Genomic DNA, 72,089 nt, shown 5'->3' with positions numbered 1-72,089 from the left:
CAATTGGGTTTCCAACATCTTGGTGTGAGCTAGGATGTTGTTGATGGTGGTTTCCTTTGCTTGACTATCTTTTTGCATTTGAGTGAAAAATTCTTGTTGATTCTTTTGCATTTGGAGGACCGCTTTTTGAACATCAAAACCTTGGTCATTTTGGTGATTGTATGGATTTTGATTTTGGTAACCTTGGTTTTGATTGTAAAAGGGTCTTTGATTTTGGTTTCTCATGGGAGGTGGGGTGTATGTTGTTTGAGGGTTTTGAACATTTTGGCTTTTGTATGAGAGATTTGGATGGAATTTGGTGTTCTTATTGTAATAGTTGGAATAAGGGGTACCACTCTTGTATGCTTGAAAAGCATTCACTTGTTCATTTGTTCCCCTACATTCACTTTGGTCATGTCCCAAAGTTCCACAATTCTCACATATCCCACTTGGGATTGATGAAGATGCCGTCATGGCATTAACATGATGCTTTGGTGATTTTGAGGCTTCTTCAAGTCTAGCCATAGCTTGTTCAAACTTCAAATTGATTGTGCCAATGTGAGCACTAAGTTGAGCACCCAATTGAGTAACGGAGTCCACTTCATGCTTTCCTCCTCTAGTAGCCTTGCGAGGTCTACTATATTGTGAGTTATGGACCGTCATTTCCTCAATTTTGTTCCATGTTTGATTGTCATCAACTTCGGTGAACATTCCATTTGATCCCATGTTGAGAATGTTCCTTGAATCTTCGTATAAACCGTTCCAAAATTGTTGTACCAAGAACCATTCGCTAAGTCCATGGTGAGGACATGAGCGACAAATTCCCTTGAACCGCTCCCAAGCTTCATACAAAGATTCTTCATCCCTTTGCTTAAAACCCGTAATTTGAGCCCTTAGTATGTTAGTCTTTTCCGGTGGGTAGAACTTTTTGTAGAAAGCTAGAGCCAACTTCTTCCAAGAATCAATTCCGAGAGTGGCCTTATCAAGGCCCTTCAACCATTGTTTCACGGTGCCAATTAGAGAAAAAGGAAATAAGACCCATCGAATTTGGTCTTGAGTTACACCGGTTTGAGAAATCGCATCACAATAGTCACAAAAGGTTTCCATATGAGAATGAGGGTCTTCACTAGGCATCCCCCCAAATTGGCTCCTTTCGACTAATTGGATAAAGGAGGATTTGGCAATAAAATTTTCGGTTAGATGTTGTGGTGTGGGAGTACCATTGGGTAGGTTCTCCTCGGTGGGTACGGAATGTGACGAAAACTTAGGCATTGTAGGTTGATTTTGTGGGGTATTTTCTAATGGGTTCTCCTCACCTTCTCTTGCAAAAGGGTTGATGAACTCAATAGGTGGTTGAACAACCTCACTAATACCTCTCAAATTCCTCCTAGCAAATCTCTTATTGTTCGTCAAGGTTCTTTCAATTTCACGGTCAAAAGGCAACAAATCACCTTGTGACCTTCTAGACATGCAAAATATCAAACAACTTGAAAACAATTAGAACAAACCTTGAGGAGTTTTACTTCCCCAAGGCAAAGAAAGACACAACTAATAACAATGTAAGAAAATCTAAATCAAGTAAACACCGTCCCCGGCAACGGCGCCATTTTTGATCGGTCCGTTTTGTGTTCACAATTAAATAGATGTGGTCGTTGGGTGACGTCCGAATCAAAACACAATTTATAGCTTCACAAACAACTCTACAATTAGTAAAGAGGCAAGTAAAGGTTGGATCCCAAGGGACGGGAATTGAGATGAGATTTCTATTGAAACTAGTGGTGTCTTAGGGGTGTCACAATTTGGGTTGATGTAGAAGGTCACTAACTAAAATAGCAATGGAAATAAACAAGCAAGATGAATTAAAAGGGTTGTAAACAATTAATAAAAAGCACTAGGGTGTCATGGGGTCATAGGGGAATCATGGGAATTGATCATACAAACATGTTCTCGAATTATAAGCAAGCAATTATTGTTGTGAGGGATTGAGTTGGGTTATATCTTACAATCCTAGGAATGTTTGGGTCCCGGAGCCGAATCGATTAGATTGTACAACACCTACAAGTCGACTTAATCTTTTCTACTCAACAACATGCATGGTCTAATGAGACTCGAGTTGGTTTATGTCTTACAAGTCTCATTGAAAAGATAGGTGATGGGTAAAAAATGCAAGGATTATTCATAGGCTCACATTTCATCAAACATAACATGTGCATGAGTTGAGATCAAAACAAGCAAGCAAATAAACCATGAAAGCATATTAATTTAAGCATGAATCATTCCCCATGTTGGTTTCCCCTAATCACCCATTAACCCTAGCTAAGAGACTACTCACTCATTATCATGTTGATCATGCTAGCAAGGTTGTCAATCATACCAACAAAAGGAAACATGATGAATAAATGAAAGTAATTAACAATAATTAAAGAGGGATTAAGAGAATTATACCTACTAATGATTCCAATAATAAAGCAAAGATAAAAGAAGTACTTGATGCTTGATTGAGAGGTTGTCAATCTCCCAATAATAACCCAAATAATCTTCAATTACCCAAAATAAAGGATGAACAAAAGAGAGATTAAGGAAATAAAACTTGTATTAGAACTTGATTAATTGTTGATTACAATACTAAAGAGAGATTTGATTGATATTAACTACTCTAATTATTGATAAGAAGAACATGCTCTTCTAATTAGACTAATGGGGTATTTATAGTGGAAATTAGGGGGATGCATTAGGGTTAACTAAGGGCTAAACTAGTAATTACACTTTTTAGATTGAGCAGGGAGGAGCCGGTATTTTTCGAAGGAAGGGCTTCTTTCTTTGTAGCTTGGAGAAGACGAAATTGCGCTGTACAGGAATCCGTGCGTTTTGGAGTCGGGTTGGGCGGATTCTGGCGGTGGAACACGGGCGGCTTCAGGTGAATCCGGGCGGATTGTGGCGGCTGCAAACCCGAGCGTCTTGGGATGAAAGCGCACGGATTGTGCATATGGAGGACGGCCGGATTGTAGACAATCCTCACGGATTGTGCCTCAGCAACATTTCTTCTTCTTTTCTTCCGTTTTCTTCATAAATTCCGTGGGGATTTCCTTGGGGACTCAAGGATCCTTTCTCAACATTGCTCATCTACTATAATATGTACAAAGGCCTTCTAATCTTGTCTCTCCTTGATGCTTGGTCATTGAATTCAATCAATTTAGTCTCGTTTTGCCATGAAAATGCAAGATTTGCACTCCTTTCCTACCAAGGGATCAAAATCTCAAAGAATATGCAAAACAAAGAACTAAAGACAATAAATGACCCAAATATGCACTAAAAAGCATGGGAACAAGGCTAATTCGGGGGCTAAATATGCGCTAATTATGGTCACATCAACATCCAAACATTAAGCACACAAAAACAAGTAATGGATGCATCTACAAAAGAATAGCCACTTTCCTCATCTAAGTGGCGGAAATTATCTACAAGGGAACCAATTCACGGGTACACACTCCTTCATAGATGCAACTTCTTCAAACTACTAAGCCTAAAAGGATACCAATAAATAACCTCCAAGTTGTGTCAAGCTAGGGTACCTTTGTCCTCAATCGTTAAATGCTTTTGTCAAGAGTAGACTCCCTATGGTGTTAGAAACACTGGAAGATCGCGGAATTCCCCTTCTTGCCTAGACAAGAAGAAGGGTCGTCCTCTCTCTACCATGCACAAAAATGGATACGATGGATAAAGGGATCGATAGTATATGAGTTTCATTTGGGAGTTTGCTTTTGTTGTTGTTTTTCCCCCCAATTTCTTGTGGCATATAACATTTGAGAACACTTTCTTTTTGCCATTTATTTTGATGATTGGCATTTCAATACTTGACAACTTTCAACTTTTTGCATTTCTTTTTGAACATTTTCAAAGTCACCCCATATGTAGTGAGGGTGCCTTATTTTTGAAGCATAAGAGTCTATTTTTACTCCTCTTTTCTTTTGATGCATTTTGCACACTTTTTCTTTTCTTTTCTTTTCTTGAACTCAAATTTTTGAACAATTTTTGTGCCCATTCCCTTTGATGACAAAAATGTGGTAGAACATGGATGGATGATGGTTGCATGGTTTCATGGGTCACCTTGGAATAAACGGTAGCCAAGGAGTTATCACACCACAAGGTACTCTTGACTAGGCCTTAATCCATGGGTCAAAGGATACTAGCATGACACATCCTAGGGTGTTTTACAAGTATTCTAACAAGCAAAGTCTTAAGAAGAAAAAGCATCTACTAGGGCCTATATACACTTGTCAAGCTTCCCGAGTAGACGGTTTCACAAAATTTTTCTAACATGCAAACTACATGCCATAATGCAACTAACATATATACATCCTAATGCATATGATTCTACCAACTAATATGACATATAAACTAAATGCAACTCCTAACAACACATAGATACACAAATCGCAACAACAAAATACACCACATCCTCCTTGACATGTAAGCTCATCCTCCTCATATGAATAATGAAAAAGAAATGGAAGGGAAATAGATATTAGAACTATCATACCAAGCGGTCTTGATTTTCCCTTGCTAATGCCTCAAATGTAGTGTTGTATCTATGTGAGAAGAGAACAAAAGTACAAGTATATACAATTCTACACTACTAAATTAAAGAACATGTTTTTGGTTTTTGAAATTTTCAAATTATTATGGATTTTGTTTTTATGAAATTAAAAGACATATTTTTGTGATTTTTTGAAATTTTGAAAATTTTATGTATTTTTGGAATATAAATTCCCATCCCCCACTTTATTTTGGACATTGTCCTCAATGTACATGTAGGAGTAGGAAAAAGAAAGAAATACATGTTTTTGGATTTTTGAATTTTTTCAATGATATGATATGAATGAATGCATGCTCTAACTAAATGCAATTCTATATGATATATATAACAAATGAATGCAAACTAAACTATACTAGATGATGCATGATAATGCTTAAGTCACTTATGATCAATCCTCCCCAAACCGATTTAAACACTATCTCTAGTGTAGAAAAGAATAGGATTGGTCATTAGTGATTATGCATGAATTCTAGTCTATATGCTATTATCTACATGAATCATGTGAGATATATTACAATGCAACTATACTATATGAACTAACTAATGTAAATGCAATATGAAATATAGTACAAATGCAAGTGAAAGCTACACTAAATGCAATGTATATACAAAAGAGAGAGGGAGAGAGAGGAGTATCATACAAATGGAGGTGATGAGGTAGGCCTTCTTCACTCGTCATCATCCTCATCATTTTGGGGGTAGCCATACCGGTGAGAGCTCCCTCCTTGGTCATACCCTCCTTCTTGACCCGGGTATCCTCCGCCTTGGCTAGAATGCCCTTCACCACCGAGGTTCCAAGCTTGGTCCCCTTGATTAAGGAACAAATGTTGTGGTTGGGCCCAAGAGGGCTTAGGGTCAATATACCCTTGTTGAGCCATTTGATAGTATTGGGGGTAAAGGGCCAAGTAGTTGTCGACCCTCCCTTCATGTACCCCGAGGTCAACCCTATTCATAAGGTTCATCAAGTCGTTAATACCCGGGGTATTGGGGATTTACGGTCGGAATCCGGTATAAGGAGTAGGGTATGGTGGGATAGGCACATAGGAGGGTGGGTGAGTAGACCTTGCCGGTATCCCACGAGGTACTTGTTGTTGGCGGGGTGCCTCTTCCCTTTGAGGAGGATTGCCGATGATTTGGATATCAAGGAGGTAGCTTGGCGTAGGCGAATACGGGCTCAATCTCGGGTCGGTGCCCGGTATGTTCCAACCCGAAAGAATGATGGAGGTTCACCCTTTTGTGAGCCATTCTACACTCCCTTCTTGAGTTTAGTTACACCACCGGTGGTGGATGAAGATGGCATGTTCATCAATCAAAGTACTCCCCTCAAGAGGAGCATAAATCCCACGGGAGTTGAACCCGGGACAAAGGAAATTGGCCAAAATAGTAACTAGACCTCCCATTACGAAGGTCTTGAGTTGGGTGGTCCCATGAGCAAAATCATAAAACCTTGTAAGTATCTCAAGGGGGGTGTTGAAGTTATAGCGCCTCGTCCCCCGGACATTTAAATAGGACTCAAGAAATGTTAAATCAATGAGAGTACACCTATCTTGTTCATACCTCCCATTGATGGTACCGGCCACAAAGCGTTCGGTGATCCGAATCACCGGATGTTGGATGGCAAAGGTATAGCATTGCTTTAGATGGGTAAAATCCCTCCCGGAAATAGCCTTCCAAAGTAGGTCCACATCCAAATCAGCGGGTTTATCGGTATAGTCGGTTGGCACAACAAGACCGAAAATGTGAGCAAATTGATCAAGTGTAAGGCTATGGTCTAGGTTGCACAACCTAAACTCCATGCTCACATTGGTCCTAGTATTCGTGACAATACGAAGGCTACTCAAAAATTCCAGGGTGAGACTAAGGTACGTCTCCTCATGGGCATGGAAACGTTTTCCAATCCCTAAGCCATCAAAGAACGTCTCGGTGTGGTACCTTATCCCAAGGATCTCCAACACCTTAGTATCTATGAATTGAGTGGGTTCATAGTTCTTACCTAGCAATTCGACAAACTTCTTGCGTTGGGCTTGTGGGAATTATCTGTATGCTTCCCTTTAATTATAAGGATTATAACGAATTTATAATGATGATAACTAGTCATAAAAGAAAATTACATAAACAAAATTGAAGAGGATGAAGAAACAACCTTTGGTCCTAGCAAATTCGGCCTAAGAACAATATCGCAATGATATTCGTCTATTAGTTGAATCCAAGATGCTCCATGAAATGCCCCTCAAATTGCTAGAATGAGATCCCTAATTTTCTTTAAAATTTTTAGGTTTTTGTGTTTTTCTTTGATGAGAGGAGGCTAGGTTAGAATTAGGTTAGAAAATGAATCCCCTTTCCTCTTTATAATTTCCGAAAAATAAAAGAAGGAATAAGGGGAATATTTCTTTCCCTTATCTCGGTTTGACCGAGTGGTACCAACACCAAATAAGGAGAAAAATCTCCTTATTTTAAGTTGTTATCAAAAATGTATAATAATGTGTATTATTATAAATTGTCATTTATTTTATTCCGTATTAATAAGTCTACACACAACAGCTTGCAGTCGATATATTAATGCCGGTCTGTAATAATGTATAATGACAATATCGTATAATATATACTTTAACTATAAATATCGCATATTTATAACTAGCTTATTAAATATAACCGATTACATTTAATTACGAATTAACTTATTAATTCGTCCAAGCTAACATTATATACATTAATTAAATATAACATATTATATTCAATTTACGAATTGACAGTTAATTCGTCTTAGCTAATATTATTTCATCGGCATTAAATAATCATCTCATCAACACATTGACTAACTGTTTAGTCATATAAGGCATCAATGTGGTTACATTTCCATAACCACATCTCTCAAACACATCCTTTAGGTGTGACTTTTAGGGACCAGTTGATCACCGCCATCAGTATGATAATAACGTCAAACTTTCTAGCAAGCCAACCGTTATTAGGTAATCGTTAATCAACTGATAAAATACGAAGTATACCCTTGTGAACCTATAAGAGATTTATAAATGTTATCACACTAATTTGTGGAGGACACAAGCTCCAACAAACTCCCACTTGTCCTCACAAGTGTATGTGCCATAACCGATTCTCATATCCTAAAATTTCTCCCACTCAATGTAAAACAATTTGCAAAATCTGTATTCACAAAGGTCGTATTTTACAAGTGATCTGTATCAAGAGTGGTTTCCCCGACTAGAGAGTAACTTAACTGATAAATGAATCATCATTCGAGCATGGCCATGCATTTCAGTTACTACTCCTCGAGTGGCCCTAAGAAATAACTATACCTGATAAGGGTTGGATATTTTCTTCAACTCGAATCCTGCAGATGTAAGAACAGTATGAAATGACCCAGGAAAAAGCTACTTAGTCTCCAGTTACGGCAGACCATGAGAAAGAAACCAAAGTCACCCAAAAACTGCCTTAATCTCAAGAGACAGTCGATAGTCAAAAGAATCGACTCTAGGAACACAATGGACGTCCTATCCACGACCTGGCACCGAATGTTTTTAAACATTTAGGACTCCATTACGTTGTCACCAAAAATTTGTCCTACGAGGTATCGTTATAATCTCGCATCTGTGATCGATCAGTCAACCGTTTGACTTATGGCTCGTTGAACCCACCATCAATCGACTGCACAATATAATAACCAGAGTTATCAGCTCATTAAGGCGATTACGGACCAAAACAAATATAATGTAATTCAGTTCACTTTGTGGCGTTCAATGTTGTCAGTATAATCTACATGAAAAACAAAATATTATAAAAACGATGAAGTTATAAATAGTATATGAAAAAGATAATGTATCAAATCCATATTCAACTACTACAACTCAGGAAAACATTTAATTCCCATGGAAATAACGTGCCCTTCATGCTTATCAAAATTCAACGGTTTAGTGAGAGGGTCCGCGATGTTATCATCCGAAGCTATCTCGTCAATCACTATCTCTTCTTGCTCCACGTAATCACGGATCAGGTGAGCTTTCCAATGTACATGTCTAGATTTGTTTCTAGACTTTGGCTCCTTAGCCTGGAAGATGGCACCTCTATTGTCACAATAGATGGTGATCGGGTCATTCGAAATAGGAACTATCGTAAGTCCTTGTAAGAATTGACGCAACCATACCGCTTTCTATGCTGCCTCCGAAGCGGCATAGTACTCGGATTCAGTAGTATAATCTGCTACAACACTATGTTTGTAACTCTTCTAGCTGACCGCAGCACCATTAAGAGTGAAGACGAACCCGGACTGAGATTTTGAATCATCTCGATCCGTTTGGAAGCTAGCATCTGCGTAACCGATTGCGCATAGCTTAGTATCGCCTCCATAAGTCAATAACCTATCCTTAGTCGTCCGTAGGTACTTAAGGATATTTTTAACAGCTATCCAGTGTGTTTCACCTGGATTCTTTTGGTACCGACTCGTCATACTCAATGCATATGCCACGTCTGGACGTGTGAATATCATGGCATACATGATTGATCCAATTGCAGATGCATAAGGAACACGACTCATGCGCTCAATCCCTTCAGGCGTCGTGGGTGACTGAGACTTGCTCAACTGTATCCCAGACGTCATTGGAAGGTTCCCCTTCTTGGAGTTGGTCATGCTGAACCTTTCAAGAATCTTATCCAAATAAGACTCCTGACTAAGTGATAACGTCCGTCGTGATCTATCTCGGTAGATACGGATTCCCAATATGCGTTGTGCCTCACCCAGATCTTTCATCTGGAAATGGTTCTTCAACCATCCTTTAACCGAAGATAAGAGAGGAATGTCATTCCCAATCAAGAGTATGTCATCGACATACAATATCAAGAACACAATCTTGCTCCCACTCGACTTGATATATAAGCATGGTTCCTCGACCGATCGAGTGAAACCATACTCTTTTATCACCTGGTCGAAACGATGATTCCAACTCCGAGAAGCTTGCTTAAGTCCATAAATGGAACGCTTAAGCTTGCATACTTTCTTTGGATGTTCAGGATCTATGACCGTTTAAGAAGGCGGTTTTCACATCCATTTGCCAAATTTCATAGTCATGAAAAGCGGCAATCGCTAATATTATCCGAATGGAACGTAGCATGACTATAGGTGCAAAAATTTCATCATAATGCAATCCGTGCACTTGAGTGAAACCTTTTTCCACTAGTCGTGCCTTATAGGTATCTGGTTGCGCGTCTACAGAATGCTTTATTTTGTAAAGCCATTTGCACTGTAGAGGTTTTACCTTATTAGGTAAATCAACAAGATATCATACGTCATTCTCATACATGGAGTCCATCTCGGATTACATGGCTTCGAGCCATAGCTTTGAGTCGGAACAGGCCATAGCACCTTTATAGGTAGTGGGTTCATTACTCTCTAGGAGTAAAACGTCATTCTCCTCGACCATACCAATGTATCTGTCTGGAGGGTTAGAGACTCTGCCCGACCTCCTAGGTTCCTCAGGAATATTAACCGTATCATCAGTTGGAGGAACAACTTCCTCCATCCGTTCCTCGGTTGTTGGTTCTGGAATCTCTGACAGCTCGAAGGTTCTATTACTTGTCTTGTTCTCGAGAAATTCTTTCTCTAAGAACGTCGCACTAGCCGTAACAAAAACTCGATGTTCGGTAGGCGAATAGAAGTAATGACCAAACGTTCCTTTTGGATAACCAATAAAGTATGTCTTGACCGATCGCGGGCCGAGCTTATCCTCGTGTCTCCACTTGACATAAGCCTCGGAGCCCCAAACCCGAATAAAGGACAAGTTAGGGACCGTTCCCTTCCACATTTCATATGGAGTCTTGTCGACAGCTTTAGTCGGACTTTGGTTAAGTATAAGAGCAGCTGACAAAAGAGCAAAACCCCATAATGAATCAGGTACTACCGTGTGACTCATCATGGATCGAACCATATCAAGTAAGGTTCGATTTCTCCGTTCGGACACACCATTTAATTGAGGTGTTCCAGGTGGAGTTAACTGCAAAACGATTCCACAGTCTTTAAGGTGTTGATCAAACTCATTTGAAAGATATTCGCCACCCCGATCTGAACGGAGTGCTTTAACCTTTCTACCCAGTTGGTTCTCAACCTTGTTCGGGTATTCCTTGAATTTCTCAAAGGACTCACTTTTATGCTTCATTAAGTAGACATATCCGTATCTACTCAAATCGTCCGTGAAAGTGATAAAATATCTATAGCCATCTCTAGCGGTAATTGACATAGGTCCACAAACATCAGTATGTATGAGTCCTAATAGGTCACTAGCGCGCATTCCAACACCTTTGAAGGAAATTCGAGTCATTTTGCCAATGAGACATGATTCACACGTGCCATATGTAGAAAAATCGAATGCGGGAATAGTCCCATTATCGACGAGTTTCTTCACGCTTGAGTCTCAATCATATGAATATAAGATGGCATACCAACAGGAACGACGCGGCCTGCTTTTATGTTCTCACGGTACACGGGACAGTTCCTCCTCCAATGTCCAGTCTTGTGATAATGGTGGCACTCAATGTCACCGCCCTTGCTCTTTGCCTTGCCCTGTGAGCCACTAGTCTCACCAGGCCCACTCTTACCATTTCCTGGCTTTTTAAACTTTGGCTTACCTACAGTTAGGTCGCCTGGAGCTTTGCCCTTACCTTTACCCTTGTTGGAAATCGTGAGAACATCCTGCTTCATGCTGCCACTCAATTTCATATCCTTCTCGGTCTGTACGAGAAGTGAGTGTAGCTCATGAGGACTTTTATTTAAGTCATTCATGTAGTAGTTTGCCCTGAAAAGGGCAAAACCATGATGAAGAGAATGAAGCATTCGGTCAATGACAATGCTCTCACTGATTTTGCAATCAAGTGCCTCCAATTTCTCGACATTCTCAATCATGTTAAGAATGTGTGGGCTAACCGGTTGGCCATTTTGGAGTTTCGCATCAAAGAAGCGACAGGTATGCTCATAAGTAACGATTCTCGGTGCTTTTGAGAACTCGTTAGTGAGCGTGGTGAAAATCTTGTTTGCACCCTGGGCAATGAAGCGTCTCTGCAAATTGGTTTCCATTACAAAGATGAGTACGTTCTTTATCGCACCCGCTTCCATGACAAAGTCACTATAAGCAAGTGACTCGTTAACTCCTGCATTGGGGCCTGGGTTTACCGGTATTGGCTCAGTTAAGTACTTGAGCTTACCGTCAGCAATGGCAGCATTCCATAGTGTTGCCTCCCAGTCCGGAAAGTTGGACCCATCATTCTTAAGTCGTGTGAACTGATTCATGTTGTCCATAAAAACTTTAAGCCAGGACTCGCGTCCAAGTGTGGCACTTGGCATTGGGATTTCGTTATTTCCAGCCATTTGTTGTAACAGTATTATCAAAATAAATGAATTCTACACTGCGAAAAGAAGAATAAAAATAATAAGCATATGCATCGTTTTGATTTTAAGTCTTAATGCAAAACTGTTATAAGCGAAGACTCAAGCATTTATACAATTGACCTCCCTCAAGAATTATATAAATGATCCCAAGACTCAATTATCTGTAAATTGATAAGCCAACCTTTTGTCTAATTCTACTGTTAGAATTCTTGGTCGATAAATTTCTGTAAAATTCTATCTTTAGTCCATCATAATCACGAGAAACTCTTCGGACTATAATGTTGAGATAAACTAAGTCAACACAAACTACTTACCCAACGTAGAAGGGGTCATATTATGCCTACCGACGAAGAAGGGATTCATAGTTGTTTGCCCTTATAAAGACTAGTCTCAATTTCCGTTTTAGAGGAAGATCCCATCAACTTTTATTTTAATTCATTTTAAGTGAACTAATATCTAGCATGCGTGAATGAATAAACTAAGGTGATGGCTTAAACGGTCTGACATCTGTATGTCTATGAAAACTAACATACAATCTATATGAGTCAATTTTCATGCATTTTAGTAGTAGGTGGTTTGGTTTAGGCGGAATATGATGCATAAACGATCATGTGAATGAAAAGCAATAGGAATGAAAACGTAAAAACAATAATAAAGTTCTAGTGTGGCCTATCTATCAAAACGAACATAAATACAACTTTGGAATCCATCCTTGGACCCGAGAAGCTTGTCTTTATGTTCCATCTTGATCCATGTAGCGGGAGTGAGCTCCAATCTCCATCTTTAGTCTTCTCAAAAATTACAATTTAAAATTACATAATAAACCTATTTACATTCTAATTTCAAAACCGTAATAAATAAAGAAAACCAAACGGAGATACGAGATCTCAAATTACATTAAAAATTATGTTTCCATCATTACGAAAACAAAATTTGACTAAGGCCACACTAGGTATTACAAATTACAACCGATTGCAAAAATACGTAAATAAATCCATTCAACGATTCATTCAACAAAAAAAATGCATCAACTAAATAAATTAAACATGCAAGACATAATTCCTTAATTATGTTGATTAATTTCCAAACCACCTATTTAAATGATCGAATTAAGTGATAATTCCTCAATTACACACATTAATTTCAATCTTAATTCACATTAAACTTGTAATATGAATTTAAACCAACATTATTTTAAAATTCTTTAAAATAATTAGGTATCTTAAAATTTTGAACTGTTTCAAAACATGCAATCATACATTATAAAAGTAATGTATAATTATAATTATTGGCCAAAAACAACAATAAAAGAAAAAAAACAGAAATTTTTTTTCTTTAAAATGCACACGGCATAACAGCAAAAAAAACGAAAATGGGTTTTATATTTTTCTTTTGCTGCTCACGGCTAAACAGCCCAAAACCGAAAAAAACTTCTCTTCTCGGCTTTTCAGCAAAAACCGAAAGGAAAAATACAGAATTTTTTTTTTTTTTTTATTAATGCTGCCCACGGTGAACAGTAACAGAAACAGGGAAAAAAAAAATTTCTTTCTTTTCTCGGCTGAAAAAAAACGAAAACAGCCTTAAATGTTTCTTTTCAAATCGGCATTATGCCCTAAAACAAAAACTTTAGATGAACGAATTCGTTTATAGTTGCTATTAGAACAAGATTAGCATATAAATTAATGAAACATGATTAACCGTATATGCAAAAAAACTATATACCAAAAACAAATTTTTATATCATCAACATGACGATTCCATTTACATTTTAACTTAATCTTATTTAATCAAACATCTACCAATTCTTCATATAATTATTTTAACTGATTAAAACAACAATATGAAAAAAAAAATGGAAATATAGCATCAAAAACAAGAACAAAACCGGCTGAAAAAAAAATTTCAATTCGGCAAAAAAAAATTCAGCCGTGTGTTTTTTTATTCTTTTTCGATTCAATAACCCTTTGTTTAAATTCATTTTATGAAAATCATCAAAATAAAATTCGTGGCCTTGGCTCTGATACCACTTGTGGGAATTATCTGTATGCTTCCCTTTAATTATAAGGATTATAACGAATTTATAATGATGATAACTAGTCATAAAAGAAAATTACATAAACAAAATTGAAGAGGATGAAGAAACAACCTTCGGTCCTAGCAAATTCGGCCTAAGAACAATATCGCAATGATATTCGCCTATTAGTTGCACCCAAAATGCTCCGAGAAATGCCCCTCAAATTGCTAGAATGAGATCCCTAATTTTCTGTAAAATTTTTAGGTTTTTGTGTTTTTCTTTGATGAGAGGAGGCTAGGTTAGAATTAGGTTAGAAAATGAATCCCTTTTCCTCTTTATAATTTCCGAAAAATAAAAGAAGGAATAAGGGGAATATTTCTTTCCCTTATCTCGGGTTGACCGAGTGGTACCAACACCAAATAAGGAGAAAAATCTCCTTATTTTAAGTTGTTATCAAAAATGTATAATAATGTGTATTATTATAAATTGTCATTTATTTTATTCCGTATTAATAAGTCTACACACAACAGCTTGCAGTCGATATATTAATGCCTGTCTGTAATAATGTATAATGACAATATCGTATAATATATACTTTAACTATAAATATCGCATATTTATAACTAGCTTATTAAATATAACCGATTACATTTAATTACGAATTAACTTATTAATTCGTCCAAGCTAACATTATATACATTAATTAAATATAACATATTATATTCAATTTACGAATTGACAGTTAATCCGTCTTAGCTAATATTATTTAATCGGCATTAAATAATCGTCTCATCAACACATTGACTAACTGTTTAGTCATATAAGGCATCAATGTGGTTACATTTCCATAACCACATCTCTCAAACACATCCTTTAGGTGTGACTTTTAGGGACCAGTTGATCACCGCCATCAGTATGATAATAACGTCAAACTTTCTAGCAAGCCAACCGTTATTAGGTAATCGTTAATCAACTGATAAAATACGAAGTATACCCTTGTGAACCTATAAGAGATTTATAAATGTTATCACATTAATTTGTGGAGGACACAAGCTCCAACAGGGCATCGGAGGTGAAGAGTACCTCTTGAAAGTACTCAAGTTGCTCTATTCCTCCTCTTATGATGGGGCGGAAATTCCTTGGTGGCACTACCTCTCGTGGGGTTGAAGAGGATGAACCCTTACGCTTCCTTCCGGCGGATTCAACAAATTTCTTAGCCTTGCCTTTGAGATTCATCATCATAAAGTTGAGGAAATGGGGGTTTTTGTTAGCTTTTGATGTGAGGGGAGTGTTTTTGAAGATGAGATTTAGTGATTTAGGGTTAGATAAGGTGAATAAATGAGGGAGAAAGGGGGTGATTTTATAGAAGAAAAGGGGAAGCCGAGCGGATAAGGGTGGGGCCTGGGCGGATGATTCGAGAAAAAGACCCCAATCCGAGCGTCTTTCATGCGGGACGGGCGTCTTTGGTCTGTAGAATCTGAGCGTCTTCCTTAAAATCCGCTCGGATTTTGTGACAGGATCTTAGCAATTTCTGGAGTAGGCAGAAGACGAGCGTCTTCTGTCTTGGACGAGCGTCTTACTTTGGACGAGCGGTTTCTCAAAAATCCGCTCGGATTCTGAGACAGTTTCAAAACTTTGCTTCAGGTGTCTTTCAGGACGGGCGTCGTCCCGTGGAGAATACGAGCGTCTTCATTGAAGACGAGCGTCTTGCGCCGAGTCCGCTTGGATTCTGAGACAGTGCTGAACAGTAATGCGATGAGGGCCCTGGACGAGCGTCCAGCCCTCGGGACGAGCGTCTTTCGCTAATTTTCTTCCTTTTCTTTCTTTTCTTTGTATAATCATACCCTTTCACAAATTTGTTGTTCCTCCTTATCTTTTTCTGAAATTTTGCTCAATAGAAATGTAAGAAAACTCTCTCTCACTACTCTCATGCAAGGAATTAAAATGAAAGTATGTACAATGTTATACAAAGTAAGGTTTCAAGAAATATCTTACAAATGGTGGTTTGAGATAGGACTCCACCAAACTAGTTCAATTTGTAAAAATTCTTGTCCATAGAGCTCAAAGCTCTTAATAGAAGATCAAAAGCTTGTGAACAAGCTCCAAATAAACACAAGTAAGGATTGCTCAACTTGAACATGAAGTTTGGCCAAGGAAATTTGTCATATGTTCTTTGTTTCGTCTTGTCCCCGGCACTAGAGCTTTCCCAATGCTTCCAATAAACAAGCCCATGATTCTTGTCAACACTAGGCATGAAGTGTGGTTCATTTTCATCCGTAGACTTCCACTCACCAACTTCTTCTTCAATTTTGGTGATGACGATAGCACTTTGATTATTCAACTCTTCCAAGGTGGAAGGAGAATTGTCATGACTTTGATGATGGAGTTCCTTAGAAGTTGTCATTGTGGATGCCAAATTCCCACAAGTAGCTTCACGAGCAAGTTTCTCTTTGAGCTTTTCCACTAAGTAGCTTTTGTTTGATGCTTTGGCCTTTTGAATAAGGTCCACCATATCCTCTTCAACAATCATTGGCTTCATGGTAGGTGTCAAGTAGTCTTCATGAGAAATAGGGGAAGGACGTTGTTCTTCATTATAGGGTATCTCAAATGTCTCAAGGATAGGCTCCTCAAGCAAGGTGATATTAAAAGTCCATTCCTTAGGCCCATCATCATTGTTGCTATCTTTATACGAATCATGAATGGGGGCTTCACTCTTCTTCATTAATTCTTCCTCCAATATCTCAATGTTCGCATTAAATGACACACCCTCATACTCACAAAGGCTAAGAGTACTTGGCTTACTCAACCTCATGTCTTCCTCATCGAACACCACACTTTCGTACTCACAAGAGCTCACAGAGATTGGCTCTTCCCATTCTTCATTTTTCATGTCAAAAGTTACTACTTCAAATTCACATTCATGATTAATGTCCAAGGAGTGGTGTGGGGTGGTTGCTTGGGATTCTTTCATTTTGGCGATTTGAATCTCCAATTCCTCACCTTGGGCAACAATGCCTTGAAGAACATTGTCCCTCTTTTGGCTCTCCTCTAGCATTTGTTTGAAGAAGTTTTGATGATTTTTCATCATTTGGAGAATCATGTTTTGAATGGGTTCATCTTCTTGTTGTGGGTAAGTGTGGAAGTGGTTGTATTGTGGCAATTGAAATTCATTATGAGGTGGGTATTGGGTGGGTGGTTGTTGTGGATATTGGATGTGGTGATTTTGGTGGGAAAAATGGGGGTAGTGGTTAGGATTCTCATTGTACAAATAGTAAGGTAGGTTTGTGTTGACTTGCTCCTCAAACTCCCCATACCCATAGTCATACTCAAAAGATCCACCACATACTCCATATGTCAAGTCTTGAGCCATCATAGCTAAGACAAGGAAACAACTACAACAAGAAAACTACACAAAAACGGTAAGAACAACCCTTGAGGAACAAGTTCCTCAAGGTGAAAGCAAAATCAAAATAGACAAACAAGTAAGAACTTAATCACATAGCACGATCTCCGGCAACGGCGCCATTTTGATGTGAATGTGATGTCGTCAGGTCACATCCAATCAAACACATTTATAATACTCAACAAACAACTAGTTAGTGGTAAGTCGAGGTCGATCCATGGGACGGTGTGCTTTGGGTTCTAAGTCTATCTATCTCAATTTATGCTAGTGTCACAATTTGTTTGGGTTTGTAGTTGTGTCTAAACTAATGCAAACAATAAGGTAAAACAAGCAATAAAAGGAAGGATGTTGTTTTGGTAAAAATTTACCGATTAGAAGTTTTAATTTAATGGGTCAAAGTGATCTCTAGCTACTACGAATGAATTAAGAAATGCGATGCAAATAAAGTAAAAGTTAGCGAGAAAAAGATTGACGCAAGGAGTTTTTGGTGACGCGGAAAACCAGGTGTGGGAACAACCGCGGGGGGAGTCGGAATCCCACCAATATTTTCACTAAAATCGAGGTAGAACTTTTAGCAAGTAAGGAATACAACGGAATTTCTGCTTAATAATTCACTGTTGCGTATTTTCTTTCTTTTTTTCGATCATCCCCCTGTTCTTGCCTTTCTTCTTCTTTTATAGTGTGGCCTTCTTAGGGTTTAATGCGTTCAGGCTCCTCCGGGTCAGCCTCCTACTTTTTAGGAGCCGTTACCTATTTTCTAGGGGATAGTTATGTGGGTATTTTCTCTTTTGACTTTACTAAGAATGTATGTGGACACTTCTTTGCACAATAATTCAACGGTCTTCAATTTGCCAAGTCATTAGTCCTCTTGTCTTATCCAATAAAAATCTGCCACGTGTTACTCGAGAGAAATTGTAAATTTCGACCCTAACAATTGCCCCCAAATTCCCGTGTAAGTGTACTTGGGCGGGAATTTCTTTAACCTTCTAGAGTAATCATTTAGGGAACTGAATAGACCCCTCACTTCCCTTACGCCTCTCAACTGCCGTGCCCATTAACTTCACTCGACCATCTTTGCTTTTTACCTTCCCTAGGATTCTTCACCTCTTCTCTCTTAAAAACTCTTTAACTTTCTTTTTCCCTTCACTTTTCACATCTCTTTCAAACCTTTCTCTATCTTTCCCCTAATTCTCCTTATCTTTTGTCTCTCGTCAGGTATATTCCATCTCTTTCTCTTCGTTTATCATGGTTCGAAAAAGTACTAGATCTTTTTCTTCTTCTGCTTCCGTCCCTTGTTCTGATCCCCATGACCCATTCCCCTCCGCCTCTATCCTTTCTCCAACACATTCGTGTGACTCCTCTTTTGTGGCAGCTGATCTTGCTTTGATCAAGGAATGGTTTGGGTTTTCGGAGGATGTGGTGGTGCATGTCCCACTTCCCGGTCAGAAGGCTGACTTTCGAAGGCCGGGATGGACGTGCTTTTATTACTATCCCTTCTTCTTGGGGTTGAGGTTTCCTTTTCCCAAGTTGATCCAAGACTTCCTTCGCTTGAACAAGTTAGCCGTGTGTCAGGTTGCTCCGTACGCTTGGTGTACCTTGCTTCCTCTTTGTGCCATGAACGACTTGTATGGCAGTGACATTGACCTCAGTGACTTGGGTCATCTCTTTACCGTGAGGTCCTTGGGTCATGGCCAAGTGACCTTGCGCGTGAAGGAAAATGAGGAGCACTGTATTGTCTTTCCTCCTAAGCCCAATGATTCTGACTGGTTTCGCCGTTTTATTTTTGTGGAAATTAAGTCTCTTCCTCCTCCGGTTGATTATTTGTTTTCTGATTGGAGATCTACTGCAGGTACTTGATATTTCTTATTGCTTTCTTTTCTCTTTGCCTTCTTACTTTCCTTACTTGCTCTTTTGCGCAGGTCTGAACCGCCTCGTTCCTTTGCCAGACGAGGTAGCCTCATTGACGAAGTTATTCGGACTGTCTCCCGATAAGCGTTCCTTCAATCTTTTGCTCGGTCTCTCTTCTGGTGCATTCCCCATACCACTGTAGAGGAAGAAGAACAAATGACGTCTGGTACGCTCCTTTTCTCTTCGTTGTGCTGTAATCTTTTGGAATTTCTGGTTCCTGAAGTCTTTTTCTTTCTTTCAGACTCCGCAAGGCCCAAAGTTACCTTGCACATGATTCTTGCTCAAAGGCGAAAGAGGGCAGCTGGAGGCGCTCCAAACCTGCTTCTAAGAGGAGGGTTGATTCCTCTTTGGAGGTTGAGGCTACTTGCTCGAAGAAGCCAGCTACCTCTTCTGACTCCATCCCTGTTGAAATCACTCCTCTGGCGTCTCTACCTCCTGAAAATAGAGAGGCTCCGAACCCTGTGACCCCCAATGCTCCTACTGCGGAAATGACACTGAAACTCCCCGAGGGATTTGGCCGTTCCAGGGCCCTTGGGCATTGGCCTTATCTGGAGCGGCTGATGCTACCTGGTCCTCGCTCTTCGCTGGAGAGGAGGCCCCTGAAAGAAATGGCAGATATGGAGGCTGAGCACGCTTTCGAGGTGGAGCTTGCCTGACTTTGATAATTACCCTGCTTCTTTCTGTGTCTTTTTTTTTTTTTTTTTAACGGCTCTTTCCTTTCCTTTTGGCTCATCAGTCACTGCAGATATCTCTCCTCATCAGGGAGAAGCTTGCTAAGCTTGAGGATGATGTGTGCCTTCTCCAAACGGAGAAGAGGGAGCTCCTTAATCAGCTGGACGCGGAGAGGAAGGACAAAGCTACTCTCAAAGGGGATATCGGCTTGGTTCGTCGCAGCTTGAAGGAATCCGAGGAGCAACTCGCCCAGGTCCTGGAAGCTAATAACTCCCTGACTGCTGAAAATAGGATTCTGAAAGAAAAGAAGGCCAACCTCTCTAAGGCCCTGACATATGCTGCTGCCTGTTCTTCCTGGGAGATAAAGATTGCCTGCATCAAGGAATTCAAAGAAGGGAAGCACTTGTCCTGGGATTTGGAGGAAGAGGAGAGGTTGTTTGCTGATTCCTTTCCCGAGAAGGTCGATCTAGGAGTTTTGTCCGACTTCGAGATTGATGCTCTGGAGGATGATGGGTTTTCTGCTGCCGAGGAAGAGGAAGTCCAGGGAGGGACCAACACTGCTGATAATCTGGCTCCTGAGAACAACCCTGCTGGGGGGACTGTTCCTGCTACTGAGCATGCTTCTGAAAGTGCGCCGGCTGCTAAGGAGGTGGAACGCGTCCTGCTGGATTGAGGAGGTTCCTGGAATTCGTCTTTTCTGTTTTCTAGTTTTATTTTCTGGGCCCTGTGTGGCATGAAACATCGTTAATTTTTGGATAATTTCGTTGTGTTTTGACTTTGCTCATGGGAGCAAGGCGTATTTTGGTACTCTGCCATTTTCAGGCGTTTTAATTAGTATTCTGCCGTCTTCGGGCGTACCTTTGTTTTATCGTGCGTGCACTCTTCTTTTGTTTGTCTTTGTTGCCGGCTTTCATTGATTGGAGGTACTGGGATCTGTCTGCCCCTCTGTTCAGAGGAACCTCGCTGGCATGGTCACTAAGTATTTGCAGGAGCCTAGCTTGTCCGATCTGTGGATACTTAGTCATGAGTCCATGCTTCTCTGGAACCTGATGGTGCTGTACGTGGCAGGCTACGTGTCCGGTTGCTGACTGCTTCAGATGTAGTATTTTTTTAGGTGGATGACATTCCATGATCTGGGGACTATTTGCCCTTCCATGGTCATGAGCCTGTATGCTCCATTTCCGCTGATACTTTCCACCTGGTACGGTCCTTCCCAATTGTAGGCAAACTTGCCTGCTCGCTGGTTTTTAGTGTTCTGGAAGACTTTCCTCAGGACCAGGTCTCCTACTTGCAGGGTCCTGACTTTTACATTTTTGTTGTAGCTCCTGGCCACTGTTTGCCTATACGAAGCCATCCTGATCTGGGCGCTGGTTCTGAGCTCGTCTATAGTGTCTAGGTTACTTGCCATTTCTACCTGATTTCGTTCCTCTGTTAGGCATCCATATCTGTGGGTAGGGACCCTGACCTCTGAAGGGATAACTGCCTCAGCCCTGAATACCAGGCTGAAGGGAGTTTGTCCCGTTGCTACTTTAGGGGTGGTTCTATCAGCCCATCGGACTAGTGGCAGCTCTTCTGCCCATTTGCCCCCAATTTCTTCTAGTTTCTTCCTGAGGTTCTCGACTATGATTTTGTTGCTGGACTCTTCTTGACCATTGGACTGAGGGTTTCTGGGAGTAGATTTCTGCAATGAAATGTTCCATCTAGCACAGAATGCCTCTGTCTTATTGCCAATAAACTGAGATCCATTATCGCATATTATTTCAGATGGAATACCAAACCTACAGATGATATTGCGTTTAATAAAAGATATCACCTGGGCCTCCGTAACCTGGGAGAATGACTCTGCCTCTATCCATTTGGAGAAGTAATCTGTCATGGCGAGCATGTAGACCTTGTTTCCTGGTGCCTTGGGCAGTGGTCCCACTATGTCCATTCCCCATTTCATAAAGGGCCAGGGTGAAATAACTGGGTGCAGAGGCTCTGCAGGCTGGTGGCTGACTGGTGCATGCCTTTGACAGGCGTCACACTTTTTTGCATATTCCATAGCATCCTTGCGCATCGTGGGCCAGAAGTATCCCTTCCTGAGGGCCTTGTTGGACAGGCTCCTGCCCCGTGCATGGTTTCCACATTCACCACTGTGGATAGCATGCAAAACAGCCTGGGTTTCTTCCTTACTCAGGCACCTCAGGTAGGGTCCTGCGAGGGATTTCCTGAACAAGACACCATCAATCGGCACAAATTTGGAAGCTCGCATTTTAAAGCTTCTTACCTCTTTTTTATCTGCTGGAAGTATGTCATTTTGCAACCAATCTTGGTAAGGCTTTTTCCAATCTACGACTTCCTCCTGGCTGGTGGTGTTGGTTAACACCCCTTCTTCCTGTGATTGTAGTGAGCCAGCTGTGCTTTCGTCGTCTTATCCTGCTCTTGATATTGCAGGTTCCAGTACATGGACGATAGGTATGGTAGAGATTGTACCTGATTTGAACGTTGCCCCCAGGGCAGCTAAGGCTTCAGCCTCCACATTCTGGTCCCTGGGGATTTGCTTAATGTTGAAGGTCCTGAACCTGAGTTTCAACTCTTGCGCTATTTCCAGGTAGGCCATCATAGTGGTGTCCCTAGCTGCATAAGAGTTATTTACATGGTTTACGATAAGTTGGGAGTCACTGTATACCTGGAGATGCCTGATTTTTAGGTCCAGAGCCAGCTGCAGACCCAAGATCAAGGCTTCATATTCTGCCTCGTTGTTGGTAGCTCTGAATTCACACCGAACTGCCTGGACTAGCAGGTCCCCTTGGGGCGACTTAAGGACCAGACCAACTCCCGCTCCCTTTATGTTGGACGCTCCGTCTACATTCAGCTCCCACATCTGTTCCCCTTTGTCTTCCTCCAGAGTGAGGATGTCCTTTTCGGCCTGCGTCTGGAGGGAGGGGGAAAAGTCGGAGACAAAGTCTGCTAGAGCCTGGGACTTGATTGCTGCCCGAGGTTCGAATTTCAGATCGTAGCCACTCAGGTGCATGGACCATTTGGCCATTCTACCTGATAACTCTGGTTTCCTCATTATAGTCTTAAGAGGATAGTTAGTTACCACAGAGATGGTATGGGATTCAATATAAGGTCGCAACTTATAGGAAGCTGTGACTAGCGCAAGTACAAGTTTTTCGAGTGAGGTGTACCTGGTCTCTGCAGGCAGCAGAGACTTACTGACGTAGTATACTGGATGTTGTACACCTTCTTGCTCTCGAACTAACACTGCACTGACAGCCACCTACGTTACTGAGAGGTACAAAGACAAGGGCTCTTCGGGTTCTGGCTTTGATAGGAGTGGTGGAGTGCTCAGATATCGTTTCAGCTCACTGAGTGCTGCCTCGTGCTCCTATGTCCACTCGAACTTCTGGCTCTTCCTTAGGATGTCAGAAAATAACCTGCATCTGTCTGAGGACCTTGCTATGAACCTGTTCAGTGCAGCTACCCGTCCTGTCAGGCGCTGCACGTCCTTTGGCTTTTGAGGTGATTCTAGCTGGAGTATGGCCTTGATTTGATTAGTGTTGGCTTCTATCCCCCTCTGGGTGACCATATACCCTACGAACTTCCCACTGGAGACTCCGAAAGTGCACTTTGATGGGTTCAGCTTCATTTCATATTTTCTCAGGGTGCTGGAAGTGTCAGCCAGATGTGCAACGTGCTGGGCAGCTTGCTTTGATTTTACCACCATGTCGTCGATGTATACCTCCATGGTGCAGCCTATTTGCTCTTTGAACATAGTGTTTACCAGCCATTGGTAGGTGGAACCTGCATTCTTTAGACCAAAAGGCATCACGTTATAACAATAGATACCTCGTTCTGACCTGAATGCCATTTTCTCTTGATCATCAGGGTGCATCTTGATCTGGTTGTAGCAGCCACTCCAAGCATCCAGGAATGTGAGCATTTCGTGGCCTGCTGTGAGCATTTCGTGGCCTGCTGGAGCATTTCTATGTGTGGCAGTGGGAACGGATCTTTAGGGCAAGCTTTATTTAGGTCCGTAAAATCGACACAAACCCTTCATTTGCATTATTTTTTGGGACTACCACCACATTAGATAACCATTCCGGGTACTTCACTTCCCTGATTTTTCCAGCAGCGAGCAGGTTGTCTACCTCCTGGTTTATGACCTGGTTCCTCTCTGGAGCAATCTTCCTCCTCTTCTGCTGGATAGGTTTATAGCTCGGGTCCACGCTCAGCTTGTGGGTTATTATACTAGGATTTATCCCTACCATATCATTGTGGGACCAAGCAAAACAGTCCATGTTAGTTTTCAATAATTGAATAGGTTCTTGGCGGATTTTACCTGTGCATTCTGACCCAATAAGTATGGTTCGTTCTGGTTGCAGCTCGTCTAGGCTGACTTCGTCCAGCTCTGCCTGAGGTGGCTCGACATATTCCTCCTGGATGTGCTGGCTCTGTAATTGTTATGCTGGCGGTCTGGCTGTTGGTTTCAGGGCTATCTTATAGCAATTCTTAGCATCCTCCTGATCCCCACGTATCTCTTGCACTCCCAAAGGTGTTGGGAATTTCAGACATTGGTGGTAAGTTGAAGGTATTGCCTTCATTTCGTGGATCCAGGGCCTGCCAAGAATCACATTGTAAGTAGAGGGCCCATCGATAACCAAGTATCTTACCTGTTTGTTGACTCCTTTGGCATAGGTTGGGATGACGATCTCTCCTATAGAGTGCTTTGTTTCACCACTGAAACCGACCAAAGGTACCTCTTTCGTTGCTAAATCCTTTTCGCTGAACCCCATGCCTTTGAGAGTTTCCAGCATGATCAGATTGACAGAGCTCCCTGTGTCCACCAGGATCTTTCTTACCTCGCAGTTTCCTATGGGGAGGGTGATTATCAGAGCGTCGTGGTGTTGCTCCGTAGTATTTTGCGCGTCTGTTTCATCAAAGGTGACTGCTGGGAGGTCCTGGCGGCTGATTCTGCAGGAAAACTCTGGCTTGTCTCCTTTGGTTTGTGTGGCGTGTCTTTTGGCTGCTGAATAAGTTAGGCCGCACAATTCCGAGCCTCCTGTAATAACATTCACAATTCTAGTGCAAACAGGTGGAGGAGTAGGCAGAACCTGATTAGTGGAATGAACTTTGGTGGAGCCTCCTGGCAATAGGTGGTCTAAGTTTCCTCGATCGTACTGGAATTTGACTTCCCTTCTCAAGGTGTAGCATTCGTCGGTGTCATGACCGATGTCATCATGATACTCGCACCTCTTGCTGGAGTCTCTTTCATCGTTAGGACGCTCATCCACCCGCTTCCTGGGCCATCTGACTCCCCGTATCTCCTTTAGGGCCTTGAGTACACCTTCAAGGTTAGTCGAGAATTTATACTCACTTACTTTTGGAGGTGGCTCTGAGTTATTCTTTCCTCCTGGACCCTCGGAAACTTTGTTCACAGGCTTGCTGTAGGGTTTGACTCTTTCGCTCTGCTTCTCTACAGGCGCCTTTCTGGATATACTATCTGTGCCATAGGCAGCTCTCCTGGGCCCTGAGTCTTCCTCCATCCGCATGAGTGCAATTGCCTTTGTTTGTACCTCCTCAAAGGTGGTGCACGGGTACTTGGTCAAGTCTTTTTATAAGTCTGAGTCCTGGCGGAGCCCTTGGCGGAAAGCTTCTATGGCTGTGGCTATGTCACACCGGGGAATTGCCACCTTCTCTCTGTTTAATCTGTTCAGAAAATCTCTGGTGGTCTCCTCAGGCCCCTGTACTATTCGATATAGGTCACTGGTTTGTTTTTCTGGTCTGCGGCTGCTGGCAAACTGCTGGTGGAAGGCATTGACTAAGACGGCGAAGCAGGTTATGCTCTTGTTGGGCATGCTGACGAACCATTGCAAGGCTGCTCCGGACAGGGTGGATCCAAAACCTTTGCACATGCAGGCTTCTTTCAAGGATCATGTCGCGGTGATCACCATCATCTTTTGCTTTTAGTGGTTGACATGATCAAGAGGGTCCGTGGTCCCGTCGTAGAGTGTCATGGCTGGAGGCACGCACCCTTTGGGGACGCCAACGAGGGCTATGTCATCCACGAAAGGGGAGTCCGCGTAGCTATCACGTGTTGCCTTTTCCAGGGGTCGTGCTACACCCGGAATCCTGTACATCAGGTCCCTTAACTCCTGATACTGTTGTTCCAGCAAGCTGCCTGTTCCTGCAAGAGGGTTAGATACAGGCGGATAGGAGCCAACAGGTGTACCTCCAAGCCAGGCTCCTCCTGAGAATTGACTTCCTGGCTGACTCGCCAAAGGTGTTGCATGGATGATGGTTCCTGGTTGCCATTCCGGTGCCTGCTGAGAAGAGGTTCCTCCCACCAAGGTTCCTCCAGAGAAATGTCCGCTTGCTGGGTTCATCATACAGGTGTTGGGTCCTGGATTCCATCCTGCCACCTGCTGGACGGATGTTCCTGCAAAAGATTGCAAGTTAGTCCCTGGTTGGCTATACTATTAGACAAAGTACTACCTGGGGTTGGCTGCAAGCTGAGCGGTCGATCAAAAGACAGGAATCCTAATCCACTAGGCTCGATGGCTCCTCTGGGTGGTATTCCCTCAAGATCCAGTCTGGTGATGAGCTCTGATGGAATATGCCGGGGGCATGCGCTGGTGGCCGAAACTGGGGCCTCAGAAGGTGGAGGCAGCGCAGCTGACGAGGTCCTGGACCTGGTTACTGTTGCGATCTGGTTTTTGAGGTTTTAGTTGTCCTTCCTCAGGCTTTCGATGGCTCGGTGCAGGGTATCCATTCCTTCCAACACCACTCGCATTGGGTCTGGTGATGAGGTTCCTGACTTCTTCGGAATTCCTCCTGATGCAGTCTCTTGAATCTGGGTCCTGCTGGGACTTCTTTCCCTGCTGGATCTCGTCACACTGGATGTTGCTGACGCCTTAGGCGCTTGTGGTGGTTTGAAGGATGGTGGCATGGCCTTCGGGGATGCGCTGACTGGGGCCATCTGGCTGGCTGCTGGCGGTGCGGTGACCGATCCTGTGGTTGCTGGAAGAGGTCTTCCCCCAGAAGTCTGAGAGGATACTCCCTGGGTACCGGATGAACTTGAACTGGCTCCAGACATGGCGACGAACGGATTGCTGAATTTTTGCTTTATGAAAAATTGATCACTGAGGCCCCACGGTGGGCGCCAAATTGTTTTGGTAAAAATTTACCGATTAGAAGTTGTAATTTAATGGGTCAAAGTGATCTCTCGCTACTACGAATGAATTAAGAAATGCGATGCAAATAAAGTAAAAGTTAGCGAGAAAAAGATTGACGCAAGGAGCTTTTGGTGACGCGGAAACCCCGGTGTGGGAACAACCGCGGGGGGAGTCGGAATCCCACCAATATTTTCACTAAAATCGAGGTAGAACTTTTAGCAAGTAAGGAATACAGCGGAATTTCTGCTTAATAATTCACTGTTGCGTATTTTCTTTCTTTTTTTCGATCATCCCCCTGTTCTTGCCTTTCTTCTTCTTTTATAGTGTGGCCTTCTTAGGGTTTAATGCGTTCAGGCTCCTCCGGATCAGCCTCCTACTTTTCAGGAGTCGTTACCTATTTTCAAGGGGATAGTTATGTGGGTATTTTCTCCTTTGACTTTCCTGAGAATGTATGTGGACACTTCTTTGCACAATAATTCAACGGTCTTCAATTTGCCAAGTCATTAGTCCTCTTGTCTTATCCAACAAAAATATGCCACGTGTTACTCGAGAGAAATTGTAAATTTCGACCCTAACAGATGTAAACAATTGATTAAAAGTGTTAGGATGTCATGGGTTCATAGGGGATTCATGGGAGTTGATCATACAAACATGTTTACAAAGTTGCAAGCAATTAATGTTGTAGAGGAACCGAGTTGGTTTATGTCTTACGGTCCTTAGGAAGAGTTAGGTCCCGGAGCCGAATCGATTAGATTGTACAACACCTACAAATCGACTTACTTTCCTCCTAATCAACTTCTATGCATGGTCTAACAAGACTCGAGTTGGTTTATATCTTACAAGTCAAGTTGAATAGATAAGAGATGGTTGTAAATGCAAGGATTCATACGCTTAGCATTTCATCAAACATAACATGTGCATAAAGTTGACATCACAACAAGCAAGCAATTCAATTGTGAAAACATATTAGATTAAGCATGAATCATTCTTATGTTGCTTGATACCGTCGTTTTGTATCAAAATTAAATTTATAATTCCAAACTAAAACTATAGCTAGTGATAGTAAGGGTCGAACCACAGAGAGACAAGGTTGATTTTGTTTGCTATTTTTTAGTCTATAAAAGTAACAATTAATTGGGGGGTTTTGAGAATGGTTGACTAAATTGACTAAATGCTAAATGAAATTTCTCAACAAGATAAAAAAAGGGGATCGGGAAATACGGTTCACCACGGCAATGGTCAGGACAATAAGGTAGCAGAACTCCTAAAATACGGTCTCAGGGGGTTTAAGCAAGCCTTTCGATCGATGCTCAAATTAACCTTGCGGTCTTCTAATTCCCCGAAATTTCTCAAAGCTTTCACTCAAGAGAAATTCCAATCTACTGATAGTTCTAATTACTAATCTTTCAATCTAGCAAAAAGGCATATCAACAGACGACAAAATCTAAATGGTAGAATTCATGCTAACAAACAATCCTAATTATGCCATGGTTCACCTCATTTCCAATCAAAACAATTAGCTACGCATGACTAAAACTAAAACAATTGCTAAATCGATAACAAATAACAAGATTGACATGATTGAATTTAAATAAAGACAAAGGACAAGAGATAAATTTCTGGAATTAAATTGATAAAACAAGAATTGAAATAACAAGAATTAAAGGAAGAAGGGAATTGCATAAAAACTTACTAATTGAATTCAAGAACAAAGTATCGAAAATCGAAGGTTTCCGTCTGCCAAGCTAGATCTAAAAACTGAGTTTTGCAATCATAAAAAAGCATACCCTAAAAGTTGCTGCGTTCTACTGATAAAAAGATACTGAAAGTTAATTACAAGTTGGGCTTTTAAAAGTCTAACACGAAGAAATAGATATCAGCTCGAAAACAGGTCGATCGACCGGTCAGCATGGTCGATCGACTGGTTAATGCGGAACAGTAGCGTCTGATGAGCTTCAGTGGTCGATCGACCTTACAGCATAGTCGATCGACTGATGGTGTTGTGTAGAAACACTTCTTTTCTTCAAAAACAGCTCCTCACTCCAATGCACGCATCCCGAGGTGAGTGAGTACGACTCTCCTTCTTCTGGGCTTCCTTGAAGTTGCCTCCGGAGGACGAATTAGGCTTGATTTAGCTTACTTCCACTCATTCTTACAATAAATCATAGAAAATGCAAAGTAAACCGTTTCGGGAGAAATAGTAGCCTTAAGCTAACAATTATGCATAGAAATACGTGCCAAAACCACAGATAAAGTGTATAGAATATGCACGTATCAAATCTCCCCAAACCAAACCTTGCTTGTCCCCAAGCAAGCACTATGACCCGTATAAAAACGAAATGGAGAGGAGTATATCTCAGAGCTAACTACAAGCCAATGCCAAACCGTTTAATGCACATAATCAACTACTGCAAAGCTTAAATCAAGTGAACAAATTTATGCATATCATAGAATTAAATCGGGCATTCGACCTTGCAAGACTCATACATTCGGACTCTCCCGGGTCACTCTTCTCTCAGCAAAGCAAATGGTAAGATTATATGTAAAAGAGAGGGAAGAAAAATACAGTCTCTCACCTAGACTGCGACCGACAAAACATGTATGCTTGACTAGCATGAATAATGATTCTAGCTACCGTACATACGCACAACCACCTTCAAGGACTATCACATGCCGAACTATTGCAAGATTTGGATATGTGAGGTTAAGTGGGGAAAAAGAAGGGCAAAACAATTATGGAAAAAGTGAAGGTAAGAGCCAAGCTAGTACCTATACAACCATCAGAAACCGTATCCCTTCCTCCAACTCAACATATGAACCATGCCTTTAAAAGACTAGGCATCACAAAATCCCAAGACAAACGCCTCCAATTCATGAAATAAGCACATGAGGCGCGTTCTTATTCAACCAAAACCTTATTATTTTCAAAACTCCTCTTTTTTTTTCTTCTTCTTTCTGTTTTAATCTTTTTATTTTCTTTCATTTTCACTTTTTTTTTTTTTTTTTTTCAACTTCTGAACTGGTGGTCGATCGACCAGTGATGGCAGTCGATCGACCACCCTGCACATTCCAGTGCTCTCTGCCAGGTAAACACATCTCTTTCTCTTTTTTTTTTTCTAAATTTCTTTCTTTCTTTCCCTTCAAAAAGACACAACCCCTTCACTTCTCATCAATACTCACTTCATCAGTACAAACGAACCAAAACCGCTTCTAATCCGACAAAAATTCCTCTACTACTTCCTAGCTTGGCACAATGGTAGGCTAAGTATGGGATGTAGTTGAGGGCAACTGGCAGTTATGGCTTATAGTGGAGTTAATGGGGTAAAACGAGAAAGGGGGGGATGCAATAGTTCTCAAAACATGCAATACCGACCACAAACCAATGCGTATAGGCAATAAGCAATCAAAACTCATACACGTGCAAAACATGAAATGAAGGGAGTACTACTCTCAATCCTAAATTAACCGGTCATGAATGTCACTAGTTATAGGCTCTATATCTCAGAAAGTATAAGTAGTTTGCCAAAAGTAATGAGTCAAGTCTAATTACCCGAAATGAATTCCATAACAAAATTTGAAAAATCACTTATAATTCTCGCTAAACAGTTGTGAAAAGGGCATGGAATGGCATATTTGACTAATAGTGCAAAATCATCATTAAAAACTCCAATCCGACTCAACTATATGCAAAAGTAAACGTGATATTTTTGATTTTTTTGAATTTTCAAATTTTTTCTTTCTTTTTTTTTTTTGAATGAATGAAAATAAAAATAAAAATAAAAATAAAAACACAAATGCAAACAGAAATGCACTAATCATGTGACTGAAATGCAATAAAAGGAAACAAATGCAGATGCAAAACAAAAGGCATATGCAAATACCCTCCCCAAACCAAAACGCACAATGCCCTCATTGTGCTCAGCAGCAAATCACCAGCAAAAAAATGGGAGAATAAAAGCATAATAAAATAAAAGGAAGCTAATAAAGAAAGGAAGGAACTCACAAAATACGACCTCCCCAAACCAGCCAAAAACGGGGAGGTCACCGGCATCTAATCTCCACCATCGTAATCAGAGTCACTGTCCTCTCCGGACCCCGAGTCGCTCCCCTCGTCCGCCTCAGCAGCAGCGGCAGTGGCTCTCCTGGAAGTGGAGGCACCAGCAGTAGTAGTGGGAGGGGGTCTCCTGGCAGGCTAAGGGTAGCCGCCCACAAGAGGGACAAAGTAGAAAGGGTGAGTCCAGTCACCCTGTGGGAGCATCCCTCCCCGGGCTAACTCCTCGTAAACCGGGTAGAGGGCTAGAGCTGTGTCTAGCCTGTGCTGGTCAAAGCTCCTGCACAAATCACCCAAGACACGTGACATTGCCCTCTGGTCCATGACCGGAGGGACAACCAAAGGAGTAGGTGGTCGAAAAGTGGCCGGGTAGCCAATGGGAGCAGGAGTGGAGGAAGAGGGTGCCTGTCCAGTGGAGGTACGAGCTCTCCTCGAGGTGCTAGCAGTAGCAGTGGCCGCCACCAGAGGAAGCCTGTAGCTAGGCAAGGGCGACCGAGCTGCCCCCTCAACAGTGGTAAGGGGGCGGGGGGGGGAGGGTAGCCGATGTGACAGGATGCGGTCACGAGATGAAAGAATCTATCTTCCACCGCATCGTCTATCAACCCAATAGATGACCCTCGCGTAAGGAAGGTCCATGAAACGTAGGTCGGGTCGATGGGGTCCTCCTGTCGAGGGAAAAGTAAAACAAGGCGGTTGGCGATACGTGTCACCAACCCACCACAAGCAATGGTGGTCAAGGTGCCCTCACTTACAGTCTGAAAGTGAGCGGCAGTCAAGTAGGCAATGTTATAAATACGGGCTGTCCGACGTTCAACGTTCAGATAGCCCGCCAAGATCGAAAGCTCAATATTATTCACATTATTAGACTCTTTACGGCCAAAAATGGTATTACCCATTAGCCGTAGAAAATAAAGAAGAGGGGGCAAATGGACGGAAGTGCCCGTCCTTTTAGACCCGTAAAAGTCACTGATACAAGACCACATGACTCGATGAGTATCAGAGGTGTCCGAGGTCCTGCCCTCGAAATAAAGACCCAGAAAACCAGCAAAATCAGCCAATGTCAGAGAGTAGTTGACATTGAAAAGTCGAAAGGAAATGCAAGGTTTGGTCTTATCAGCCACGAAAGCTTTCGAGTCAAAAGCAAAAGACGAAAAGGATTCAAGGGTCAAAACATAATACGTGAACTCAGCCATGTCCACTAAACCTGTCATACCCGTCCCATTTAGCAGGGACACAACCGACTCATAACAGCCTAATTTCTCCAAAGTATCTTTATGGAGAAATCGGGTAGCTGTAACTTTCATTTGCGAAACAAAAAGAGAAAACTTAGCACGTTGCGTAGAAGTAGCAAAGATAAACTGCGGATAGTCAGGTAGACTATCCGTAGTAGCCTGTATCATCAGTGGCGGTCCGCGTGGCCGCTTGGGAGGGCCTTGGCTCGATTGTCCCTCTTGCATGTGCTCTTTCCCTTTTGTCATTTTTGTTACCTGCAATTAACTCATTAGCAACAAGAAATCCCCAAACAATGTCAATTAAAGGAAACCCGAAACAAAATCCGAACTGAAAAGCAAATTAGGGTTTCGAGATTTTGGGGAAAGCGGCTTTAATCGCCTCCTCGCTGCTAGCTAGTGTCGAAAATCAAGGGAAAAGGGTAGAACAATCGATTAAAACATAGAAAAGACAAGAAATCAATCTCAAAAAGCAATTCCCCCAATTCGATTTTTCCATCTCAAATGCAAATAACTCGAAAATAACGCATAAAAACCGCAATAAAATCGAAAGTAGAGCATGGAAATGAGATTAGAGACATACCTTGAAGAAACTTTGAAGATTAAAGCAAGAAAAACGAGTGCAAGACGGGATTTTAGGTGAAAATCGCGAGAGGGGGGGGGGAAACTTAGGGTTTGCTCAAGAGTTTATGTGTTTGTGAAAGTGAAGGAGTGAAAGGGTGAAAACTTCCCTTTTAGTTGTAATCTGATCCCGCGGCGTAGTCGATCGACCACTCTACTCGGTCGATCGACCGGTCTGTCATTTAACAGCTTCTGGAGTCTCGTGTTTTGGTCGATCGCCTCATTGTCCCAGTCGATCGACCAATATCCCTGCACAGTAGCTTCTGGTCTCTTCACTTCAGTCGATCGACTGAACAACTTAGTCGATCGACTGCTAGAGCTGGCAATTGGACTTTAATTCGTCAAAAATTCATTTTGTCATCATAGTCTCTTGTCTTTCTCTCACAAACTCCAGTAAACCATCTACGCACTTTGCATAAAATAAATGCCTGCAAAAATTATCAAAGGTGCGCATATTCCCTAAACCAGGAAATTGCAAATTAAAAGAAATTAAAGAAAACAAAAAACTCAAAATGCAAGTTAAATGAAATAACGAAATAAAATTCCTAAATTACAATTAATTACAACCTGGGTTGCCTCCCAGTGAGCGCTGGTTTAAGAGGTCCCGCACGACCTTTTTACCTCACTTTGCATCATCCGATAACGGGTCGAAGTACAATACCTCGACTTTCCCAACATATGCATCTGATCCATGATAATGCTTCACATATTGGCCATTAACCTTGAACCTTTCTCCAGCTGAGGTCTCCAATTCAACTGATCCGAACTTTGTGACTGCTGTGACCGTGTAAGGGTCGGTCCACCTGGATTTCAGCTTACCAGGAAATAAACGGATACGAGCGTTAAAAAGAAGTACCTTATCGCCAATATGGAACTCGCGCTTGATGATTCTCTTGTCGTGCCAGCGCTTTGTTTTCTCCTTGTAGATCCTTGCATTGTCATACGCCAGCAGCCTAAATTCCTCTAGCTCATTCAGCTGTGTCATGCGTTTCTCACGAGAGAGGTTAGGATCCAAATTCAAATCACAAATAGCCCACCAAGACTTACGCTCTAACTCAACAGGCAAATGACATGTCTTACCACAAATCAATCGGTATGGTGACATCCCGATTGGCGTTTTAAACGCGGTTCTATAAGCCCATAAGACATCATCTAACTTAAGACTCCAATCTTTCCGTGATTTAGAAACAACTTTAGCTAAGACTTCTTTCAATTCTCTGTTAGAAACCTCAACCTGACCACTAGTTTGGGGATGATACCCCAAACCTCTACGATGTTGGACACCGAATTTAGTCAATAAAGCACTAAGTTGTTTCTCTTTAAAATGCATTCCCCCATCGCTAATGACAACCCGAGGGACACCCAAACGAGGGAAAATAATTTTTTTAAACAGTTTAATCATGTCCTTTGCATCGCAATGGGGAGTAGCAATAGCTTCCACCCATTTGGATACATAATCTACAGCTACGAGGATATATTTATTACCTTGACTGCTCGGAAAAAGTCCTTGATAATCAATGCCCCAGACATCTAAAATCTCAACCTCAAGAATGCCTACCTGTGGCATCTCATGTCTCTTGAAAATATTCCCCGATCTTTGACAAGCATCGCACTCAAGAACAAAATTGCGACAATCGCATGCAAAGTTTGCCAATAGAAACCAGATTGAGTACCTTAGCTACGATCCCTGGACGGACCGTGATGACCACCATAAGCGTAAGAGCGGCAAGCCTCTAGGATATCCTTCACCTCCCACCGAGGTACGCATCTCCGGATGAGACCGTCTGCGCATTCCTTGAAAACATAAGGATCATCCCAAAAATATTGTCTAGCATCATAGGCAAACCGCTTCTTCTCACGCCATGAAAGCTCGGGTGGTATCCTACCTGTCACAAACAAAGTTAGCAAAATCAGCAAACCACGGAGGTGGATAAGACCCTGAAGTAGTAATAGCTAACAGACTCTCATCAGGAAAAGAATCATTAATAGGTAACGAATCCTCCCTTTCTGTCAGCTGCAGACGAGATAGGTGGTCAGCTACCACATTCTCTACTCCTTTCTTATCTTTGATCTCCAAATCAAACTCCTGCAAAAGGAGTATCCACCTCAAAATCCTCGGCTTCGCATCTTTCTTAATAAAGAGAGTCTTCAACGCTGCATGGTCAGTATAAACAATAACCTTAGAACCTAACAAATAAGACCGAAATTTGTCTAAGGCAAAAACAACAGCTAGAAACTCTTTCTCAGTGGTAAAATAATTGACTTGAGCCTCATCCAGAGTTCGGCTCGCATAGTATATGGCATTAAAAGCTTTATTCTTTCGCTGTCCCAGAACTGCACCGATCGCATAATCGCTGGCATCACACATGATCTCAAATGGGAGGTCCCAATCAGGCGGCTGAATGATTGGCGCCGAAACTAGGGCCTCCTTTAACCTGTTAAAAGCAACAAGGCACTCATCAGTAAATTCAAAGACAGAATCCTTAAGGAGCAATTGTGTAAGTGGTTTAGCAATTTTTGAAAAATCCTTAATGAAACGCCGGTAAAAACCAGCGTGACCAAGGAAACTCCTCACTCCTTTAACATTCACGGGAGGAGGTAATTGCTCAATCACCTGCACCTTTGCCTTATCAACATGTATACCTTTATCAGAAATCAGATGCCCTAACACAACTCCCTCATTGACCATAAACTGACACTTTTCCCAGTTTAAAACAAGATTAACATCTATACAACGCTGCATGACTTTATCAAGGTTAGCTAAACAACGATCAAAGTCACTACCATAAACTGAGAAATCATCCATGAATACCTCCATAATATTCTCTATATAATCAGAAAAAATCCCCATCATGCACCTCTGAAAGGTAGCAGGGGCGTTACACAATACGAAAGGCATTCTACAATATGCAAAAACACCCTGTGGACAGGTAAAAGTGGTATTACTCTGATCGTCCGGATGAATAGGGATCTGAAAGAACCCTGAATATCCGTCTAGAAAACAGAAAAATTTGTTAGAAGCAAGTCTTTCAGTCATTTGGTCAACAAAAGGGAGGGGGAAGTGGTCTTTCTTGGTGGCGGCATTCAACTGTCTATAATCAATGCACATCCGCCACCCTGTCACTACTCGAGTTGGTATTAATTCATTTTTCTCATTTTTAACCACGGTAGTCCCTTGTTTCTTCGGGACTACCTGAACTGGGCTAACCCACTTGGAGTTGCCAACTGTATAAATAATACCTGCATCGAGTAGTTTCATCACCTCAGCCATAACAACTTCCTGCATCTTCGGGTTCAACTTGCGTTGACCCTGTCTGTAAGGCTTGTGGCCTTCTTCCAACTCTATCATGTGCATACAAACATCAGGGCTGATGCCCTTAATGTCATCCAAAGAGTAACCCAAAGCCTTCCTGTTTTTCTTAAGCACACACATCAAAGCAGACAGCTGGTCATCATTAAGCTTAGAGCTAACAATAGTTGGGTATTGCTCCGTATCATCTAGAAAAACATACTTAAGATTAGGGGGAAGTGGCTTACGCTCCGGCACCTTTACCTCTACAGCATAGACAGAATCAGCTTCAATGGTGTAGCAAGTGTTTACCAAGTTCTCGTTGGCCAAGCTCAAGAGCATTTCATCTTCTTCCTTATTGAGCTCGTAGCTCTCCATTAAAGCTACCAAAGCATCTGGCTCCTCAGCATTCTCCGCTGTATTACCTGCACACTCACCTAAATGGGTTAGATCAGCTAAGGGATCCTTGGCTAAGGATTCCCTCCAATTACAAGTAATGACCCATCAACAATATCAATGGAATAACACGTATCCTCATCAAGCAGTTCGATCGCCTTGTGAGCAAGATCGAACTCAATGGTGTCATCCCCTACCTCTAAGGTGATGGTTCCGCGTTTGACATCTATTACAAACCCATTTGTATGTAAAAACGGTCGCCTAAAATAATAGGTATCCGATGTCCTCTGCAATGTCCAAAACAACGAAATCGACAGGAATAAAAAACTTACCCACTCGAACGGGTACATCCTCTAGAACTCCTATAGGTCTCTGAGTCGATCTATTTGCCATTTGAACGGTAATATCAGTCACCTTAAGTCTACCAATATTTAACCTTTCGCAAACAGAATACGGCATGACACTGACACTGGCCCCTAAGTCACAAAGGGCCTTTCCAATTACGTGGCTACCTATAGTGCAAGGAATTGAAAAACTACCCGGGTCTTTTAATTTAGGTGGCACATTAATTTGCGAAAGAGCATTACACTCTTCCACAAAAGCAACATTACTATCATCACGAAAATTTCTCTTACGATTTAAAATATCTTTCATAAATTTAGCGTAAGAGGGTACCTGGGTAATTAGATCAGTGAAAGGAACCGTTACCTCGAGATTCTGGACCATCTCCAGAAACTTACCAAACTTACGCTCCAGCTTAGTAGCCTTCAAACGCTCCGGATACGGGACTGCAACACTGGTCGTAGGATCAGTAACCTTCGGCTTCCGTAGGTTTAAAACCCCCGTCAAATCATCAATGAGTGAAGAATCATGCGAACTAGTTGACGGATTTGCATCCTGCTCTGGAGTTCCAGTCGATCGACTGATATGAGGGGTCGATCGACCAACTTGGCTGGGCGTGAACAGTTCCTGTTCAGAATTGAGTTCGTCAGGTGATCCGATCGATCGATCGACTGGTGATGTTAGTCGATCGATGTTGTCTTTGGTGTGAATAGTTTCGACTAGAAACTATTTTATCGACGCTTGATCGATCGATCGACAATGTTGGTCGATCGACCAGAAGTACTGGCAATTGAGCTCGTTTTTGCACCAGAATTTAAACGAGCTTCTTCATCATTTCCCGAGTCTTCCTTTGGCTTGTCGGTACTTTCATAAGAGAGGCCACTCCTGAGATTAATGGCGTTAATCGTTTCAATCGGCCCTTCACATTTGCTTGAAGAATTAGCAGCTTGCTTAGCCTCTATATTCTCCAATTGCTTCACAAAATTCCTTGAGGACTCAATCCCGGCTGCTTCCATATTCGCCACTTGAACCAAAAGGAGTTGGACCATTTCTCTCAACTTCTCGATCTCATCTGAGTTTTGAACAGGCATTTCAACTTTCTCCTTGGAAGCTTCAGAAATCTCGAGCTTCTCGAGACGGGCAGTAATGGAAGTTATAAGTGTCACAACGACACTCATTTCATCACTTTGCTTTTGGGACTTTCCACGTGAACTTCCAAACTCAGCTCTATGGACTGCCATCTCCTCAATAGTGTTCCAACCTTTACTTTGACCGGTATTGTTTTGGAACCTACCATTAGCAGCTGCATCCAGGATGACCTTGTAATCATCATATAGAGCATTATAAAATAGATTGAAAAGATACCATTGCTGGAAACCATGGTGAGGGACAGCTCGGACCAAACTTTTGAAACGTCCCCATGCTTCGCAAAAATCCTCATCCGCTCCTTGTTGGAAACTTGTGATTTTACTTCTCAAGGCGTCAGTCTTTGAAAGTGGGAAGTACTTCTTGTAGAAAGCTAATGCTAGAGATGTCCAGTCCATGACTCCAGCTGCTACCCTATCAAGGTAGCGGTACCAATCTCGCGCTGAATCCTTCAGGGAGTATAAGAACATCAACCCCTTTACTTCATCCTGAGTCACCCCAGCTGGTATAGGTATGGAACAACAGTAGTCTGTGAAAATTTCCATATGCTTCAAGGGGTCCTCATCTGGTAGACCAGCGAACTGATTTCGCTCCACTAAGTCGATATAAGAGGAACGAAACTCGAAGTTACCCGTAGTAGGGGTAGGTAATGAAAGAAAAGTAGATCTATATACTTACATATTCATATAGGTTTTTAATTTAATTTGTCATAAAATTAAATATGGATTTTATGCATGCAAACAAATGAGCAAAGTAGAGGAGAAATCATGTTCTTACATTGGATGTTTCGGATTATGGGCACAAGAGAGATCACCTTTCTCTCTTGTTCTTGTGCTATCCTTTAATGGAAGAACCAAGATCCAAGTATAGGATCTCTCCCTAAGCTTAATACCCAAGGCTTTCTCTTAATAAAATTAATATTATAGGAACTAGTACAATATTAATTTAGTAGAAAATTGATCCAAAATATTATATAACACTTGAATATTTCGGTTTTGGAGGAGGAAGTAAATGGGAGCTTTTTATCTCTCTAAAACTCTTATTTTAGATAAGTTGTTGAATGAATAATACACTAACTAAATGAATGTAGTGTATATGAAAAATATAAGGCAAAAACCTTTGCCTTTCTTAGTGGAAAACCGGGTGGGAGGAGGGATTAAGGGGAGCCAATGCATGCTTTAATTGTTCTTTACAATGAGCATTAGGGTTGCATGGCTAGGAATGTAGGTAATCATTGTGTTTTCCATTATCTTAATCAAACACAATATTAGCTTAAATCACCCCTTAATTTCGGTACACTTGATAATATGGGATCCATATTATTTTTGTCAATTTGTCAATATGTAACATGTCACATGTAGCATAAATTTGTTGTGTATTTTTTAACATATTAAAAATCAATGTATTATTAAAATACGTCACATACAAAATTGACTTAGTAATTTCATAATTACTTGTACCAAAATATTTTTCCATTTACAAATCACAACTGATTGTATTTATAAAAATTCATTCAATTTGAATGGTTTCTTTAAACAATAATTTCATCCGAGTAATGATACAATTCGATTACTCAGACCGTATCTCATTTGATCACATTTTAATATGATACGTATATTTTACTTCCAAAATCATCCGTCAATTTTCAAATAATTTAATTAACTCGTAACGTTATACGATTAATTAAATAATCAATTAAGAGTGTTGCCCTATAGGTATGACCTAGGGGGTCAACTGATCACCACCGTCGCACGACAGTAATGTCAAACTCTAGTCACCAATCATTACCGATATATGTTGACCAGTTGACAAGATAACAATATTACTTCCCAATTGTATTCTTTATAATGAGATTTAAACATGTGATCATCATGATCAACAGTCGTGATCGCATTATTGTCGGAGGACACATATTCCAACAATCTCCCACTTGTCCTCGACAAGTGTGCGTCACCAATTCTCTTGTCCTATTACTATCTCCCACTCAATGCAAGGTGTCTTTCAGGTCGTACTTGCAAGTGATCATATCGAGAGTGGTTTCCTCGATCTGGAGAATAACTGATTGACCGGACTTATCTATCATAGATACTTTCCGAGCGTGGCCACGCATTTCGATTCATTACTCCTCGAGTGGCCCCGAGATATTGTTATAACCCCGACTAGGGGTGGACAATTCCTATCGCACTCATTCCCTTCGACTAGCCACACCATCATAACCCAAAATATGCCCATTTGACCCCATTTACGAAGGTCGTAGTAACACAAATCAAAGTTAATCGAAAACTGTGCCATCTTAGGTGAACAGTCTTTAGTCAAAAGAATCGACTCATTTGAATACTATAGTAGCTCTCGCCACGACCAGGCTATATAAATTTGCCAGAACTCTATAAGCGGTCATTAGGCCCGACAAAATGTTCCTAACAGTCTGCCTATGTGATCGACTAGTCATCTCACATGACTCTATGGCACTTGAACTTGCCATCAATCGCATCACACTCTAGTCACTTCGAGACGTCACCTCATATAAGTAACTATGGGCAAATACAATGTTAATCCATGTTCACTTTAACGGGGTTCAATTGTCTCTACAACCCGTCTAGATATAACAATGTACAAGGTGAGTTAATAATAACTCAAACGACAAATGTCGACATCACACTCGGGTAGTCCATATCATATTACAACCTTGTGATGTATATCATAAGTGTAAACACTTATTGATTGCAATAGAAGTTTAACATACCATGTGTCCATGCGTTCAAACTTCTTGCACTTGCATTTTCCTTTACGTTCATGTTCTCTCTCATAGCATGAACTTCACCAAGTACACATCAAGGTTCCCGACCTCGGTTTTGGTTCTTTATCTTGAAAGAACTTCCTTATCGATTATCACATAACGAACGAATTTGTGGTGAATGATATACCTTGTACCGATCAAGTACTCCATCCATACACAATGCACTAGGTACATGTTTTGTAGAGTCTTGCAACAATTTGTCAAGATTATTAGCCTAGCACTTCTCACAAGTCCTAGCACAGTTAGGAAAGATTAGTTTTGAGTAACTTCTTATTCAACTAAGTACCTTTCCAAAACTTCTTATTTCTCCTTCTAGCTTGAAAGGTTAAGGATTCTCATAAATCCTCACATGTGCTTGGATTTTCATTAATATGCGCAACCTCTTGACACATATAAGAGCATTCTGACAAACACCGAAATCGCTCATCGGATTCTACTTGAGAATTCATGACGTTTCTATTTTGACTTACCAATCAATCATCATGCTCTTATGCATATGATTCATAATTGGACATGTACATGATTATTCTAATGGCGGAAACATTAGTTACTAATAATCATGAGATCAATCGTTCATAGATTTAATGAACGACCATGACTGCTAATGGCAATTCCATTTTCATCTACATGAATAACCTATGTGAATGTTGATACGATGTGTATCTCTTAATACTAATCCAACATCCCTTGATGTAATTGGATTCATCATTGTCCATTTTCATCCAGAATTGAAAACTCAAATGCTTCTTTATGAAAGAAGGTATTAGCTCGTCATTCTTTAATGAGTGATGAGTTGTAAACATTCAAAGGATGATAGCTCCCACTAAATTTCATGTCTTCACATGAGAATTTCCTAACTCCCACTCAATTCTACACATTTTGAAATTGACTTCTCAATCAAAACTTATTCAAGAATTGAAATATAAGTTGCATTGCCAAGTTACTAAGATAAAACCATATATGTTCCCATCATATCCTTTCAAAATACCTATTTCGAAGAGGTCTCATCTTAAACCTTACAGAAAGAGATTTTAAATCTCTAACACACTCATGTCATAATGATGTGTAGCAATGTCATTTATTAAATATAAGTAATATCTAATACACATCCTTCAAAATATCCCTTTTGGAAGGAGGTTTAACCATTTCATATTGAGGTTAAGCAATGACATTTGCGTGGTTAAAACTTGGCCATTGAAGATATCGGTATATCAATCTTTGCAACTCGATCATAACTAGTTTGTAACTTTGATTCATTTAGGCTCTTAAGTAAATCTCATGGTTGAAACTATTGGTCAAAATTTTCATAAACTTAGTCAAAAACTTGTTAAGACTTTACATTAGTCATTTTTCTTCCAAAACTTTCTTTTGGTCTCCTCGTGTAGTTATCTTGAGAATATACTCTTATGATTACTTCACTTGGTCTCTTTAGTCATATAGAACTAACTTGAGACCATAGATCTCTACCTTCATTCAAATCATTCTCTCTTGCGTAGATCTTCATTTACACAAGTACACAATTTTATCTTGCCTTGTGTGTTGTGTCCTCATTTTTCTCCCACTCTATCTTTAGAATAAATACACTATAGATTCAAAGATAGCATATGAGACACAAATTAATGATGTTGAAGTATAAGGAGAACTATCTCATAGATAGACTAATAGTTATTGATTTTATATGTGTACTTGGTGATTGACATTCCTTTAAGAGAGTTCATAGACTCAAAATCGCTTTATAAATGATCATACACAAGCCTTAAGCATGTGGACATATAATGAAACCCGTCATTATATTTGTCTATTAGATCACTTTAAGTGAATAATCTTATGTTTCAAAGTGCAAGCATTTAAAGATGAATTTTAGAACATAAAAGGATAAATGATAAAACGGGTGACTTGGGTTGCAAAACAATTTACCATTATCCAAAATACAAACCATTATCCAAAATACCTTTCCATGTCGAACACGGAAACTTAAGGTTCTAAAATTCAAAACATAATTTTAAAATAAGACAATGAAAAGTAAAGCTCCATGAAAGCTATCCCTAGCTTCTTGATGGTTTCTCATGCTTGCTTTTCCTTTCCCTTGTCTTTGCTTGGTGGAGGCCCTATTTACAATAAAAAGGGAGATACATTATCACAACTTTGCATCATAATACCATAGTTGAATTAGAAACATAAAAGAAGGATAGTCATTTACCTACTGGAGTGATCTTTCCAGCCTTAATATCACCAAGGTATTTGGAACAATTTATTTTCCAATGTCCCATACCATTACAATAATGGCATTTATCAAGAGGACCCTTCTTGATTTTTGAAGTGCTAGCTTCACAAGTCTTAGCTTTGGTGAATATGGGAGCTTGCTTCTTGCCCTTTCTCCCATTCTTCTTGAACTTCCCCTTACTCTTAGTGCTTATGTTAAGCACATCCTTGGGAGGGTTCACATTTAACCCCATGTCCCTCTCGGCTTGCACAAGTAACTTGTGCAACTCCTCAAGAGACACATCCTTGTCTTGCATGTTAAAATTCACCCGGAATTGAACATACGCTTTCACTTTAGACAAGGAGTGTAGAATCCTATCTACAATGAGTTCTTTGGGGATTTCAACCTTTTGAATTTTCAAGGTCTCGACAAGCTCCATAAGTTTGAGCACATGAGGGCTAACCTTTTGGCCCTCTTTGAAGTCGAGATCAAAGAATGTCGCGGCCGCCTCATATTGGACGATCCGCGGAGTTTGTGAAAACATGGTCACAAGTTTGGAGTAAATCTCATTAGCATTGCCCATTTTAAAGGCTCTCCTTTGGAGGTCCGCCTCCATCGCAAATATCAAGACATTTTTCATTGCGGCGGACTCCTTTTGGTAAGCCTCATATGCTTCCCTAGTGGCGGCGGTCGACCTAGTAGTAGGTTCGGGTGGAGAGGCCTCGGTAAGGTAACGAAGCTTGTCGTCACCTTGGGCGGCCAATTTGAGTTGGGCATCCCAATCGGAGAAATTTGACCCATTCTTTTCAAGTTTACATCGATCCATAAAGGATCGGAGCCATGATGAACTAGCGAGAGGTGTGGCGTTTGGAGTTGGTGTTGCCATTTTGTTATGAGAAAAGAAGTGGTCTACAAAACAAAATATAAGGAGTAAAACAAATGTCGTTTTAATAATAATACTCGTAAAAATATATGATTTAAACAAGTTTTATGCATTTTTCTAGTGACCTCTACCCAACTAGATAAATGATTCCAAGACTCAAATTCATATTAACTTAGGCACGGGGTAGCCGATGAAACCTTTATCAATATAACTCGGTGGATTAACTTTTTAATCGATTCTACTTTTAGAACTCTTGGTCGATAAACTTACTCTAATGTTTATCTATAGCCCAAAACACATTAACAAGGGCACGGGGTAGCCGATGAAACCCTTATCAATTACTTTTGTTGAGTTCAATCCAAATTTCGAATAAATGTGTCCATTATCCAAACCCACATCAACTTAGGCACGGGGTAGCCGATGAAACCCTTATCAACGTGAATTCGGTGGATAAGACATTTATCACCCACTTCCCCTACGTAACAAGGTTTGTACCCCGGGGTAGCCGAGTGCACTCCCTCGCGAAATAGGTTTTCATGGTTTCTACTATTTGGTAAGGCTATGTCTCAATTAATTGTTTTAGCGAGAGGTCATGTCAATTTATTATCTATCACGTTTTAAGTGAACTAAAGCGGTGAACTACGATAATTTTAATTGACACGGTCGATAAACTCGATAAAAGAAAATGCAAGTTTTAGTTATGGCGATTTAGCGATGCATGCGACATAAAATAAAATGCAAGCATAAAAATAAATAAATAAATCCTAGTATGGCCTTTCCTAAAATAGAAAACTATTTAACTATTACAAATTCGGAAACCAACTCCATTGGTCCCTTGAACTTCGGTTGTGGCACGCATCTCGAGGTAACACCGTCTTTATGTATCGCCATCTTGAAGAAATCCGTCTTGGGGAACTCCGAGATAAATTAAATTACATAGCAAATTACATAATTTCCTATTATACATTTGTAACTAAAATAAAATAAATCTATTAAATTACAAAACGGTGATACGAGATCACAATAAAATTACAACCGAATCGATATTCCCATACATTTCGGGAAATACCAATTAAAATCTAAGGCCATACTAAGTAAAATTACATAATTCAAAATTACATATATCAAAATGATGACAATCATAAAGAAAATGCAGCATTATAATATGTATGAACATGCTCAATTTTATGCTAAATCGCCTTTAATTAGCCAATATCGTATATTACTCGGTTTTTACGGATTTGCATGATTTCAACATTTTACAATCACAAAAATTACATAAATTCATATTTATGCATAAGTTAATTACCCTAACCTCTTAGGACTCAAAATTTAGTCTTCACTAATAATTTGACCATAATTAACCCATATTTATAAAATTGTTCATTAATGGACTAAAAATTACAAAAATAAGCTATAAACTTCAAATAAATCACAAAATTTCAAATAAATTCAAAATTTGAAATTTAAACTCATGAACATTCTGGAAAAATACCATGACACTCATAATGTTCAAAATCTTAGGTTAAAAGTTTTGAAATTTTTCCGGAAAAACAATGTTGCGGTTTATCGATTTTAGCTAAAATAATCATAAAAACATGGAAAAATTATATTCATTAACTTTTCAATTTTAGATCAGAAAAAGATAATAAAAAGCAACATTAGACGTTTTTTCCAAGTCATAGATTATGTTTTATTAATTTTTCACTAATAATGTCACTATTTATGCTATTTTTCTTCAAAAATCCATAAATCATGCAAAAAGACTTCTTTATATCCAATTATTTTACACACATCTTGTAAAATTTCATGTGACAACATATTAAATTTCGATGACCAGATTCGAAATTTAACTCATATTAACCTATTTTTCACCTAAATCCGAATTTAATAATGAAAAACTCCATTTTTCGAGCATAACAAGTCCAAAAATTATGAAAATTTACAGGTTATCTCAAAATAATATATGTGATAACATATCCAAAAATCACATGAAAATTCGAAGTATAGCTAATTTTAGACCAAAAATGACATTTTTACTCATAAAATCATATTTAAATGTCATTATTGTATAATATGAACAATAAAAATCCGTAAAATTAACCAAAATATCCTAAAACATTTTAGGACCAGAAATATTAACATGCATGAATTAATTTCGTGATATATCATAATAACACAAATTTTACAAGTTTTATATGTTATTCTTATAACTCGGAAAAACTTTTAACCGATTTGCATGCAAACAACCATGGCTCTTGATACCGATTGAAAGAAAAGTAGATCTATATACTTACATATTCATATAGGTTTTTAATTTAATTTGTCATAAAATTAAATATGGATTTTATGCATGCAAACAAATGGGCAAAATAGAGGAGAAATCATGTTCTTACATTGGATGTTTCGGATTATGGGCACAAGAGAGATCACCTTTCTCTCTTGTTCTTGTGCTATCCTTTAATGGAAGAACCAAGATCCAATTATAGGATCTCTCCCTAAGCTTAATACCCAAGGCTTTCTCTTAATAAAATTAATATTATAGGAACTAGTACAATATTAATTTAGTAGAAAATTGATCCAAAATATTATATAACACTTGAATATTTCGGTTTTGGAGGAGGAAGTAAATGGGAGCTTTTTATCTCTCTAAAACTCTTATTTTAGATAAGTTGTTGAATGAATAATACACTAACTAAATGAATGTAGTGTATATGAAAAATATAAGGCAAAAACCTTTGCCTTTCTTAGTGGAAACCCGGGTGGGAGGAGGGATTAAAGGGAGCCAATGCATGCTTGAATTGTTCTTTACAATGAGCATTAGGGTTGCATGGCTAGGAATGTAGGTAATCATTGTGTTTTCCATTATCTTAATCAAACACAATATTAGCTTAAATCACCCCTTAATTTCGGTACACTTGATAATATGGGATCCATATTATTTTTGTCAATTTGTCAATATGTAACATGTCACATGTAGCATAAATTTGTTGTGTATTTTTTAACATATTAAAAAGCAACGTATTATTAAAATACGTCACATACAAAATTGACTTAGTAATTTCATAATTACTTGTACCAAAATATTTTTCCATTTATAAATCACAACTGATTGTATTTATAAAAATTCATTCAATTTGAATTGTTTCTTTAAACAATAATTTCATCCGAGTAATGATACAATTCGATTACTCAGACCGTATCTCATTTAATCACATTTTAATATGATACGTAAATTTTACTTCCAAAATCGTCCGTCAATTTTCAAATAATTTAATTAACTCGTAATGTTATACGATTAATTAAATAATCAATTAAGAGTGTTGCCCTATAGGTATGACCTAGGGGTCAATCGATCACCACCGTCGCACGACACGGTAATGTCAAACTCAATTCAGCCAATCATTACCGATATATGTTGACCAGTTGACAGTAACAATATTACTTCCCAATTGTATTCTTTATAATGAGATTTAAACATGTGATCATCATGATCAACAGTCGTGATCGCATTATTGTCGGAGGACACATATTCCAACAGGTAACTGGTGCCCCTTTGGAATATGGTGTTCCTTTGGCTGTAGATTATCATATATTGTAGCCATAATTGCCAAAGTGAGAGTACTCAAGTCTTCCTCTCAAAAACCTGTCTTCTAACTGTGCAAAAGCAAAACTAAAAGCAAAGGTAAGCAACGGTCTCAAGGAACCAAAGTTCCCTGAGACAAGAAAAATAAACTAAAATAAAGCAAACAGAATTACACCGTCTCCCCGGCAACGACGCCAAAATTTGATACCGTCTTTTTGTATCAAAATTAAATTTATAATTCCAAACTAAAACTATAGCTAGTGATAGTAAGGGTCGAACCACAGAGAGACAAGGTTGATTTTGTTTGCTATTTTTCAGTCTATAAAAGTAACAATTAATTGGGGGGTTTTGAGAATGGTTGACTAAATTGACTAAATGCTAAATGAAATTTCTCAACAAGATAAAAAAAGGGGATCGGGAAATACGGTTCACCACGGCAATGGTCAGGACAATAAGGTAGCAGAACTCCTAAAATACGGTCTCAGGGGGTTTAAGCAAGCCTTTCGATCGATGCTCAAATTAACCTTGCGGTCTTCTAATTCCCCGAAATTTCTCAAAGCTTTCACTCAAGAGAAATTCCACTCTACTGATAGTTCTAATTACTAATCTTTCAATCTAGCAAAAAGTCATATCAACAGACGACAAAATCTAAATGGTAGAATTCATGCTAACAAACAATCCTAATTATGCCATGGTTCACCTCATTCCCAATCAAAACAATTAGCTACGCATGACTAAAACTAAAACAATTGCTAAATCGATAACAAAGAACAAGATTGACATGATTGAATTTAACTAAAGACAAAGGACAAGAGATAAATTTCTGGAATTAAATTGATAAAACAAGAATTGAAATAACAAGAATTAAAGGAAGAAGGGAATTGCATAAAAACTTACTAATTGAATTCAAGAACAAAGTATCGAAAATCGAAGGTTTCCGTCTGCCAAGCTAGATCTAAAAACTGAGTTTTGCAATCATAAAAAAGCATACCCTAAAAGTTGTTGCGTTCTACTGATAAAAAGATACTGAAAGTTAATTACAAGTTGGGCTTTTAAAAGTCTAACACGAAGAAATAGATATCAGCTCGAAAACAGGTCGATCGACCGGTCAGCATGGTCGATCGACTGGTTAATGCGGAACAGTAGCGTCTGATGAGCTTCAGTGGTCGATCGACCTTACAGCATAGTCGATCGACTGATGGTGCTGTGTAGAAACACTTCTTTTCTTCAAAAACAGCTCCTCACTCCAATGCACGCATCCCGAGGTGAGTGAGTATGACTCTCCTTCTTCTGGGCTTCCTTGAAGTTGCCTCCGGAGGACGAATTAGGCTTGATTTAGCTTACTTCTACTCATTCCTACAATGAATCATAGAAAATGCAAAGTAAACCGTTTCGGGAGAAATAGTAGCCTTAAGCTAACAATTATGCATAGAAATACGTGCCAAAACCACAGATAAAGTGTATAGAATATGCACGTATCATTGCTTTTTCCTAATTACCCACTAATCCTAGCTAAGAGACTACTCACTCATTATCAAGCTTAACATGTTAACAAGGTTGTCAATCATATTAACAAGGTAAAACATGATGAACAAGTAAGAAAGATTAACAATAATTAAAACAAGGATTAAGAGAGTTATACCTATGGAGATTCCAAAATAATAATGCAAAGAATAATAGAAGAAACGTGATTGTTGATGGAAGGTTGTCAATCTCCCAATAAACCTAATAGTCTTCAATTACCTAAAAGTAACAATCTTGAACAATGATTAAGGAAAGATTAATGTGTAATTGGTTCTAATCTACTCCTAATTAAATCTAAGAGGAATTTCTAATGTGGAGGCCTAATCTAATCTAAAACTCTCTCTCTTGATTATTTACAAGTGGGGTTTATATAGTAGAGCTTCATTAGGTTAACTAAGGCTAATTTAGTAATTACATTTTTGAGTTTTAAGCAGGGAAATGCTAGTCTTTTCGGAGAGATGAGCATCTCGGATGAAGACGTCGCAATCCGTTCGTCCAGGAGGGGAAGACGAGCGGATTCTTGAAGGGGTGGACGAGCGTCTTTCTGCAAATCCGCTCGGGTTGTAGCAGAGGAATCCGAGCGTCTTCAAGGCTTGGACGCTCGGATTGTCACCTTGGACGGCCGTCTTGACGTTTTGGATGCTCGGGTTCTGCTTCAGAATCCTTTTCTTCATTTTCTTTTTATTCTTGTAGGATTGGTCTTTAGTTCTCTCTTCCTCTTCATACTAGTCCATCAAATATCGTCAATAAGCTTCCAAATATTCACGAAAGACGGGAAATTTCGCCTAATTATCTTCTTTCCTACAAAACATATGAAATGCACTAGGAAAGCAAAATAGAAAGCATTTGACGGATAAAATGGCCATGAAATGTTATAATAGTATGCAAAATAGGTTCAATTAGGGGACTAAATATGCGCAAATAATGTTCACATCACCAGTCATGAATACAGAATCAACCAGGACAAGCCCAGTAAGCCCTGATAGGAGAATTCTCAGGGATCCAGACTTCAGCATCAGCAGGGATGATCCCCTTATCCTTCAAAATCTTCTCAAACTCAGGTTTCAAACGATTTGCAACAGACTGATCCTCATTCAAAGCCTTCGTAGGCTTGAATTGAAAATCACCATGGAATATTGAGATCATCTCCAATGGAGAATCACTCGGCTTACTTATCGTGGAAGGTGGAGCAGCAGAAGAAGTAGGCAGATTTTCAGAAGAAATTTCCTCAGGATTTTGAGGAGGAGGGGTTACAGGAAACGCTGCCCTGGTAGACTTCTTTTTCGCAGCCATTATTTGAAACATTATGAAGAATTGATCGAAGATTGAAGAAGTTGGGAATTAAGAGAACTGAAGAGAAAGATTATTAAGAGAGAAATAAGAAGAACTGCTTTGGTGAGTTCAACTTAATGAAGCACGCAGGTATTTATAGTGGGGAAGATTAGGGTTTCAACCGCAAAGGAAGTGGATAATCATTAAGGAAGTTGCAGTAAATCTTACACACGTCATAATCTGCAGTAAAATAGCCGTTACAGGAAACTGACTGAGCATAACTTAACCGTTGGGTAATCTTCCTAAAAATAAAGTTATCTCCTCATTTTTTCGTCCTGGCACACTGCAAATAAGGAGATAAGAGGCAATTGTTAGGCCTGGAAATCCGTAGACCTTCCTGATCAGTATCTCATCTAAACCCGACTGCCAGGCCGTCAGGGTGTCAGGCTATCAGGACACATGAAGATAGGCGCCAGGCCATGGAGAGGACAACGGTCAAAATATCAGGACGATATTAGACCATAAACGCGTATTATAAAAAAGATTATATACGCAGCATTGAATGAGAAGATCTCGCAGTAAATGCAGTAATTAAGGGAGGAATATTTAGCCATTATTACAGGCAATAATAGAGAATAATCCGCATTCAATACCATATCAGGCAGCCGTTCAAGATTGGAGCTTATATAAGGAACACTTTGAAGACATTGGACTCATCTCGTTCTCACACAAGAAGAAGCATACATTTGCATACGCAATATTTAGAGAGATATAAACATTGTCATTATCATACAATAATTCTCCCAAATTACATAGTGAAATCCTCTCCTGGCTTGGTGCCCGTGGTTTTTTCCTATTCAAGGGTTTTCCACATACAAAATTCTTTGTCTCATTATTGTTATTGTTATTATATTTACAGCTTTATATTTGACCCTGACGACCTGACCAATAAACCATAAAGAGCTAGTTAACCTTGCATAACTCTACCCTGACCTGATTTCGCCTTGCGCAAAATCCACACAAAACACTATTATTATTTATTATTATTACTATTACTATTACTATTAATATTATTCATTCTTTATCTTTATCTTTATTCTGTTTATCATTCTTTATTCTTTATCATTCTTTATTCTTTATTCTTGTTACTATTACTATTATTATTACTATTACTACTACTATTATTATTATTACTACTATTACTATTATTACTACTATTACTATTATTATTACTACTATTATTACCACTACTACTATTACTATTACTATTACTATTACTATTATTATTATTACTATTACTACTATTACTATTACTATAACTATTACTATTACTATTACTATTACTATTACTATTACTACTACTACTTTTACTATTATTATTACTACTATTACTATTATTATTACTATTACTACTATTACTATTACTATTATTACTATTACTACTATTACTATTACTATTATTATTACTATTACTATTACTATTATTGCTATTACTATTATTATTATTACTATTATTATTATTATTATTATAGTAATAATAATAATAATAATTATATAATATTAATAAAAACTATTAAGTTTAAGATTCGCAAAATTGAAATTGGCTGAATTTAGTGGATTTGAATCAAGTGAGCCGATTTGAATTGAATGGAGCCGAAATTTGTCTTTGAATCGAATCGAATAGATTTTTGAGTTGAATGAATCGAATCGAATCGAATCGAATAGAGTGAAATTTGAATGAAGGGAGCTGAAAATAAGCCAGAAAGAAGAGGGCCTAAGACGGTTATTATTATTATTATACATACAAAGCAACATTTTCATAAAAATGGGTTTAAAATATAAATAGAATAATAAAATATCTAATTAAATTATAATAGCCAAAACGGAAAATTCGCGGGTGTTACAGTGAATGTATCTCATAATTTGTTTATAAATTTTACATCTCATCATTATTTCAAGCTATTTCATAGTAAAACATATTATAAATGATAAATATATGAATTAAGCAAGTCTAACACACTTTTATATCATAGAAAATAAAATTTAAAAGGTAAATAGAGGTAATCCGGGCGAGCCGGACACAAAAACTAGTTCTCCTAAAAAATTGGAACCCCACCTAAAAAGCCGATTTGCCCCCTTATTTTAAGGAGCCAATGAGAAGGCTCTAAAAGAGTTAGCTTTTATATAAGGGGGATTTGCACTAATATTTTTTTATATAATCTTAAGTAAAATCCATTTTGTTTGTAGATTTTTAGTGTAGCATGATTACATAAACATAAAATAGTTATGACTTGGTCCCAACAATCTCTCTGCATGGAGTTGAAACAATATGAAATGCAACAAAAATGATTCCCTACATTTTAGTCTATTGAAACTGTACACACGCTTTGAAACTCACCTCATTCTTCGCTTTTAACACCAACATTTCTTTTAAATTAAAATATGAATCACAACAAGCTACTTGCTTGTACTATAACACCTTACGACCAGTAAGGAAAATGGAGGAAAAAACTCCACTCCCTTACCTCCCACAAGAAGTACTCATACAAATTCTTTATAAACTACCCATCAAATCCCTTGTTCGTTTTCGCAGTGTTTCCAAGTACTGGTACTCCTTTTTCTCTTATAATTCCTGTTTTACCATTCACTACACCTCCATCAATCCTTTTTCTTATATATACTTACTCAATTACCGGACTCGTGCACCCGAATTCTCATCCAATTTCGCCCAAATTCGAGATTCTGAACTTAACAAGAGTATAAAAATAACTACGCCATTTTCGTACAACAATTGCAATGACGTGCCTATTGTGAAGATAGTGGGCTCCATACATGGCATCGTTTGCGTCGCTTTTGGTAGTTCACGGTTCATTTTGTGGAACCCAGCTACACGAGACTTCTTCCATGTACCATCGCCAAAGATTTCTGATGATTTAATCAACAAGTGTTTTTTCGGTTTTGGCAGTTTTAATGACATAGGTGGTTTGGGTATTTCCTTTTGGATATTTAGAGTAGTTTGGAAAAATTGTAAGCATCAATGGAGAAATGGTGATCCGTATTGTTGTACCCCGGAAATGAAGGCAGAGTTGTACCATTCAAGTACAGATAATTGGATTGAAATTGATAGTGTTCCCAAAAGCTTTTTATTATGTACCAGTGAGGATAGTACGACTGTCCGAGGGACCCTTTATTGGTGCACATACAGTTGGTGTGCATCAATTATTTCATTTGGTCCTAATTCACATAAGTTTAGCGAGTTTGACGGCCCTGGTTTAATTGTTGAGGACTCAGAATTGGGTTTGGGTTGGCATTTAGGAGAGATTTCTGGGACACTAAGCGCATTTAGGGAAAACATAGACGGGGCCGTAGATGTGTGGAAGATGGTAGGTTCGGCTGATGGCGGGAGTCTGGTAATGTGGGTCAAGCACATCAGGGTCGTACCATCGAGTGGGACGGGAAAGGTGGTGAAATGCTGGAAAAATGGTGAGTTTGTGGTGGTTAGTGTAGTTGATTATCCTAATGGATTAGTGACTAAGTTGAGTTTATATGATCCTTGGACCAAAAATAGTAGGCTACTTTTGGAATTTCCAACTGAAAATAGATACGTTTTCCCTGAAATATTTGTGTGTATAGAAAGCCTAATTTTACCTAGACCAAATATTTTGGGCTCTAAATCAAGCTCGGATGAATGTAACAAATTATGATTAACTACATGTTTGCCTTAAACCTCGAATATGTTATTATTGGAGGCAATTATTCCCCGAATAATTGCAACGATATTGTTCACACAATATCATATCACATATCTCTTTTATTGTGCAAATTGTATATTCATTAGAATCATATATTTGTATAAGACGGAAACAATAAGATTTGATTCCGATAATTATTTCGATTAGGTTGTATAAATTGTAACCTCCTTCTCCGTTGAATACACACAATTGATTCTCTCAAAACTCTTCTCTGTTCATTTTCTATATGGTATCAGAGCGGTTCCGATTTTTCCGCATTCAAATACTATGACAAACGATCAACCAATTATTCCGGCTTCATCTACGCCGCATATCACCAAACCTGCGTACGTCCTTTCCAATACTTATGGGGTCTCAGCCAAAATTACTCATGTTGTGCTGACAGGTCCTAATTATGCGGAATGGGCTAAAGGTTTTCGCAATGATTTGGGGGCGAAACGAAAGCTCGGATTCATTGATGGCTCCCTTAAGAAACCTCCAATTGCTTCGGAGGACCTTGAGGATTGGCTCACGGTTAATTATACTGTCATTGCGTGGATCTTCAATACTATTGAAGACACGCTCCGCTCCTCCATCTTCTACCGTGACACATTCGTCGAGTTATGGGATGATATTCGTAATCGTTTCTCTCGTGGAAACGGTATTAAAATTTATCATTTGGAATCAGAAATTTCTAATTCCAAACAAAAGGATGATGAGACCATAATGGATTTTTATGGTCGTTTTAAAAAGCTTTGGGATGACGTCAATGATTATGACGCTCTTCCAACCTGTGATTGCTCCGGTTGCCGGTGCAATATCTCTGTCACTCTGCGCAAGCGTCGAGAGACACGGCAGACCCGACAATTCTTGATGGGTCTTGTTCCTTTTTATGCGACTGCACGCTCCAATATTTTGGGATGTGATCCTTTGCCTTCTCTAGATTCTGTGTATTCTCGTATTGTGCAGGAAGAAGAGGTGCGGACGCTTACCCGGGAGCGTTCTGCAGCCATGGCGTTTGCCGTTCAAGGAGGGCAGGACACTGGCGCAGGTGCGAAACAGGGCAAACCACGGGTGAAGTGCCCTCATTGCAACAAGCCTGGACATCCGGTATCTCGCTGTTGGGAAAAGTTTGGTTATCCGGAAGGACGTGGACCACGTTCCGGTACAGGCTCAGGCTCGGGTTCTTCTGTCAACACGAATGCATCCTTTGGTGAGCAGACCGTTGATGCCAATCATATTCGTCTTAACGGTAAGCGCGGTGTCACTTGGCTTGTTGATACAGAAGCCTCCACACATGTGTGTGGTGATTTACAATTACTTCATCAGTGCGTTTCAATTGCTCCTCTCGCTGTTGGGCTTCCTAATGGTTCTCTTTTGAAAGCCACACATCGGGGAAGGGCGAGAATTAATAATAAGCTCGTGTTGCTTCATGTGTTGTTTGTTCCCGACTTCACTTGCAATTTATTATCCGTTTCACAGCTATTAAATACTCAAAATTTATGCATTCAATTCACTAATTCCAAATGTGTTATTCAGGACCCTATGTTGAAGATGAAGATTGGTGAGGGTGCACTCCTGGACGGACTGTACCATTTGTCTATAGATACTCCAAGTCGTGTTAATGTGCTCAAAGACGGTGGCAATTTTGATCTTTGGCACAAACGGTTAGGTCATCCATCTTTAAAGACAATGAAGTGCCTGTCTTCTTTTCACGGCTTTAAGCATGGTTCGGATAATAATACACATTGTGATATTTGTTTTCGCGCTAAACAAACTCGGTCCGTTTTTCCGTTAAGTAATAATAAAGCTGCCAATTTATTTGATCTTTTGCATTGTGATGTTTGGGGTCCCTATGATCCTAACCGGGCTTGTGGGTCACGCTATTTTCTTACCATTGTCGACGATTATTCACGATGTGTGTGGGTATTTTTAATAAAAACAAAAGATGAAGTAACACGACTCATGCAGGAATTTTTCGCGCTAATTAAGCGACAATTTAATTGTACTGTAAAGAGGTTAAGAAGCGACAATGGGACGGAATTTAAGCCATTACTTGCCTATTTTCGAAAAGAAGGTATGATCTTTGAGACCTCTATGGTCAAAACCACTCAACAAAATGCTAGGGTAGAACGTAAACACCGTCACATACTTAATGTGGCTCGTGCCTTGCGCTTTCAAAGTTCACTACCGACTGATTTCTGGGGTGAATGTGTCTTAACAGCAGCCCACCTAATTAATAGGAGTCCTACTCGTATTTTACAAGGAAAGACGCCCTTTGAACTACTTTTTGGAAAACCGGCCAGTCTTACTATGCTTCGTATATTTGGATGCTTAGCTTATGCCAAAAATTTGCATCCAACCGATAAATTTGATAGTCGTAGTCGGCGTTGTGTCTTTCTTGGTTATCCTTTTGGCAAAAAGGGTTGGAGCTTATTTGATCTTGAGACGGGTCAATACTTTCAATCCCGTGATGTAAGTTTCATTGAAACCGTCTTCCCTTTTTCGCATAAAACAGAGCAGGCCTCTGTTTCGCCTGATTTTGATGCATCAGAGGATGTTGTTGCTGACTTTGTTTCTGAACCTGCTACTCGGTTATCCGACATAGGGACAGGCGAGACTATGGCTTCTGAAAGTGCTGGTAGCTCTTCCATTCCAGCCACGCATGATGACGGTATGGAAGGCAGGAATTCTGATTCTATTCTTTCGCCTCAGGTTGAGGGTGACAGTGGGACTGGACCCGTTGATGGCAGGGACGGTTTGAATAATGGTGCAACACAGGAACTTGGGCGTGGAAAGCGCGACAAAATTCCAAATAAAAATCACAAGGATTTTGTTCGATGGGATCATATTAACACGAACTTGCCCGAGTCACCCACCACCAATCTCGTCTCAGGTAGTCCTTATTCTCTAACTCATTTTGTCAATTATGATACTTTTTCGCAACCACATAGGCATTTTCTTGCAGCTCTAAATCGTGATGTAGAGCCCAAATCTTTTAAAGAGGCTATGAGTGATCCTCGTTGGCGCAAGGCTATGGCCGAGGAGATAGCTGCCCTCGAAACGAATCAGACATGGACGGTTGGTGATCTTCCAACCGGCAAAATTGCCATTGGGTGTATGTGGGTCTTTAAGATAAAGCACAAATCTGATGGGACAGTTGAGCGTTTTAAAGCACGTCTTGTTGTACTCGGCAATCACCAAGAAGCAGGTGTTGACTTCACTGAAACCTTTGCTCCAACGGTGAAGATGGTCACGGTGCGTACTTTCTTAGCTGTCGCTACAATAAAGAGATGGGAGTTACATCAAATGGATGTACACAATGCCTTTCTTCACGGCGAATTATCAGAGGAAGTGTATATGAGAATGCCGCCTGGTTTCAGTCATGGCCTCAAGGATAAAGTTTGTCGTCTACGCAAGTCCTTATATGGCCTACGTCAAGCTCCACGCTGCTGGTATGCTAAACTTGCTACAGCTTTATCCTCTTACGGTTTTATTATGAGCGCTTCCGATAACTCTTTATTTACATATCATAAAACTAACGTGGAGATGCATCTTCTGGTTTATGTCGATGACTTAGTCATTGCCGGTAATGACTCTAAGGCTATTTCTAATTTTAAATCTTATCTAAGCAATTGCTTTAAAACGAAAGATTTGGGAAAGTTGAGGTATTTCTTGGGTCTCGAAGTTGCCCATAGTTCGAAGGGGTTATTTCTTTGTCAACGGAAATACACTCTAGACTTGTTAGCCGAAACGGGTCTAATTGGTTGCAAACCCGTTAGTGTACCCATGGATGAAAAGCACCGTCTTGCTCTTGATACCGATGCTCCCCTCAAAGATGGAGTGTCGTATCGACGTTTGGTTGGTAAGCTCGTTTATTTGACCCTCACTCGTCCCGACATATGCTATTCGGTACATATTTTGGCTCAATTTATGCAAAAACCAACCCCCACTCAATGGGAAGCTGCTTTACGGGTTGTCCGATACTTGAAAGGTCATCCAGGCCAAGGGATTATCTTCCGCGGAGACTCGCCTTTGCGTCTTGAAGCTTATTGTGACGCCTCTCATGGAAGTTGTCCTATAACCCGTCGTTCCATCACCGCTTACTTCGTTTATCTAGGTGGTACACCCATTTCCTGGAAAACGAAGAAACAAGCAACGGTCTCTTTGTCCTCCACTGAAGCGGAGTATCGCGCAATGACTTCGGCCACCTGTGAAATATTGTGGCTCAAAGGTTTGCTTGACGGTATTGGTGTTCGAATACACGAACCAGTCCGTTTACACTGTGATAACCAAAGCGCCATGCACATTGCTAACAACCCGGTATATCACGAGCGCACTAAACATATCGAGATCGATTGTCATTTTATTCGTACTCATATTCACAACAAGGTCATTGATCCGTGCTACATTGATACTACTCAACAGCTTGCCGATATTCTCACAAAGGCGTTGGGTCGTCCTCGTTTTGAAGCTCTGCTTTTCAAGTTGGGCATTTCCGACAACCATGCTCCAACTTGAGGGGGGGTATTGGAGGCAATTATTCCCCGAATAATTGCAACGATATTGTTCACACAATATCATATCACATATCTCTTTTATTGTGCAAATTGTATATTCATTAGAATCATATATTTGTATAAGACGGAAACAATAAGATTTGATTTCGATAATTATTTCGATTAGGTTGTATAAATTGTAACCTCCTTCTCCGTTAAATACACACAATTGATTCTCTCAAAACTCTTCTCTGTTCATTTTCTATAGTTATGCTTAATTATTCACCATTTAAAAAGTGTTATGCTTAGCACGTGAAATTTTCGTCATACCCAAAATACAGAAATCATAGAAACCCAAACACATCAAAAATCCTTTTAGTATAAGACCCACAATGATATGGTTTGACAATTAATAGAAGCACATTTTAAATAGAAGATAATAAAACCTTAATAAAGTCAGCAGTTTTGTAGCACGTTTGACTAACATATATTCGTAGCGGTATGAACATTAATGATAAAGCCCATGTTTGGTAAACTTCATATCAAATAAAATTAGTAAATTAATGCATAATTAGTAGATTGACCAATCAATCTACTAATATCACGTGTTTGGTAAATGATGTATTCTTATAGCATGTTGGTTAAAATAGACTCGTTTTTATATATTGTTAATAACAACGTATTGTAATATCATATTCAATTTATACATAAAAATAGCAAAATTGTCATATAAATAGCTAATTAACAAACATCTTTATTTAATTCTGCAAAATTTAATTGATTTTTAGGACTAAAACATGTACAATTATATGCTACACTTAGGGCTGTTCACTCAGTGGTCCGGACCAAAGACCAGGCCGGACCGGACCATTTGGTCCGGACCAGACCGGACCGAATTTTGTTTGGTCCGGTCCACGGTCCACCTATTTACTCTACTTTGGTCTTCGGTCCGGTCCTGGACCAACCCGAATAGACCGCGGACCGGACCATGGACCGAAGTTATGTAATAAAAGAATTTTTAAATTTGTAACACTATTGATTTTATTTTCTACTTTGTTTACACGTATTATAAGATGTGTAATTATATAGTTAAATTTAGTAAGAAAATAATGTTTATTTTGATCATTACGAACTTCTCGAGTTCTAGTTTTATATGCTAAAACATGTCAATGAGAATAATATTTGGTCCACTTTGATCCATTTGGTCCGGTCCGGTCCGGTCCACGTGTTTTTATGGTCCAGACCGGACCGGACCAATATTAATATGGTCCGGTCCTCGGTTCACCTCTTAACCCTTATTTGATCTTCGGTCCAGAGAGTTTGGTCCGATCCGATCCGGTCCCGGACCAATGAACACCCCTAGCTACACTTAGTAGGAGTAGTATACTGGAAGACAATAAATTGTCTTTAATAATACATCATTAGAATCTACGTTCTACAAGACAAATCAAATTACGTATTAATGTCAAATCTACTCTTTATCTCGGGATATGTTAATATTTATTCAATATCTTAATTATCAAATTTAACCGATAATTATATCTTATCTTTATAAATACAGAAACATTTACTGTAATACTATGCGTCCAACTCATTTACATCCGGTTTTTTTTAAATCATTAAATGCAGGACCCACATTTTTTATTTCTTTTTAATTAAGTGGCCCACATTGTCTCCCACATTCTCTGGTCATTTTTTTTTACGGAATTAGACTTCTATTATGAGTATAAAAAAATCAAGCTGAACAAATAAACAATTAGTCGGATATGTGGATGGTGTGAATTTATTCATTAATTAATCTAAATAAAATAGTAATTATCAAAAATGCATGAAAAATACCAAAAATGCATGAAAAATGATGAGAGAGAAAGTTAGAGAGAAAAAAGCTCTAAAATTCATGACCTAAAATCTTCATCGTCTGCAACTATTATGACGGCGCTAAAATTTTCACAAAATCGTTTCAGTCCATTAAATTCAGCTACTAAAAAATCCTTAGATTCTGTTAAAACTTCGATTGTTCATTCCCCAACTAATGGTGGCTCTAAAGGTCCCAGCTTTCCTCGTCCTTCGTCCTCTGATACTGGTAAAACCAGAGCTATCAATGATATTCAGGGAGTACCAGTTTTGAATCTGAATGAAGGGGAAGTGGCTGTGACGGATAGTTGGTATCTTAGGCAAGGTGGTAAGGATATCCCGATTATGGAGACGATCTTAGAAGAGGAGGACACTTACGAGTTGCTTGATTTTCTGCAGAGGATGTTAAACATGAGGTAGATTTCTGGAGTCAATCTGTTATTTGTTACATTCTGGGTGCAAACCCACCTTGGGATATTGTTGAAAATTATGTTTATAATGCTTGGGATCAATTTGGAATTGATAGGGTATCTTTCCTTGATAATGGTGTCTTCATAGTAAGGCTCACTAAAAAATCAGGTAAAGAAGCACTACTTAAGTCTGGTTATTATATGTTTGATAATAAACCCATCATTATTAAACCCTGGACATTGGATATGGAGTTAGTTAAGGAGAAAGTTGCAGTTGTTCCCGTGTGGATCAAGTTATATGGTGTTCCTTTGAAATTTTGGGGAAACTGCCTCCCAAAAATTGCTGGTCTTGTTGGTACTTATGTGAAATTAGATGTTGAAACTCATGATAAAGTAAGGTTGAGTTATGCTAGGGCTATGGTTGAATTGCCTATGGATCAAGAGTTGATTGAACAGATTAAATTCTTGGATGAGAATGGGCATTTGGTGTCTGTTAAAGTGGAGTATGAGTGGAGACCCATCTTCTGTATGAGTTGCAATGGAATTGGGCATAATTCTACCCAATGCAGGAAGCCTGATAGGAGGAAGGCTAAATCCAAGGCTCCTTCTGTTAAGGCTCCTCTAAAGCAACAGAAGGTATGGAGACCCTTGCAGAAAACTCAGAAGGACCCTGTTGATGTTGTGACCCCTCCTACATTGTTACCAGCTAACTTCCCTCCTTTGGCTAGTGTGAGATCTATCCCTGCAATCAAGTTTACCCCAGCAAAGCAGATTATGCGTATGAATAGACAGGATGGGATAGTTGGTGTGAGATTATCTGGCAGATTCAGTCCTTATACGTTCATGGATGCTTTAAAGAGTAACAATGCTACTCAGGGGGAAGTATTAGAGAGTGGAAAGGATCCCCCTGACCCTCATACTAATGCATAGCTTAGGCTTTTGGAATGTTAGGGGTCTAAATGACCTGAATAAGCAGCGTGTGGTTAAGTGGTTTATGCACAATAATGGGGTGGGTTTATTTGGTTTGCTTGAAACTAAATTAAAACCTGGGAGTCTCCTGAGGAAAAATTCCTCTATTTGTGATGGTTGGAGTGTGTCCACTAACTGCAGCTGGCATAAAGGTGGAAGGATTTGGGTTATGTGGAAGCCAAGTATGTTTGATATCCAATTTCTGTCCTATAGTGCACAACATATACATATGTTGGTGCAGTCCCAAACTGATAACAAGAGGTTTTATCTTACTTTTATATATGCTCATAATGGTTTAAATGAAAGATTAGAGTTGTGGGATTTTTTGAAGAAGTTTTCTGAGGATTGTACTTTCCCTTGGCTTTGGCTTGGTGATTTTAACACTGTCCTTAGTCCCTGTTGAGAGAGGCGGGTGGGAACACCTCGATCTTTGAGATGGAACATTTCCAAGACTGTTTGTCTATCTGTTGTATGGAGGATATGCCTGCTACAGGTGCTCTTTTTACATGGTCTAATAAGCAGGCCCCCCAGGATAGGGTGTATAGTAGGCTTGATCGTGCTATGGGTAATCAGGAATGGTTTGATCAATTTGCTGACAGTGTTGCTCATTTCCATCCTGAGGGACTTTTTGATCACTGTCCATGTACTATTATGGACAGAAATGCTGAGATTGTTGGGAGGAAAAGCTTCAAGTATTTTAACATGTGGGGGACTGCCCCAAATTTTAAAGCTGCATTTCGGTATTTGGTCACATCAATATCAAGGGACTAAAATGTTTGCAGTTATTAAGAAGCTTAAAGCTTTGAAACCTATCCTCAAAGACCTTAACAAGGAGTGCTTTTCAGATATTGAGAACAACACCAACATTGCTAGTATTGCTTTGGAGAGTATTCAGAAGGCTCTCATTGATAATCCTGGTGATGCTGAGCTACTGCAACAAGAATTGGATTTAGCTCATGATCTTAAGGGCCTTATTGCTGCCAGAGATAGTTTCCTGATTTAGAAGGGTAAGGTACAATGGTCTCTGGAGGGGGATCTTAACACTTCATATTTTTATCACTCTATTAAGAAAAGAGTGATGATGAATAAGGTTTTTTCTATTAAAGACAAAGATGGTAGTCTCTGTACTGAAGGGGGAGCCATTCAGAATGCTTTTTTGGAATACTATCAGGAGTTGTTGGGTACTCATAAGACTACTGATATTGTGAATGTTAATGTGGTTAGGAAAGGGGTTTGTTGTTCTGAGGCACACTGTCTTATCCTTAATAGCCCTGTCACTGCTGATGAATTAAAGAAATGTCTCTTTAGCATTCCTCCTAGTAAATCTCCTGGGCCTGATGGTTACACTAGCCAGTTTTATAGGGATGCTTGGGACATTGTGGGTAATGATATCTGTGGGGCTGTTCTTAATTTTTTTGAGACTGGCAAGCTTTTGACACAAATTAATGCTACTGTTATTACCTTAATCCCCAAGATTGATAGGCCTGTTAGTGTGAAGCACTATAGACCTATCTCTTGTTGCAATGTTATATACAAAGTTATATCCAAGATTCTTTGTGCCAGATTGGCTCCTGTATTGCCTGATCTCATCTGCAAAACTCAAGGAGCATTTGTTAAAGGGAGGAGCATCCTAGAAAATATCCTGATTTGCCAGGATCTTATCAGGCAGTATCATAGAGGCAAGGCTTCTCCTCGTTGTCTTTTTAAGCTTGACCTCCAGAAAGCTTATGACTCCATTGAATGGGTGTTTGTTGATCAGATGTTGGAGGCACTTCAGTTCCCTGCTAAGTTTAGGAGGATGATTATGCTATGTATTTCTACTCCTACCTATACTCTTAATCTGAATGGTGCTCAGTTTGGTTACTTCAGGGGTAGGAGAGGCTTAAGACAGGTAGACCCTATCTCTCCCCTTATGTTCTGTATTTGCATGGAATATATTTCTAGGATAATGGAGTTTGCTACTAGGAAGTGGTATTTCAGATTTCACCCTCTATGCAAGAGCCTAAGATTGACTCATTTACTTTTTGCTGATGACCTCCTTATGTTCAGTAAAGGGGATGTGCAATCCATCATGCTCATCCTTAGAGTTCTTGCTACTTTCTCTGCTTCCTCTGGCCTCAAAGTAAATGCTTCTAAGTCAGAGGTTGTCTTTAATGGGGTGTCTGATGATCTGAAACATGATATCACTCAGGTCTCAGGGTTCCAGGAGGGTAAGTTGCCATTCAAATACCTTGGTATTCCTATTCAACCTGGCAGACTTACCAAAGCAGATTGTAATATTCTTCTGGAGAAGATTGTGTCCAAAGTTAGGGGTATTGGGGCTAAAAAGCTGAGTTATGCTGGTAGGTTAGTCCTAATCAACTCTGTTTTTAATACCTTGCACAATTATTGGGCTTCCATCTTTTTAATTCCTAAGGGTGTTATTAGGAGAATTGAAGGCATTTGTAGGAATTATTTATGGTGTGGGGGACCTGAATATAACAGGGCACCTTTGGTTGCTTGGCATGATGTATGTTGTAGTAAAAAAGAAGGTGGACTGGGTATACAAGATGCTGGGGTGTGGAACATTGCTAGTGTGGGAAAGTTAGTTAACTGGATATATACAAAAGCTGATAGACTTTGGGTACTTTGGGTTGATCACATTTATATGAAGGGTGCTGATTGGGCTACTTATCTTCCTCCTCCTGATTCCAATTGGAACTGGAGGAATATCTGTAGGGTTAAGGAGTGTTTGGCTAGTGGTTTTCAGGGTAATTCCTGGATTGCCTCTGCTGGTGACTATTCTATTAGGGCTGGATATCATTGGTTACAGGCAGCACACCCACCTGTTCAATGGTATCATGATGTCTGGGACTCATGGATTCTTCCTAAACATGCTTTTGTTGGTTGGCTTATTCATAAACAATCTCTGAATACTCGATCTAAACTGTTTAAGCTTGGATTATGTGCTACTGAAAAATGTGTTCTGTGTGAGCTGGGGGAGGAAACACATGACCACCTGTTTTGGGATTGTGCTTATTCCTCACAGATAATTCTGGGAATGGAGAATGGTGCGCATTTGAAGCTCAATGGGAGCTCTTCTTCATATTCTAAGCTGCAAAGAAGAGTTTGCAGAGTAGTCAAAATGGCTACTTGGTATGCTATTTGGATGGAAAGAAATTCTGGTAGACTTGACTATGCTATCAGACGGCCTAGTGTAATGATTTCAATGATTCAACATCAAGTGCATGGACGTTTAGTAAAGCAATTGTGTACTAACTCTATGCCTAGTGATTGTAGTTGGCTAAGTATGATTAATATTCGTTGTCATTTTTGTACTTAGCCTAGCTGATGCAAATTCATGTAATCTGGAAAATGCTGTAACTGGTTTTTATTATTAATGAAAAACGCTCACATTTTACCAAAAAAAAAATAGTAATTATCTATATTATTGACTTAATAATGATTCAAAAATTAACAAAATCAACAACTAAAAATACAATCAATAAATTTAATACATATATTAACAGAAAAAAAAACACAAAGACTATAATGTCACTATTTTAAATTTGACAAATAATTAAGTATTCAGTAAATTACTTATAATAAATCATAACTTCAGTTAAAAAAGAAATGATAAACTTCAAGAAATTTACAAACACATATAAGACTTAATCACATATATGGGTTTAATTATTTTCCATGACATATTAATTATTAATAAAATTTTCAATTAACCAAATTAATATAGTAAATCGACAATTAACTAAATTAATATAGTTCACAGTTCATGATATTTTGAGGACGGGTTATTTTACTTTTTTTATATATTTTAAAAAATACACTTAAGAAGATTAAAATTTCAAATTGACTAAAAATTAACTAGAGGAAAGATTGGATCCAAGTTAAAAATAAGAAAATAAAAATACAGAGTAATATTTAAAAATTAAATCTTACCAACACTTAAAACAATAAGATCAACGCTTAGAACAAAAAGTCGGGACACAACTATAATTTTTTCTACATGTGCTTGAACTTGATGTACAAAGAACTTCTGTAAAATAAAAAAAAATCGAACTTGATGTACAAAGAACCTTTGTAAAACAAAGATAAATTAAAATAAAACTAGTTTTTGAACCCGTGCACTTCACGGGTGGCAATGTAGAGAGATAATAAAAGTAAATCTTAAATAATATAGCGGTTGGGGTGAAGGTGTACGGCTAATTCATTAGTACTCGTAAAATTAAGATTAAACTTTTGTAAAGTTATTTTATTTAAGCATATATTTCCTCCGTTCTATATGATAGTTTACGTTTGCTTTATGCACATATGTCAATGCTTGTTTTATTTTGTTCATATCTTTAGTTACATATCATTAAAATTTGATATTCATAATGTACTCGGTAAGGCGATTTAAAAAAGAACTCACATGACTATCTTTTATGTTATACATTAGAAGTTATATTGAAGATTCTTCTCACTTATGAATAGTGCCCAAAAAATAAACGTAAACAATGCAATGCAACGGAGGAAGTATTTGTAAAGTAATAGTACTTTGTGATTTTTTTTTTTACTTTTTATTTGTTAAATTATGCGAGCTTTAAGAGAGACTTACTGTTATTAATTATTATATTGCCTTTCAAATGTTAATTATATTTATCTGATTAATTATATCACAAATTTGTTTTAAGGGAGACTTAGTTTTATTAAAGTTATAAAATTACTATATGATAATTGACGTTTTCGAGTTCGTGACCAAGTTTTATAGACAATCAAAGATTTTAGCTTAAAAAAAGGGGTAACCCCTTACAATATGAAAACACATAAGGGTATCGTGTATAGTATCCCAAAATATAATGATAAATTAATATATATACATATATATATATATATATATATATATATATATATATATATATATATATATATATATATATATATATATATATATATATATATATATATATATATATATACTAAATATAAATATAAATATCATAATAATATAATACTCCCTCCAATCTAATCCAAATTACCAATGGTCTTTTTAAATTCAATTTTGTCAAATTTTGACACCGATTATATTTAATCAAAATTTTAAAATTTATACATAAAATTGACATATTTACGTTTATTATAAAAAGAGGTTTCGAAAAATTATAATTTTGATACAAAAAAATAATATATAAATGAAGAAAAACGTGGTAAGTACAATTAATTTATGCAAATAATTTTACGAAAAATTACGACACACTATACTCTACTATAGCCGAGTTAAAAGTTGTTACGAAAAATAAAGTACAAAAGTCTTCCTTGGGACGGGTATATCCGTCACAAGCTTGTGATGGGTCAAGTATCATCCACATGGGTAGATAAAACAAAAGTAAAAGTGCATAGGTAATCACAAAGGCTTGTCTTTATCTTCCCAAGTGGCTTTTATTTGACCCGTCACAAGCTTGTGACAGATATTGCCCGTCACAAATGAGAATTTGTGAAGTGTAATATATTGACTGAAAACTTGTAGACTTAAGGAGTTAAGGGCTTAAGGCTACAAATTACAATAAATAGAAAGATGAATCAGGTAGTTTAATACCTTATCAACTAAAAGACCACGCACCATCAGCAATGTATACACCGAGTACATTAGTGCATAAATGACAATGTTTCCGTCACAATAACATCAATACACCGTTCGAAAAGAAAAACGTAGTCATAGATGTTCCCCGGAGCCGACTGATTAATTTCTTCGGTAGTTGGCAAAACCTCTTACCCTTCGAAGGACCAAATTCTGTAAATTTAAAAGCAATCGAATATCAAATCAGATGCATATAAAAGTAATTTCTATCAAATATCATCCTTTGATCACTAATAGCTGAAAGCAATTTGCAAAATATCGCATCCAGAAGTTTAATCTGAGCAAATTACTTTCATACCATTAAAGATCTCAAAGAAGGGGCCTATTACGCAATATTGCTTATTTATTGCCCATTATAAAACATCCCTCAAATTATAAATATGTTTCAGAAACCCTAAATCGATCAATAAGCGAGAAATCAGAAATGCCCTACAAAATCCTATGGAATAATAAATAATTTAGAGATCATTTAAAGTGAAAATATGAATAAATCAAAACTAAATTTGAATACATTACCTAATTAACCGCAATTCAAAGAGCAGAGAGTCTGTGGAATCTCATCGAAACAAAGAAGGGATGTGTACCGTAAAACAATACACCATCGAATTTGATCTTAGACCTGCATAAAAATATAAAAAGAAGAATATTAAAACAGGGAAATAACTTAAGAATCTTGATGAGTGAGAAATTTTTTCAATAAGAATGGTATGGTGGAGATTGTTTGAATAGGAAATGATACGGTAAATAATTTGGAATTTTTAGTGATGAGGAAGATAAGTACTGAACGACGGTGGGAAAATTATTTTAGGGTTAGCGCATAGACGTTAAACCTTTTTAAATTTAATTAATTATGAATATAGAAAATACTCGGAATATTCCATAACAGAAAATACTCTGAATTTCTTATTTGCCATTTTTGCGGTATATGTATATTTGTTATGCTAAATTATACTTCAAATATTGTTCTTGTTAGATTAATTTTGTACCCAAATTCTTTCCTAAATTTCACCTCAAATCAACTTAAAATTAGCAACTACTACCGAAAATATCTCCTTAAAAATTCCGCAAATATATCCTAAAAAACATTATACCGAAAATATGTTAGAAAAATGATACTGAAAATGTCTCCTAAATATTTTTTAAGTTGACTTGTTGAAATATTCTGCCGAAAATGACTCCTAAAATTGCACACAAATAAACTTCAAAATTAGCAACTTTCTTTTAGGCAATTTACGTGATTGCAAATCTTTTTTTATCTTTTTTTTAAATAGAAAATGACACGTGGCATTTGAAGGAGTTGTGACACGTGGCGATCAACGGGGCTTGCGGTTGTTGCTTTAATATAATATATGATATGATGAGGTAGAAATCAGAATTATGATAAAGAGAAATACAAAGGTCAATGCATATGATCACCAGTTTATCAAATTTTGTTGGTAATAGTTAGAGTGAGAAGGTGAGAGTTAAGATAATGAGAAATCAGAGTTGAGACGGCGAGAAGGTGAGTGATGACTGTTTCATGAGTAATTTATATGCTGGCTTAAATATGGTTTGTTATAGGTAAAACCGTGGCAAATTTTGGCCCAAATCTGATTGTTAGTGGCCCATTGTTTAAGCGATGTATTTGTATTTCACATAATTAATGTATTGTTTGTTTAATAAGTCTCCTTTTAAGATGATATTATCCGTCTTAACTTTAAGACGGGTTAATCATATACCATATGTGTGTATAAGAATGCATAGCGAAATGCAATATATTTGTCTTATATATACACAAATGATATGATACTGGACTCATTTTAAGCATAACACAAATAATGTCATCTTAAATAAGAATTTGTATTGTTTAATTTTATAGAATGTAAATATTTTATCATTGAGTATATAACTATCATCTCTGATCAGTTATAGGGGTAGAGTCATAATGCAAGTATGGTGATATGAGTTAAGTTTTGAGTTTTAAATAAAGTGTAAATAGACGCAAACATTTTTTTTAATCCAATCTAAGATGGATTTGCATTATAAAATTTCAAGTGCAGTTAAGAGATAAATTTTCTAATACGGATTATTGTTAATAGTGACGAGTTAAAATACGGGTCAAAATATCATTATTGTAACCATGTCACGAAACTCATAACTTTTGTTATAAAGGTTACTACTTATCCATCCCTTAGAGAATCAATTACTGGATTTTCAGTGCCTTTAGGAGAGGAGATTCTTGCATCAGTTCATGAGTTCCTCGAGTTGGTTAATGAGTATATATTGTCTCTTATTTCCATAAGCAATAAATTTTTCTTAAGCTCAAATTAGATTAGCAAAGATAAGATTGATATTGTTGTACGTGATTTATAGTCCACGTAATTGCTCGACACAATTAAGTATGTTAATTTTGTTTGTATATACGAAGGAATTGTTTTTTTCAAATCACATTATTTTTATGTACAATCTCTTAATTGCAACTAAAATTCATAATTAAAATCAAAATTTCAATTAAAACTTGATTTAAAAATTAATCAAGTCTTTTTACACTTTTGTTAATAACATATTTAAATCAACATACATGGGTGACCATGACCTTCACTTTACCGAATATCTCAACAGTATCAAATGTTCTGGACTCCCGAATCATCAATTTAGGTTGAAGGTCAGTGCTATAGTGATGCTTCTTAGGAAGATTGATCAATCATGCGGTTTGTGTAATGGAACGAGATTAATTGTGATAGATTTAGGGTCACACGTGATTAGATGTACGGTTTTAACTGGTAGTCATAAAGGTGATAAACTGCATATTGCTCGATTAAGGTCCTGTTCTTTCTGGCTTATTTTCAGATCAGCTCAGCTCTATTCGATTGATTCAGATTCAGCTCGGCTCAGCTCGATTGATTCAGCTTGACTTCATTCGATTTAGTTGATTCGATTCGGCTCACTTCATTGATTCGATTCAGCCCCACTAACTTCAGCACATTTCATTTCTACTTATCTTAAACTTATAGATTTTATTAATGTTTAATATTTATTTATTTATTATTATTATATTAAAATTGTTATATTAATATTTTTAATATTTTTGTTATTGTTATTAATTAATTAACCATCACAATTATTATTATTATTATAATGAATATTGTGATTACTACAATCAATTATATCGATATTAATATAAATAATACAATTACTAATACTCTTATTAATATGAATATGTGTAATACCCCGTATTTTGATAATATTTTGTATGAATAATTTATGTAATTCAAATAGTTAATTAATGGCATTTCTAATAATAGTTGCAGATAAGATGTTAATTAAATCATAAAATAAGTAAGCAAGTCGGTAATTGGGCTTAGCTAATAATAGGGCCTTGGGCCGTGTGCTATAATTGTAGGGATAGATTTTAATGGCTTAGTACGAGTAGTAGTCGGGAATTATTTCGGGATTTAATAATAATATTAATAAGGAGAATAATAAAATAAGTAAAGGTAATATTAATTATAATATTAATAATCCTAGTAATATTAGTAATAAATTAGTAAAGGGAGTATATGGTTATCCTAGTTATGAAAAGACTAAAATATAATATGTAATAGTAATAATAGTTGTAGTAGTTGTAATAATAATAATAATAATAATAATAATAATAATAATAATAATAATAATAATAATAATAATATAATAATAATAAAGAGAGTAACTTTCCTAAAATAATAATACCTTATTACTATACATATATCATGGTAGCATATTCATAAATCACTTATTCACTTTTACAACATCACATAAAAGTTGGGGAGGGATAGGGAGAATAAGAAGGAAGATAAAAAGGGAAAAGGGAATTTGGTAGTAATCAATTTGGAGATTTTAGCATCTAATTTCATTGGATTGAATCTTTTATTTTGTAAGTTCATCTATAATCTTTCAAAGTTTTAATCTTTAATCCTTATAAGCATGTTTTAAGTTTTAGTTCATCACCTAATCATGTCTAGATTAAATATAATCATCTATAGTTAAGTTTGTGAAAATTTTGTTAAAGAATAAAGATACAGCAATTCTGTAAATTTGTAAGTTGTCTTAAACAAAGTATCAGACCATTTTAAATTCATTGTCTTCGAAAACGTAAAGAATAGACTTAGGTTATTTTCAAGCCTAGTTGATGCCTGTAAAATCTCGTAGCAATTAAACGTGTAGATTTTCAAGAATAAATTCTTTATGAACATGTCGACTGAGAATCCGCGAATGAACTATAAGTCTAAAGTTTATTTTGTAAACCTAATTTATAAATTGAAATTGAGTTAGGTCTTTTTCATACATTAAAATTGGAGAGTCTAGATGATGTTAGGCTTTTGTTTCACTTGAAAAGTGATTTGTTAAACATATTTTAGAGGTTAATACTTTTTAAGCGACGAAATTCGTCAGTATTTATTATTCCTTAAGAAAACCCTGATAAGTCCAGAATTTGAAGAAAGTCTATTTCACAAGAACAGTAGATATGTGTCTTAGGGTTCCAACCCCATTGGTCTTGCATCCTTTGAAATTTTAGTGAATTAATGATGAAT

At 38.5% G+C, this 72,089-nt stretch overlaps 1 protein-coding gene and 2 non-coding genes across 3 annotated transcripts; 2 read left to right on the top strand and 1 right to left on the bottom strand.

Annotated features, from left to right (window-relative positions):
- Positions 1 to 772: 772 nt before the first annotated feature.
- On the top strand, positions 773 to 879 carry LOC141602769 (small nucleolar RNA R71). Its single transcript, XR_012524679.1, has one exon. It is a non-coding gene; the product is annotated as a small nucleolar RNA R71 (small nucleolar RNA).
- Positions 880 to 24,411: 23,532 nt separating this feature from the next.
- On the bottom strand, positions 24,412 to 25,500 carry LOC141601725 (uncharacterized). The gene has a single exon (XM_074422023.1). It carries the CDS (start codon positions 25,498 to 25,500, stop codon positions 24,412 to 24,414), a length of 1,089 nt encoding a protein of 362 aa, XP_074278124.1.
- Positions 25,501 to 38,425: 12,925 nt separating this feature from the next.
- LOC141603707 (small nucleolar RNA R71) lies at positions 38,426 to 38,532 on the top strand. The gene has a single exon (XR_012525564.1). It is a non-coding gene; the product is annotated as a small nucleolar RNA R71 (small nucleolar RNA).
- The last annotated feature ends 33,557 nt before the right edge of the window (positions 38,533 to 72,089 follow it).

The sequence above is a fragment of the Silene latifolia genome, chromosome 9 (assembly GCF_048544455.1).
Source record: "Silene latifolia isolate original U9 population chromosome 9, ASM4854445v1, whole genome shotgun sequence".
Lineage (NCBI taxonomy): Eukaryota > Viridiplantae > Streptophyta > Magnoliopsida > Caryophyllales > Caryophyllaceae > Silene > Silene latifolia.
Note: the sequence above shows the minus strand (reverse complement) of the source record. Positions and strands in the feature narration are given on the sequence as shown.

Excerpts from the sequence above, each read along its gene's own strand:
- LOC141601725 (XM_074422023.1), bottom strand. The coding sequence starts at position 25,500 with ATGCGGATGGAGGAAGACTCAGGGCCCAGGAGAGCTGCCTATGGCACA.